The 72089-nt window shown below is 44.1% G+C and overlaps 1 protein-coding gene and 1 pseudogene across 1 annotated transcript; one reads left to right on the top strand and one right to left on the bottom strand.

Moving 5' to 3' along the window:
* Positions 1 to 7899: 7899 nt before the first annotated feature.
* SHOX (short stature homeobox) lies at positions 7900 to 37259 on the bottom strand. Its single transcript, XM_053312892.1, has 5 exons — positions 36511 to 37259; positions 32276 to 32484; positions 23091 to 23148; positions 22905 to 22993; positions 7900 to 16894 (listed from the first exon to the last, which is right to left on the bottom strand). The coding sequence occupies exons 1-5, from the start codon at positions 36833 to 36835 to the stop codon at positions 16649 to 16651; spliced, it is 927 nt and encodes a 308-aa protein (XP_053168867.1). The 5' UTR covers positions 36836 to 37259; the 3' UTR covers positions 7900 to 16648.
* An 18910-nt stretch (positions 37260 to 56169) lies between these two features.
* Positions 56170 to 60617, top strand: LOC128350511 (uncharacterized; annotated as a pseudogene).
* Positions 60618 to 72089: the final 11472 nt, after the last annotated feature.

The following is a 72089-nucleotide window of genomic DNA, read 5'->3' on the forward strand; positions in this document are numbered from 1 at the left end:
AAAGACAGCCATGAAAAATAGTTAGCATTGCATTTCTTCATGAAAGACTCCGGGCTTTGTTTTTTGTTGGTTTTTTTAACCGCTTTTGGGAAAATGAGTTTCTGGAATGAGTGCTCCATATAGGCTTTTCTGTGCTACTATTTGATGGGAATATTCATATGCTTTCTGTATTACTGTTAATCTAAGAGATATTGGACCCTCCTCTGAGTTTTAGCCCACAAAAGGAGCCGTTGTTCATTGGTTATGACGCAAATGGTACTTGTAAAAAGGCATTTGAAAAATTTGTAGTGTGTATGAATCAATAATTGAAAGAACCTGTCCTTTTCCAACTGGGCAGCTGCTCATGTTTTGTTTTGTTTTAAATACAGTGCGAGTGGGTTGCCATAGTTACAGGGAGTTTCTGAAATAAACTTTTATTCCTCTGTCAACCTGTTTGCCTGTATACAAATAGCAGAAGAGCACTCATCCCTTCAACCCCAGACTTTGCTGACAGAACAATCACATTTCATAGTAATCTTGGAAGCTCACTAGGTATGAACATTTGAAGGAGCATGCAGTATTTCACCCATTATTTGGAAACCAGTGGTAAATTATCTGCACCTATTTCAAACTGGCTTTTGGGCAGGCTATGGGGTTGAGACAGCCTTGGTTGGCCTGTTGAATGATTTCCAATTAGGAATTGACAGAAAGAGTGTGACTCTTCTAATCCTTTTGGATCTCTCAGCAGCTTTCAAAACAGTGGGTCATGATATTATCTTGGAGCACCTGAAAGTTCTGGGAGTGGGAGGCATTGCTTTGCAGGTAGGTGCCAGATAGTGTTGCGTAGAGATAGTTGCTTTTCAAAATGAGAGCTATTATATGGGGTCCCTCAGGGCTTCATTCTATCTCCAATGCTTTTTAACATCTACATGAAACCGCTAGGAGGGATCATCAGGAGATTTGGTACAGGGTGTTATCAATGTGTGCCGATGACACACAAATGTGTGCCGATGACACACAAATCTATTTCTCCATGTCTCCTTCATCAGGAGAAGGCCTAGCTTCCCTAAATCCCTGCCTGGAAGTGGTAATGTGCTGGATGAGGGTGAACAAACTGAGACTGAATCCAAGCAAGATGGAGGTACTCATTGTGGGAGGTCGGAACTTAGGAAGTAGATTAGATCTGCCTGTTCTGGATGGGGTTACACTCCCCTCTGAAAGATCAGGTACGTAGCTTGGAAGTGCTCCTGGATCCAAAAATCTCTCTGGTTTCTCAACAAGTTGAGACAGTAGCCAGGAGTGCTTTTTATCAGCTTTGACTGATTTGTCAGCTATGCCATTTTCTGGATGTAAATGACCTTTAAAAAGTGGTGCATATGCTGATAGCCTCCAGGCTTGACTAATGTAATGAACGCTATGTGGAACCGCCTTTGTACGTAGTCCAGAAACTACAATTGGTACAGAATGTGGCAGCCAGATTGGTCTCTGGGACAACTCAAAGGGATCATATAACACCATTTAAAAAACAAAAAACAAAACTGCACTGGCTGTCGATATACAAAGTGACTTGGGCTGAGGCTATTTAAGAGAAAGGCTTCTTTATCATGAATCCTGTCACCTAAAAAGGTCTTCTGGAGAGGTCCAGTTACAGTTGCCGCTAGCTTGTTTGGTGGCATCTCGGGACTGGGTCTTTCTGTAGCTGCCCCAGAGCTTTCGAATATACTCCTTGTTGAAATAACAGCATCTCTTTCTCTCTTTCTTTTTTAGGAAGATCCTCAAGATACACCTGTTTTCTCAGGCTTTTAATTGAAATTAATTTTAACCGGCTTAATTTGTGTTTATCTTATGAGATTGTTTTTATTTTGTGAAATTTTAACTTTTTACTCTGTTTTATATTGTGTTTTAAATTTTGAACACTGCTTAGAGATGCACATATCAGGCAGTATAAAAATATGATAGACAGACAAATAAATAAGCACTACTGTTTTAAGGTCATTTATCTTCAGAAATGAATGTAGCGGGCATATCAGCCAAAGCTGATTGAAAGCCCTCCCTGCCACTGCCTCAGCCTGAGAAATCATGGAGATGTTTGGATCCAGTAGTACTCCCAGACTACGTACCTGCTCTTTCTAGGGGAGTATGACCCCCCCTTTCCATCTGAGACTGAGGAGGAGCAGAAGTATGTACTTCTACTTCCTGGACCTTCTCATCCCCAGACCAAGGATGGCAGCAGTGGTGGTAGCCCCCAGAATGAGCCAGTAGCTCCAGTAGTGCCACCACCACTAAAATGGTCCTGATAGCAGCCTGGTGTGGGACCACCTTGAGCTCTGCCATGGTGACCCACACAATTCTGCCTGCATTCACTGCAAGACACAGGTCAGCAGGGGTAAGGATCTAAGTGTCTTACAATTGCGGGGATGATGCAGCACCTACAGTGGCATCACCCAGGGGTCCATGCTACTGATGGTAGCAATAGTCCTAATGTGCCCTAAAATAACTGCTGTCTTGATAAATAGAGAGCTGCTCCACAGAGCATAAGAATTTTACTTTTGATACAAGGATCATTTGTGGCTTACTTGACCTGGTGGACACAATGAAGTTAGTACCAACATCATCATGGCCTGCATTTTTAAGCAACGCCACTGAAGGACACCTCATTTTGGCTGAAATACAGCTGGCAATTCATCAAGTCAGCAGTTATTTTCGCCTTTGGACTTCTTCAACTACAGAATTTACAACAGGAATGCACCATTGGATTCTTTATGCAATGGACTGATACCAGGCATGGACTAGCTATCGTTGGAACTGTGGAGTATACATATTTCCACTTTTTATTTGTGGTGATACTGGTTTTATTTTTGAATTAACAATTCCTTATATACTTTATTATATTATGAGTATGTTATAGGTATTGTGATTCTAAATAATATATGTTTATACACTAGATATATTTATTTGGGTTTTTTCGTGTTTTGTCTTAGTAGGTAGCACCCATCATGCCCTACCACACAACCCACTTTGTTGTCCCTAGAACCTACCCATGGGGAACAATGGGGTGATTCGAGTTCCCCCTTGTTCCCTACGGCCAAATCACTCAAATCTCTCAAATCGATTTGAGTTTATTTGTTGAAACAGTCAGCAATGGCCACTGTTTCAATGAATCGATTCAAGTACAGTATTTTGCATTCGATTCAAGCTCAAATTGAATTGCACAATATTATTTGGTACAACTCTATGCACCACCACACAAGGCAGACTGTTCCACTGTCAAACAGATATTACAGTGAGAAAATTCTTCCTGTTGTGAGGCTTGACATCATCATCATCATCATCATCATCATCATCATCATTCGATTTCTATACCGCCCTTCCAAAAATGGCTCAGGGCAGTTTACACAGAGAAATAATAAATAAATAAGATGGAACCCTTTCCCCAAAGGGCTCACAATCTAAAAGAAACATAAAATAGACACCAGCAACAGTCACTGGAGATACTGTGCTGGGGGTGGATAGGGCCAGTTACTCTCCCCCTGCTAAATAAAGAGAATCACCACGGTAAAAGGTGCCTCTTTTGCCCAGTTAGCTGGGGTAATACATAAGATACATAAGAGGTGTCAGTAAAGGAGACTGAACTACATGTTATGGTGTCAGACCCATGCCTTAGAAAATATATTGTCACTGAATAGCAATAAAGTGACTCTGTGAGCAAACAATCATCTAAACCTGGATTAGAGGCAGATAAGCCAGGGCTGCATGCTTCTATGAACCAGGGCAACCTCCCGCAAGCCTTCCTAATAGAGAAGCCTTTTTCAGTTCAGAAATATTCGATACCGTTCAGGAAATTCTGGAGCATACTGGAGCTCAAAAGGTGGTAGGAGTTGACATTTTGTTCCCAATTGCAGTGGGAGGAAGCCATCTTCTGCCATCTATCTGCATGCCTGCTGCCCGCCTGCCTGCCCATTCATTTAAATGTTACATCATTTTTCTTCCATGATTCTCTGTGAGTACAATTTCTAGGTTACTTTTCAAAAATTAATTTTTTAAAAATGGATGGTATGATTCGATTGTAATTAAATATGGAGAGTCCAGCTATTTTCCCTACTTATGTGCCAAATTTCAGAGCTCCCTTTCTAGCCTTGGTTTTTTTTCTCCCCACTTTCCCCATAGTCTTCTATGGGTATTTTCACCAATAAAAAACTGGATTCCAAATCTGATACCAAAATTCTGAAGGGTCCAAACCAATACCTGGGTCCAAGGGTCCAACTGATACCTGGGGTTCCAGACCGGATGTAATCCAGTCTGGAATTTGTGATCATGCACAGCCCTATTAGCCAGTATAAATATCTTCCGCTTGCTCTCCTTGAAATAGGCTTCAAAAACTGAATTCATTTAGAGAGCAAAAAAAAAAAAATTGATGTATTTAGAAAACATGAAATTGTTTAATTATAGAATTGGCGGGGCGGGGGGGGTGGAGTTTCAAGCCCTAGATCATTTAAGTAACTAGCAGTGCCCATGGCTGGGGGAAAGTGGTTTTCGAGGGATGGAGGAGAAGGGGTAGAGAAAGGATTCAGCTTCTCCTTCTGTCCCCAGCTTTTCCACTTGAAATCAACAACAACAACAACCCATGTTATCGTTTGGCAGTATCCTGCATTCTTAGACATAGATCTGCTGCCAAATGTGTCACTTGGCCCTAAAACTGGCAGTGTATCATTTGTATTATAGCTGCTGTAGGAACGGCAAGCAAATCAAAGGGAGAAATCCCTCCAGAAAGAAAACAATGCATTTTCATTGACAACGTATAAAGGCTCTATTCTGTTGTGTTTATTTGTATTTAATTTAATTCAAAAATCTACAAAGAAAACTAGAGACACCAGTCTCAAATTGCTCATGGCAGTGGGTCAAGCTGTACGTTTTTGGAATAGAAAATCAATTCTTAGCTAAAGCAGAAAAGGATGCATGGATGAAATCGCAGGGATAAAAAGCTTCAAAACTCAACAGCTTCAGAAAACAAGAGGGGGAAAAGTGACATTTGACAAAGCATACTTATTTCAAAAAACACCAGAGAGAAGCAGCCATTTTTGAAAAAAGAACTTTTTCACAACAAAGCAAGTGTTTTTGCTTTACCTGTTAACACCTTGTAATTCCTGTTTTTATTAGTACTCTTTTCCATATTTGGAATGAAGATGAATAGGGAACATGTAACATTTTATGAATTAACCTTCTGTGCACCTTCTCATTTGAGCCACAATCCTGCACAGAATTTTGCATCTGTAATATAGGTTTTCAGCCATGCAATATACATAGCTTGGTGGAGGATTACATGTAGACTATTTATACCTAAAAGTTCCTCTTTTATTCACCACCCATAACCACCAATTTTAACAGGGGGTGGAATCCGATACAGAACTGGCAATGGGAAAAAAAATTGCATCAGAAGGTGAGCATGAGGTCCTCTCCAACAGCTCAGCTAACTCCAGTTTGGCTCAGTCTCAGACAGTGGCCATGATGGCTGAATTTGCTTGTTGGTTGCTTGGTTTGTTATATTTGTACACTGTCCCAGACTTACATCTCTGGGCAGTTTACAACAACATAAACAAATTAAAACAAACATTAAAACACTAAAACAATTTAAAACCACAATTCTGCTTAAAAAGCTTGGGAAAATAAATGCATCTTTAAAGACTTTCTCAAAGCTATCAGAAATGAGGAAGCTCCTATTTAAGGAGGGAGTGCATTCCAAACTCTCAGGGAGGCAACAGAGAAGGTCTGCCCCTGTGGAGCCATCAGATGAGCTAGTGGCAACTGCAGATGGACTTCTCTGGATGATCTCAATGGGTGATGGGGCTCAGTGAAGAAGATGTTCTCTTAAATATCCGGGGCCTAAGCTGTTTAGGGCTTGATGGATTATAACCAGCACTTTGTATTTTGCGGGTGCCAGGGATGGATGAATGAGGTTCATGCACATCCCTAGTGCTAAGGCTGCGGTTATTGAACTGCATTCCTATAAACTCTGAAATGCCTTGGAAACCTCTCTTGGTTGCCTTGATGCAAACATCAGTAATGGCAGCCAGACTTCCCTAAAGTAGGGCTCATCCCCCACTGCTGACAACCCCTGCAATGAGCAGCACTGAAGAGAGATGTACGTAGGCTGTATTCTAGCCTGCACTTTCTGGTCATGCGGTACAAGAGTTAGTTTCAACAGCAGGGACAGGCCAAGTTATGTTGATACCTGAGGCAAAACATCTAAATGGAACTCTCACAGTGGCAAAAATATAATAAGGATGTACATTCTTGAGAATTGACTGCTGTTTAATGCAGGTGTAGGCAAAATGTTGCTGAACTACAACTCCAGATTTTACTGAACTACAACTCCCACCATCCCCAGCTGTAATATACTGTGGCTGGGGTCAATGATGAGAGCTGAACTACTGAAGTTGCTGAACTACATCTCTCCAGATGTTGCTGAACTAAAACTCCCATCATCCCTACCCCTGTTTTAATAGCACATCAAAAGTAGCTACCTGAAACAGACCACCTCACTAATGGAATGGCCAGCCCAGCCCACAGCCCTGGCTGATATCCCAAGCAAAATGAGAGTGCATCTTAGTCCATACTCCAGCATTCTTTATGGTGTGCAGGAGTTCCTTGGTGGACAGAGCCAAATGGAAAGGCTTCACTGAAGCTAGGAGGTTGGGAAACATATGGGAGGGGCATAACTCAGTGGTAGAGCACATGTTTTGCATGTAGAATGTTCAATCCCCTGGTGTCTCCAGCTAATAGGATCAGGTAGCAGGTGATGAAACAAGCCTGACCTCAAGAACCTGAGCAGCTGCTGCCAGGCAGAGGTGGCAATACTAGGAAGGATGGACCGACGGTCTCACTCAACCAGTATATAAGGCAGAAAAAGAAAGAAACGGTTCTGTTATATCCAAGACACTGACAATGTGATCAAACTATCTGGATATAGAACCAAGTCTATTGAAGCCTACTGTGACTGCAGCATTCATATTAATTCCTGTAGGTGGAGCTAATTGCATGGGTGTTTCCACCTATATCATCATCTAGCCAGGAGGAAGGTGATGATTGTGTGGAAAAAACTCATTTAGTCCCAGTATTCACATGCATGCCACAGCCATATGTGATAGCACACAGGAAAACAGTGCCATCACTGCTCCCCATGTGTGATTAGAACCTCTGTGACATTAAGAACTGAAGGACAGTTCCTACAAGACTTAGATTCAGCAAAGTATAGAATCTATTTTGTTCTGAAGTATTTCATTTAACACAGAAGACAATGGAAACAAGAGTTAGAATGTTTCAGCATTAAATTAGATTTTTTTTAAAGTGTCTTAGCAGGTTAAATATACTGCATACATTATATTCATTTTTATCATAAAAATGAAACATAATGTGGCGTCTCTGTATATTTAAATCAAAAGAATCCTATTGTGGCAGCCAGAATAGTATATGCACAGAAATGGAAGGACAATGAACTGCCCTCAAAAGAAGATTGGCTGATAAAAATTTTGGAATATGCGGAGATGGCAAAACTTACAGTACTGATAAGAGATCAAAATTTGGAAGGTTTTAAAGAAGATTGGAAATCATTCTTACTGTACCTAAAGAACTATTTTCCTAATATTGATTTTTCAACAGGGTTTGAAATTTAGTAACATTAGCAGGTTGAGTAGACTAAAATTGAGTTTGTCAAGATATAGGATAGATGTTTTGAATTATTATAGCAAGGATTAATTGTATAGTTAGTGATTCGCGCTGATTGGTGAGCTGGAAGTCAACTTTTTGTATGTAATGAGATGTTTAAGATATTGTTAAAATCAATAAAAATTTAAAGCAAAAAAAATCCTATTGTGATATATTTCCTTTGTCATCACTTGCTCTGAGTATGTTTTAAACACAAGATTACAAACATTTATAAGTTTATTCATATCTCACTTTTACAAGATGTACATTCATATCATGTGATTTGACATAATACACACTGGAACTGGAACTCCATGTGTCTGAATTCATGAAGGAGCATGCTGACATAACTAAAATGGGGAAAGTATTGGTTGTTTTTCTTAGTTCCACAATAGCAAAGGGCTACATAACTTAAGACGAGTTGGTTTTAGACAGGGCAGGGGGGCATTTTTCCTATTATAGAAATCCCTGAAATGCCTGTAAATCCAGACTGTGTATACAGAATCAATACAATGCAATGATACTGGAATTTGTACTGGCTGCCCATAATTCAGCAAAAGCGACTGCTTCAAAAATATTTCTTTAAAATGCAAAGCATTCTCAAATGTACACTCAACATAATTAAAATATTATACATTTAGAATTTTTTAAACAAAACAATAAATAAAACATCCACATATACCAATACCAATAAACAGAGAAATCTGCCCATCTGTGATGCAAGTCACACATATCATACTGTAGGCTTAGGTTTAATGAAATACTCCTGTTCAATAAATATTTTCCATTGTAGATCTGATAGTTTCTCTATGACTTAGCTGATTCTTGATAAGCACCAAATATCATCAATCAAATGCATCTGAATTGTTTTAATATTCAGCCTTCTCAACTCCACTGTAACTCTTAGGGTGACTAATACTATGGCCAAAGAGGCAGCAGCTGATATGCTGTTGAACTTCTTAACAGAGAATGTAATTCCCCCAAGCATCATCTCTGCATACATCCCATTCATTCAACAGCAATGGTACTGAATAGAGAGAGGTCATGATAAGCCACTCAAGAGTTTGTCATTTTGCTTGGATTTTGCTCAAGGGATCCACAACCAAGAAAAAATTGATATATCATGGACTGTTTGTTCATATTTGAAGTAAAACAGAATATTAATTCCCAGCATGGCACAATGTTAAGGACAGGTTCATTCAGACCATAAAACATTATGGCACAACTTAACCAAAGTTAAGCATTGGTGAATCCTGTTGATTTCAATCAGATAGTATGCACATATTTAAACTATTCCATTGAACTCAGTGGAACAAATTCTTAACTTTGGCCAAATCATGCCCTAATATTCTCCACAAGGTACACGTACTTGCATGACTCCCACTAACACCAATTAAGAATTGTTTGTGTAATTTGTTTCTAACCCGCCTTCTCTGATTCAAGATTTAAAATAGGTTCATTAGTTAATATATATTTATTTTGGTCATAGACCAGTAAAATAAAATAAAATAAAAACAGATAAAAATGAAAATAGGAACGGCAATAGAAAGTTCATCACACCATGTGAGTCCGCGTTTGACATATTATATAGCAAAATTTAGCCACCGTATCTACAACATCAGAGTTTAGGTTGGTAAGCAGATAATTTAAATAAAATTCATCTTGATGACCCGGGAAATTATTCAAGAGCGGGGCTATGAATTTACATCTTACTCCTCTAGAGTGATCACAGTACAACAGGACATGAGCGGTTGTTTCAATATGGCCAGATCCACATGGGCACACTCTGGATACACTTGACGTGCCTGCGAATCTTCCAAATAAAACCACTGTAGGTAGAGCGTTTAATCGGGTGAGAGTGAGAGCTCACCTGGGGTTCATTAGTTTGGGTATTTGGTTCTCAGTACTATCTCAAGAGACTAAAAGAGGCACAACTGTGCCAGGTTACCAACACACTACCACTGGCACTTCAATTATTGACAATAGTCTGCAATAGTTTTATGTTAGGAGTGGAGTGGTGTTGTTTTACAAAAGAGAAAGTATTTCTCTTTAAAATCTGCTTCTGTCCTTAGGGCAGGGCAAGCTGGGTGACCACCCTGTGCCCCACTCTTTTAGCCCCATTAAAATTAACTGGAAGGGGGTCCCGCACTAGCTGATTTGCCCCAGGCCCTGCACCCCACCAGGGGGCAGCCCTGGCTTTGACCATCAGGAATTATCGGCAATCCAAGAGGTCATATTTAGAGTTAAATAGGAATATATTTCTAAGGTTATGATTAAGGTTATTGCTTGTATTAAGCTGCGGGCAAAGCTTTTAGGTTGCAATCCTCTGCACATTTACCTTGGGTAAGCCCCAGTGAATACAGTGAGACTTACTTTCAAGTAAGCATACCTAGGATCAGTTTTTTTAACCAAGTTGTTATATTTGGAGTAAACCTAACAGTGCATAATTATAAGGCTGTCCTACATCAAAATAACCCAACAGATTTCTTTTTGTTTGGTGTTAAACAAGGTTAGGTACAGTAACATCCATTTAGCTTTGCTGAATGTCATTTATAAACTGCAGATTTTCATAACTAAAAGCTCAAATTAAGTGGCCTTCACTTAAATTAGTTCCAGCTGCAGAGAATGTTGAACCACAATTGTAGCCTGAGTTGACTTACTCTTTAGTCTGTTGCCCTGATCCAGCAACCACCCACTCCACACAAAGAAAGCATTGCGTATGCACTACAGCCATTTCACATAAGTAGCCTGGCATGTAATCCCTGGGGTAACATGGAAGAAAATATCTACAGCCAGGGATCCATTTCTACATGTGCAAAACCATGCATCTGGTGGCCTGTTGAGACTTTGGGTCCTAGTCCACATAACCTGCTGTGCATCCACACCCAGGAAAGTGTGCCCACTGATGGCTGAGACACATAAGCTTCTTAGGACCAGAACTGTCTAAAGTACATGGTTGAATTCAGAGTTGCCACTATCATATTTGGTTTGCACCACTGCCCCGTTCCGAAAAAGGATCCTGAATCCCATTCTACAACCACTTCAGTTGAATCAGTTCTGGAAGGCTTGTGTAAACACAGTGCTCTCCAGAAAGTCACCCTCAAGATTTATGTGAAGGGGTTCTGGTTGAACCAGATTAATTCTGTGCATCAGAAGCAATGCTTTTCAGCAAACCATGTTGCTTCCAGTGGCCTGGAAATAAGCTGGGTCAGCCAAAGCCTATTCACTTCAGTGAGACTGTGATGGAAGAAAACAGCCACACAAACATACAGCACAGTCACCTTCTCATACTGCAAAGGTGAGTCAACTTGGCCTTCCCAAATACATCCCTGAAACCACAACCATACTGGATTGTATAGCATCCTTCCTAGATCTATACATCACAACATTAGATCAAGTTATAAGACCACCTTCTCCTTTTGTCAACCAATGAGCCATTCTAAACATTATGGAAAGCATTTGTGGAACAGTCCTCTCATGAGACTGAACATGTGGGATTGTCCTCTCATGAATCTGAACCAACCCACAATGCACCAGAGGTTGCACACCCATACAAAAGCTCCCTACATATTTTATTATGTCATAAAATTAGACTGAAAGCCTTATATATGTGATGTGCTAGCTTTCCAAGCATAAGGAGTCTTTTGAGATGGAGTCCCTTTGAAACAAGTGATTTCCCATATGCACTGTGAGGTGGGACAAGCCCAAACAATATGCCTCCTTGCATGTTTGAAGGTACTCACTTTCTCAATGACTGCTGGATCTGGCAGTATTCAGTTAGCTCTTCCATTTCTACCAGAATTGTAGCTCCACAATTCTGCAGTACAGTAAAAATATTATTTTGACATTTGCAAATGATTCCCATTTCCATTTCATTTCCTCAGCTGCTAATACAGTAGAGAAATATATGAGAAAGGCGACATAAAAGAGCGCTGGATGAAGTGCAGGAAGGCAATATTCTTCTCTGATGCAGATCAGTCCTGCTACAGTTTAGTTGTTTGTTATGGTTCCCGTCAGCTGGACAGCAGATATATAGCCATACTTGGGGACAACTCCCCCAATCGAGAGCATTCATGACTTTTTGTTTATAAAAGGCTGGCCGCTAAGGGAGACAAGGTGACTGTACTTGGGACTATTCAGCGCCAGAACTGCTTTTTCTTTTGAGCCAATTGTCACTCCAACTGTCCATCTGCTGAGACCAAAAAAGTCAAACCACAACCAGCACCTACAACATGTGATTCTTTGTTTCCATGACTGAAGACTGATGCGTCAAAAAGAATGCTGAAGATGCTATCATAGAGCCATTGTTTCTTGTGGTGCATGATGTGCACACTTTTGTTCTCATGTTGTGTCCCCATGTTGTTCCATGGTCAAAAAGGTTGTGTGGATTTTTGAAACACTACAAAAACACCCCAACAAAGCCTGTAAATAGAGACAAATATGCACTCAATGGGCAATGATGTCTTTTTCATGCCACTTTCAGCACTCTGAGGCAGGGAAAACAAACTACTATCTATTATTACCAGTCATTGTAAGGCCAGCATTTGCTATTATTGTTCAATTTTAAACTCATAATGTGTTTCTGTAGTTACACTGAGACAGACTGCCCTGTTCCATACATTCCTCAGCAATGCATATTTCTTAGATCTGCTGTTTCTATGGCAGTCATTACAACCTGTTTCTTCCTGCTCTAGCAGAGAGGTTACATCTTGACAAAATATTTGCTGAAATGATTGAGAGCCACTCCTAGCTAGTCTTTTGCCTAGGATAAGAAAACCTTTTTGCAGGTAAAAGCACTAGCATGTACAAGGTGATGAGAGAAAGTGCTTATTGTGTGGCAGGTACACAGACAGAGGAATTGGCTATGTAGCACACACTTGTGATAAAACAAATATACATGCCATATTTCATATCTGATAGCACAAGCTCATTTTGCCTACGTGGAAGTTATTTTTGTGCCTACAACCCAGTCCTAAAAAACTAAGGGCTATCATCCTAACTAAATTTCTTTATGCAAGTCCCATTGAAATTAATAGAGACTAACTTGTCCTATTTATTTCAATGGGACTTCTGTCAAGTAATGTATCCAGGATGTCAACCAATAATTGCAATTCAATTCAGAGCTGTGTGCACTTAAGGCTGTTGAGTGCACTAGATTGTGGCCACTCTGAGGCAGTTCTGTTCTTTAAGATCAGGCTACAAATCTACCAGTTCTTTTCTGGACAGAGAATTACTGCAGGCCCAGACTAATTTCACTACCAAATGTAACATCCCTTGTTACATGTAATGTGGTATCTCCATCCCTGATTACATACTCTATGCTGTCCCCAACAGTGACAGAGAAACCCTGTGACCCAGTGTGACAGAGAAACCCTTCAAGTTTATTAGATGGCATTGGTACATCCTTTCTGAAAACACAAGTATTATAAGCATGTGAAGATTTTATTGTAGATATCCCCAAGTTGTTTTTTGTGATTGTTTTTTTTTAAATGTCAGGGATCACTTTAGTTTTCCAAATGTAGTAGAAATGAGTTAGAAGGAGAATGCACACCAAGAAATGCACACCAAGAACTTTTGTGGTTCACCTTAGCTTTTTCAAAGAGCTATGCAAAGATACTTCCAGGGCACAAAATGGCAGGCCAACAAAACACCAATCAGTTTCATTCGTGTCAAGTACATGCCTTTTGTTCTTTGGAAATTCTTTCCATTGGACTCTGCTTTAAAGGGCCAGAATAAGCTTATCTGAGTGGCCGATTTGACTGTGGCCTATTGATTATCAAAAATAACTAATCAATAACCAATTCAGTGGCCTGCAGATCAAACTGAAGTTTGGATGCAATAGATGTTTTCTATTAAATTTGACCCCTCCTCCCCCCACAACAGTGCTAAGGAAAGCTATACATTACAAAATGCCCAGTTAATACATACATGCTGACTACCAAGGGAGATGGATTTTTCCCGTTTAAAACAGGGGATTCTGTAGTACACCATACGTGTATATAAAATATAGCTTTCATTAGTCTTATTGAAGGAGGTGGACCCGGGGCAAGTTAAGTAGAAAACATTCTTCAGCATTAGATAGTCAGAATAGGCCAGATGGCTGTGAACCTCTAGCAGAGCTGTGTACTGCCATAGATTAGTGCTTCTTTAATTATGGTGAATTAAAGAAGAACATATTGACTGCAGCAGGAAGCTAATTAGATCCAAATAGTTCCCTTTTCCCATCTAGATATTTAGAGTGCTGAACCCGTATGAGACAGGAGATAAATAATATTTGCTGTTTTTGTTCTACTACATGATAATCTATTATGATAAATCATGTTTCCATTTTCTAGTTTGAGTGACATACAGGTTCATAAAGCACTGACTGACAGCGTTTATCTTTTCCATAGCTCAAAGCACAATCCACCGTCCTGCCTTTGTGCTACTCTCATTGCTTTCATTCAGTGAGACTTTCACAGAAGACATTCCTCATAGATTATGTGGCTTGGCCACAACCCTCCACAGAGCTTCCCACTTCTAAGGGCACCTCCATACAATGAATTCAAATCTAGTTAAGCCATCATGGCTTTTTTTTTTTTAAAGGAACTTGGAATTGCGTGAGGGCACTCAGCGTGTCTGTCAGAAAACTTTGAATAAAACTTAACAAGACTACAATTCCCAAGATTCCTTGGAGCATACAGTGGCAGTTAATCTCTATGAAGCCAGTTTTAAATGTTGTCATATATTTGTCTGACCAGATAGTTCAGTGGTCATGTACATACATCTGTGTGCAGGACTGCGGCTATGTTTGATTTTCTATTTTCATTATAGTCTTGGCATAAAGAGGTACTGGGGCTTTCACAAAGAGGTAGGAAGTCAGGTTAAAATGTATCAACTCTTAAACATGTCCAAAATATAATTACTTCGCACAGAATATATAGGTGGAGAAAGGGGAACACCCCAACAATGAGTTTATATGCTGGTTAGCAAAGACCAAAATTAGAAGAGAGCAAATATCTACTGTTTTAAAAATGCAATGGATTTCTGTCCAATTGACATGGTTTGTTTTAAATCAACAAAAAGCCCAAACTATTAATAGATTGTTTGGACAAGAAAAAACACTTGAGGGCAAACAGAACAGGCTTAATGATTTTATGACATTGCTATTGAGAGGCAAAGATTCCATCAATGAAGCCTTGGTATCAAAGGCCAAAAAGGAGATAGAAGTAGACAAGGCCAGTATCTGTTTCCAGAAGAAGCACCAGTTAATACATTGATTTGAAGAGATTTACATGAGTGAGAGCTTTGGGTTTAATAGACCCAGACACTTTGGTAATACAATTTCAAAAGTTTTTCCTTCATTTCTATGAGTGGTACTTATAGTTCCTACTAACTGATGAGCTCAAACGAGCTCACGTTTGGTGTGTATAAAATTGGTATGACTTTTTGCCCCCACCCTACCCTCAAGACTGAACTTGTCCACTTCTACATGATATCGACTTAGGTGTTGTTTCCTTACTTTCAAACAAATTGCCAAATAATAATAATAATAACAATAATAATAATAATAATTAATACAGGCATTTAAGTTTAGTTCCCAGAAATATGGCACACAAACTGGATTCAAAATCATGGCATTTCTTTTTTATATATGCAATTCATAGTTCTTTACCAATCTGTCAAAGGCTCAGACTATATCATTTTGGCAACAAACAGCAATTCCCAGGTCTGAGCGCAGGGGACTGGGTTGCACTTCCTGCGGAGTTGGTTATGAACAGAATAAGAATGCACGGCTATTTTTTTTTTCCTCTTTTAATCTATAATATTTACAGTATTGCACTTTACTGCACTTAATTGCATTTCACTAAAATTAACGCTGCATCAGTATTATGCTTTTAAAACTGTGTGTCCATCTTTGACAGATGAATCAACCACTCTAGATCCTGCAAACCAACAAGGTTTTCCTCAGAGATCCAGAAATTTGGAAATAAAATTGATGAAGTAAACCTGTTCGTATGGCACAAGCATTTCAGCTTGTTCAGGTGGTTCTTAGTAAAACAGATGTGTTTTAATTGTTCCCATCATTTGGACCACCACACATTTGGATGTCTTTCACTCACACACACACACACACATACAATCTTTTGTTGTTGTCGTCCTCGTCATTCCTTGAGAAGGATGTAGCCTTTTAGACACACTTTTGTGTTATTGCTGCTTCGTTTAAAGAAGAAAACTGCCTTGTCTCAGATCTGAAACGCCACATTTAAATTCAAACCAGTTCTGCAGCAGCAGCAGCAGCAGCTCCTCAGTGATGGAAGAAATTCATGGGATTGAAATAATACTGTTGGCAACAAAGAAAAAATGTCATCTTAATGGAGACCAGCCCCAAGATTTTTTAAAGGTTTTTTTGTTTCAATATAATTGGTGATTTTCAAACGGTGTTTAAAGTTAGGCACATGCACGAAGTAGCAAAACTGGCAGCAGCAAACGGTGTCGGGCTGACAGGATGGTCACTTTGGCCAGGGTCACATTCCAGTTCCCCAAGATACACAGATGTCAGGTGATTCAGAGATCTCTCCCCACCCCCATCTACCTTTCTCCAAAATTTGTCAGGGTTGGGGTTTTTTTAATATATATATATTTATAACTAGGATTCAGGATGATCCCCCCCTGCCCCTAGCATGATGTATCTGAAGCAGAAGAACAGTTTAACTGCAGTAATTAGCACTAAGTGCCTTTAAAAACAAAAACGTAGGTTAAGCCAGTTAGTCCTTCAGTCCTCAGGTCAACTGAATATGTTGCAGAAGTCTCTGAATAAAAGGAAGGAAGGAGGGAAGGGACAGGCCAGTGGTGATCGTCTCTAGAAGTACTCGTAGGCCTTTCAAAAGGTAGCAAGTTGTCCTTATCCCCGCTGAGCTTGGAGACTGGCTAGAGGAGAGAGCTTTTGTCCATCCCTGGCAATGAAAAGGCATCTGGGAAGGAAATGTCAAAGCCCCAGGGCCTCAGCATGTTTCCGGGCCTTGAGCCTCAAGTCAGCGATACTGGAGTTCTTGCTGTTGCTCTTTGCAGCTGCAGCCACCACAGCAGCCGCAGAGGCGGAATCTGCTAAAGAGGCAATTGGAAGTCCAAAAGGGGGGGGTGGGAACATCAGATAAGGGGCATGAGCAGCCAGGTGAGGGTGAAGGTGAGGGTGGGCATGGGCGACGCCTTCCAGCTGCAGCTGAGCTTGGACCTAGAAAAAGAAACCACACAAAAGGGAGGAGACAGTTAAAAAGGGAACTCCCAACCAGAGGGGCACCTAGGTAATTTTGGAGCCTGGACCTGAAGGCCTTTGGAGTCCCACCCGCCCCCCGCAAATTAAGCATCATTCCCCCCCCACACACACACACACTATTTTTAACACATGGTTTCTTGAGGGCACAAACAGCAACTGAACTCACAAGAATGTAAGAATATAAAACAGGAGTATTTATGTAAATATGCACGAGCAGAAGCATTTCAACATGGCCGCCCTGCACAGCGCAGAGACCACACCACCTGGGACAGTCTAAAGAGGTTGTTGTGGGGTCCCCCCCCAGGGGGTGTGGGGGCCCTGGGCTTCAGCCCGGATGTTAAGCACTTGCCCCCTTAACCTCCGCTAAGAGACGGGCTTCGGAGTGAGGTTCGGCTGGGCTGGGCAGGAGCACCAGGATCCATGCACGTCTCGGCATTCCGCATGAGCAGGCTAGCCTGGGCTAGGCTGCTTCTGAGAACAGCCTCTCTATCTGCCCAAAGTCCTGTCCTTGTGGCACATACCACCAACCCTGTTCTGGATCTGTTGGCAGCTGTACCTTCCATAACAACTCCTTGAATTTCTGGGGAGCAGTTTATGATCTGGTAACATGGGGGTCCTCCGAAGCCTAAAAACTTGTATTAGTCACCCAAGGTAAATTAATGCTTTCTGAGAAACAGATGGAAAATCTTGCCAAGAGAGTCTTAGGAAACTTCCAAAATAAGAAACAAAAACACACACCCCACACACCCCTGCAATTATGACTGTGACTCTTTACCCACGGATACAGCAACGAAGAAGTGAGGCAACCCATATTGGGCAAAGAGCACAACTTTATAGAGACAAAAATGAACGATCTGCAGCCATTAAGCAATCTAGTTAATCTACCCAGTGACAGTCTGGGAAAGCTCCAGGTCTGTGATGGGGAAGACCTGTTAAGCCAGCCATCCACACATGCTTGGGATAGGGTGATGCCTCACCACACGCTCTCAGGTGCCATGACTTATTCCACAGACCTCTTCATCACCACCCAAGCTCTGAGCATGTGAATCAGTCCTTCCCCAAGACCAGAGGCATAGCAAGGTTGGAGTGGGCCCAGAGACAAGATTTTAAAATGGGCCCCCCTCACTGAAGCTCAGCTCATGAAGTAAAGAAATCTTAAATGAGGCTGAATAGTGGTAACAAAAAGCATAGTAAAATTTCATTATATCTATATCTATATCTATAAAACATATGTGCCACAATAGAACATCATCCTAAATTATCTTTTAAAAGATTTTGTAAATTGTGGACGATGCAAGTCATTTAATGGTACTAGAGAAAGACATGCTGTTCCGGTAGCTCCAGGTCTTAACTCTCACATCAGTTTTGGAGGTTGAATACAAATGAAGGAAGCCTGGGCGGGTGTGCAGCTGGGGGAGTCAGTCATGTGACTTGCCTCGGGGGGGGCCCAAGGCAGTGGGCCCCTAGACAACTGTCTCCCCTTGCCCTATTATAGTTATGCCCCTGCCCAAGACAGAGGCTGTGTTCTCTTTCTCCAAAGCTCAATGACCCTGGGGGCAGGAAACCTCTTCACCCAAGGATGCTTCAAGGTGTCTGCCAGTTCTGATCCTATGGACCCTTCTACTGTGACTAAAGAAACCAGCAACATTTAGCAGACTTACTAGTCCTACTGAAGCTGTTCAGAGTAATGGTGGCAGCAGAGGCGTAACTATAGGGGGGGCAGGGGGGGCACGTGCCCCAGGCGCCATCTTTTTTGGTCACATGGGGGCGCCGCCATGACAAAAATTTTTTTTAATTTTTTTAAAAATTTTTGTTAATACAAATGTTTCCTGCTCAGTGCAGCAGCGCTGCAGCAGTCAAGGGAGCGCGTCGGCGCCCCCTCCCCCACGAGCGGTCCCTTCCGCCCGCGCCCCCCCCCCATTGCTTTGCTGGCGCCTGGCAGCCAGTCAGTGGCCTGGCTTGGCGGCGGCGGGCGCTTGTGAGGAAAAACCTAAGTATAATGTAGTATGTTGGGGGCGCGGGAGGCGCCATTTCAATGCTTGCCCCGGGCGCCGTTTTCCCTAGTTACGCCTCTGGGTGGCAGGCATTGAATCCTGTGCCAATTTGGGGCAAAGGTTAAAGATAAAAATCCTACTCAACCCCATAACAGTGACTCCCAAAGCCCACACTTTTTCATGAGAGAGTTGGGTCACCAGCTTTGTCACTATTCCTGAAAATTCTTTCTTCCCCGAAATATTTTTCACATTACCAAGCCATTTAAATCTCCAGGATTGATGTCCATAGTCACTTGGGGATTGAGGCTGATTTCTGGAAATTCCAGGCCAGTCCTAGAGGTTGGCAACCTAGGGATGGAAGGGGGATGCTCAGCAGAATGGGAAGGGAAGGAGTTGCTGGGCTTGGAAACCTCTCCAGCTGCCATTGGCTTCCTCTTCCAAGCCTTTATCCGGGGGAACCCCCACTCTGCCAGGACCGGAAGCTTCTGCATCTCGCCTCTTCCCTGGGCCTGTGGCAAAGTTGTTCTCTGCCCACTTCTTGGCGTGGATGAGCGTTTTTGTGGCAAAATTCCAACAAAGGTGGGACTTTTGCTTAACAAGAGCCACTGCAACTAAAAACGAGTTTGAGCGGATCTTAATACCGCTGGACCCGAACAACTGCTCGGTCCTCCTAAGCACTTCGAGGCGCCGAAGCGCTTCAGATAACTTTTGCTGCCATTAGTGACGATAAATATTTGACATGGCCGTTTAATTGAGAAAGGGTTCAAAGAGGAAAGAGAAAACAAGAGGGGTGGATAGGATGGGGAGGTGCGGCGGCTCTGTGTTATATCAGTCACTCTGACCCTATCTATCCCAAATTAGGTGCGCCTAGGCCAGGCTCGTATGATCACTCCGATCATAGCCCTCCTTCCTTCCCCTTTCTATGTGAACACTGCAGTAATGGCCAGAGAGGTTTAGCTACATCTGAAAGGTTGCGAGTGGGGCATGCAGAGTGGAGATCTAAACTAAATGTGTGTGTGATTAAAATCTTGGTCATTCCGTCATGTCAAGAAAGCTAAACCAGAAGTGCCAAGTGCTTGCCAATCATTTCCACAGTGCCTTTGGTTGGGCTCACTGGCCAAGAGCTAAGAGCCACTACTGCTTCTTGTTGAGCAGCTGCTTACACGATCTTCCTTACATCTGTATTCATAAAGGGATTATTTTAAAAAAGAACTAACAAGTCAGAAAAGGGCCTTGGAGAGGCTTAAGTCAGCCAGGCACCCGCAAGCTACCGCACCCACCCACCCCGGCGGCTCAGGAGCCTTCTCTGAGGGTTCATATATGTAGTTCTCCACTTCCTCCTTTGCCCTTAGTGAATCCATCAAAAACTCTGGCTAACTTATCCATCCAACCACTTACGCATACCGTTATAAAACAAACACACAGAACTCTCCCCCCGCCCCCTTATCAGTTTCTTCCTCGTCAGCAAGACCCGATCCGATGAAGGCGAAACGGACAGTTGCAAACTCTTCTGCTCTTCACCTCTCTACCATATCCTGCTCTTCCGATAGCCCAGGGGAGGCGGGCGGGGGGGGGGAATTCCCAATATTCTCCTCTTCCTTCTCCTCCCTGTTTTCCTAAGGAAATCCCTAGGTCACAAATTGGAGCAAGTTCTATTTTTCTGGTGTCTCGGCGGCTGCTGGGACGCTTTTGCCGGGAATCTGCCGGTTTCTTTGGCTTTCCTTTCAAGGTTCCTTTCCCTGAGGCTGGCCTCGAAAAGTGGAGATCACGTTGACCCAGCACACTACCCGGACCCCTGTGACAGTAGTGGGAGGGCTGGAAGCAGAACCATCTACCCCTCCCACCCCCACCCCGCCTCCCACACCCTGCCTGGCGAAAGAAATGTTTTTCTGGCTTCCAGATCTTGCTGCCTGAATGAAACGGAATCAAGTTATGGGCGGCAATTCTGGGTGGCTTTTTCAGCAATTCTCACAGACCTCTCTGCAGCAATCCAAGGCTGCTGTCTATACACGCACAGCCAGCTTTCACACATGACACGCGCCTTTGATCTGGTTGTTCCCCCGTGCCGTTTGAAATAGTTGCCAACTATTCAGCCGGTTTCTGCAGCTCTGCTCTTAACAGCGGCTTTAATCTGTAAATGAGAATCCATTGCATGGAGATGAACGTGATGACTGCCCGTTGCTGCAGTACAAGGTTCTGTTAAAGGCACAGCAACTTCGGCCATCGAAAAGTTGGCAACTCTAGCTATCCTATGTGTCCGCGCTGCAACAGAGAGCTCCATAAAATGCGCATTCTTCGCCTCGAATCATAACACCACCTGATTTAATTCTCACGTGTGAAATTGCGGAGTTGCCACTCCAGTTCTACTGGGGATAGACGCGGCTGCCAGATGGAGGGCGCTAGCATTTCGATGAAGCCAGTTTTCTGAAGCCTCGGAGGACAATTCTAGCAGCTTGAGAAATCACAAGGGTGCTACATGATATGAAAGAGGAGGCAGATGTAGACAGCACAGAGGCTGAACCGCCCAAACTGCGTCTCTGCTTCTTACTGACTCTCCCTTACGCCGCATCCTTCCTGTTCATTTCGTCATGCTTTCCGCTCCTTCTTGTCAGGCTAATAAAGATGTGTTGTAAACTCCCTGGAAGGATAAGATTAAGCCTTCTGGTGAGGTAAAGAGTCGTTCCATTTTCTGCACAGCGTCGAGCACAGTGCTAGCAGCTAAAGCTCCATTCAGATTTTTAGGACTCCTTACAACAACCTTATAAGGTAGATCCGTAGTATTTGTGCACGCCCCCGCACTGCATATGGGGGCTGAAGGTAAGAGATAATCGCCTAATCCTCTCGATGAAATGATCTTAGGTGTGCAAGGGAAATTTTACAAGGAATTCAGTGACCCACTGAAGTGGTACCACGCAGACAAAGGGTCACCATCTCAGCGAGAAAGAAGCTCTTAGCTGCGAAATTCAGCTCGGTGACTTTCTGCAAATTCCTGTCTCTCAGCCTAATGTGCATGACGACGCTTGACACAGAGTGTAGGGACAACGCGGCAGTCACAGCTGTACTAACTTTTGAGCAATGAAAGCAAACGCGAAAGGAACCCTACATGCTGGTAGATGGAGGAGTTACCGCGGTACGGTTACGTTTAGCAAGACTTCCCCTTCGATGCGTTCTGCATATAAGGATTGCCACCTTCCTTCTCTGGCGGGTGAAAACTGCTTTGCCCTTAATAAGCAATTGACAGGCAGAAATCCAACAAGTGCATCCTTAGGAAAGCAAGTGTTATCGTTATCGCACGCTTCCTCCAAAGAGCTCAGGGAGACATGCACAACAACCCTGTGAGGTAGGTGGCTGGCTCAAAGCCACTGAGTGAACTTCCTGGGGATTTGGACTCAGGTCCGAGATTCTAACCACGATGGTCACACTGGATCTGGATTGTTCGCTACTTCTCTTTCTCTCTTTACTTCTATAGTCTAGTTATTGCTGCGACTATCCTCTGGAAATAGGAATCAGCCCTTGATGTTGCACTCTACTCTTCTTTCTGGAGGACTTTGGTACCCCTAATGGGGGACTAACAGGAAGAAATCCTACTGATCTGGCTTCTCCATCCCCGTGCTGGAGAACCCTGCAGTTATCGCATTTCTGCCCTGGATATCCTTGGAACATGTAAAAGGTTCAGAAGAAAGATCTTCTGAGCACGTGCAGAGTGCATATACTGTACTGACTAGCATTGCTCATTCATGATCTGGGGCAGAGAGGTGGCCAAAGATTTCCAAACAGAGAGGCATGACCTCTTGGCAGACACAAGCCCTGTCTCCTCCCATGTAGAGCTAAGCACCGCCCCTTCTGTCTGACGACCTGCTCGGAAGGCGTATCGATTTCTATGTAAAAGACCCCTTTGCCTAAATGTCGGTGTTGCAAGCGCAGAAGGAGAATAAAGACAGGCAAGGGAGTTAATAGGAAGAAAAACGAGCTACCTGTTGGAAAGGCATCCTCAGGGCGCCCATGTTCACGTAAGGTGCCACCCGGCAGGCGTCTAAATGGCTGGCCGTCCCCAGGATCACCCCTGTAGGCAAAAACAAGGCTTTGTCAGGAAGGAGCTCCCTTGATCTGCCCAACTTCTACCCCAGTCCACCCAGCTGGCTCTCTCCAGTCGGACCCACCTTTATGCATCTGGTTCTCTTGCTTTCGGCATTTGGCTCGTCTGTTCTGGAACCAAACCTGCCAAAAGAAAAGCGGAGGACAGACTGGTCACACTAATCGGCCGAGATAAGGAGGGAAGTTTGGTTTACAGAGTTTCCCTGAAAGCCGGAATGCCGGGACCCCTGGCCAAAGTTTGGGTTGCTGAACGGCGAAAGGCACCGTAACAGGAGCCATTTAAACGTGTCTTTCCCCTGACTACGGTTATGTATTCCGCGTACATCGGGATTAGTCAGATATTAAGATCTTTAATAGTAGGTAGCAGTGGTAAGTACTGCAAGTGACAAGTTACTCCATGGAAGGAAGGAAGATTGGGAGACATTTTTTCCATGTGCCCTGTACGATACCACCATACATGGGCACAGCTATCAGTTCTGTTAGTATTTTATTGCATTTTAAGATGTTTTCTATTTTGTACACCGTGACGAATGGCAATATAGAAATATACAAATCAATCTATCAAGGGAACTTGATCTACAGTATTTTTCTCTCTTTCTCTCTCGTTGTTGAAATTCATTCATTCGATTTCTATGCCGCCTTTCCAGAAATGGCTCAGGGCGATTTACACAGAGAAATAATAAATATAAGATGGCTCCCTGTCCCCAAAGGGCTCACAATCTAAAAAGAAATATGATAGACACCAGCAACTGTGCTGGGGGTGGACAGGGCCAGTTACTCTCCCCCTGCTAGATAAAGAGAATCACCACGTTAAAAGGTGCCTCTTTACCAAGTTAGCAGGGGAAATGACTGTACCTCTGATTATATTAAACTAGCTGCATTCAAACAGACCAGGGGTTGCCACAATTCTGAACTGTAAGGAGGCAGGGAAGGACTGGATAGACCCCTTTATTTGGGGTGGTCAATTTGAGGCTCTCTACCTGTTGTTGGACTACAACTCCCATCACCCCCAGTCTCAAATAAATTGCGACGACTGCGGATAATGGGAGCTGTAGTTCATCGACATCTAGAGATCCTCCCTTTGTCCACACAGACACCAGCCCTATAGCCTGGAAAGATTATGACTTTCGGAGTCATCTCTGATGAGGGAGAAAAGGCCACTGCTGATCCGCCGATAGAGGTGAAATGAGTTTTATGTGCAGAGCTTGGGAGTTGCATAGAACTCCTCATCGTGCAGCTGCGAGAAACCTACTCAGTAGTAAGTCCCATTGAGTACAGTGGGGCTTACTCCCAAGTAAGCAGTGCAGGAATGCAGCCTTATTGATGCAAACATTCTAGTTCTTCGGGCACATGAGATCTAACTAAACACACTTCAGCCCCTAGAAGAGAGAAAAAGAGAGTAGAACCGGGCAGAGAGGAGCTCAATTCCCATTTCTGCTGTGAATATACTCATAATTTTGTCCTTGGAAAGTCGTCCTCTTTCAGTCCTCAGCGCCCCCAGCTGTAAAATGGGAATCTCACATCTGGATTCCTAAGCATGTTTACCCAAAAGTCAGATTTCGATTGAGTGCGTTTAAGAGGAGTAGCCGTAGTGATCTTCCTCAAAAGATCAAAAATCCAACTGCTCTGTGCTATTAAGGCAGCAACCCGCTGAGCATGCCGGCTGGCATGAAGGAGACGTGCTTCCACGTCAAGATGGATGGGAGGGTCAGACCGCCACATAATCCTAGTTCCCTTCGAAGATCTAAGAAACAACACAGTGACCTTTAACGGGCTGGAGATTTCTATGGAACATGCCCCAAACACAGGTAAATACAGGGACTGCTGTGCTGTTCATAGTTACAGACCTAGTTTTCATTGAGATGGAAGGCTTCGTGCGGCTGGCCTGTACCACCAGCAGATTATGCATGGTCACGTGAACCAGTGCTTATGCTATTAGTTTATTTATTTAAGTTCCTCACAGAGAGAAGACTCTCTCCATCATCAACTTTTTTGCCTACACGATTCTTTCTTTTTATTTTTATATACATGTTTGTGGTACGAAGAAACATTCGAGGATGTGCAGTCTGAAGCGGTACAACCCAAACACAGGATTACAGCCTCAGTGAGTATTAGGCCTTCAAAGAAGTATTTCCCAAAATCTTTCGCCCTTTAAATACATCCAGAAGCAGTCAGCAACGTTCTATACGAAGATGCGGGTGGCAGACATTGAGAAGGGAGATTCGATAAATCAGATTATAGAATTCCAAACTGTCTATTTTTAGAGCATTTATTCTCTGTCTCATAACATCAATATTCTAATGTGCCTCACAATATATGTCATCTTTGTATCCCCTAATAGCAATATGCAGGTCAATCACACACACCCTCCTCCCCCTCCCCCCACCCAAGGAAAGGTACTTTGGCAGGCGCTCCTAGTGCACAGAAAACCATTGAATGGTTTAGAACAATAGCCACCTTGTGGGTTGTATCAATGACCTGGCCAGAAACAGAGATGCTCCTGAGGAACAATTACGTGCGGTGTAAGATACGTGGGAGATTCTGCTCCAGCAGAGAGCTGGAGATCGTGAATACAGGCTGGGCCTAGAAGAACGGGCATATCCAGTCCTACAGAGCTCCTTGTGTCCAGTCGTAACATGCGCGCGCGTACACACACACACCAGCGTGCATGAGGGAGTGCACTCTCGACACAACAACTACAGGGTTAGCAATCAAGCTTTGCCGGCTGCCTAAATTATAGGCGGGGACAAGCTCTGAAGGCGGCTGAGTGACTGACTGAAGGGGGAGCAGCAAGTCAAGGTTTGATGCGGAATCCCCTGCGATTCCCCAGCGCCATCCTCAGCACTGGAGGAGATGACTCTGAGACAAGAAGGGAAAGGGATTGATCATTGTCAAGATCATGGACAGTCGGATCATCAGGGTGCTCGAGGGGGGGGGATGTTATCCAGTCTCACCCGGTAGGGAGGACCAGCCCCCTCATCTTTCCTTTACTCAACACATACACACATATTCCTATGGCAGGGGTGGGCAGTTTGAGGCTCTGAAGCTGTTGTGGGACTACAACTTCGATCATCCCCAGCAACAATAAAATTGTGCCTGCCTGGGGATGATGGGAATGTAGTCCAACAGCGCCAGTGCCTCAGGTTGGCCACCCCTGTCCTATGGGATATATGCAAATGAAAATGGTGGGTGCAAAAATACAGCTGACATTCTCAAAAGAGCACTAGAGTAAAAAGAAAGAAAGAAAGAAAGAAAGAAAGAAAGAAAGAAAGAAAATCGCCGAAAAACCCCTAAAAATTAGAGTTGGGCGCTTAAAAGTTATCTATGCGCCGGAAGGTGGCTGGGAATCCAGCCCAACCATAGGCTTCTGTCATCTCCAGCATTCTCCGGGCTAACGGAACTGGCCGGAATATTCCTATTCCGGTCGGAAGAGACCGAAAAGGGCCTCCTTGGTTTTTTATTTGTTTTGTTTGTTGTTTTTTACATGTTATATCCCGCTCTTCCTCCAAGGAGCCCAGAGCGGTGTGCTACATACTTAAGTTTCTCCTCACAACAACCCTGTGAAGTAGATTAGGCTGAGAGGGAAGTGACTGGCCCAGAGTCACCCAGCAAGTCTCATGGCTGAATGGGGATTTGAGCTTGGGTCTCCCCGGTCCTAATCCAGCACTCTAACCACTACACCAGGCTTGCAGTTCCTCTATGAACTTCTTATAACTGATGGATCAGTCAGTCGGTGGAATTTCCTTTCCTGCGTAAGGACGTCAAAGAAAAAAGCTTCTTGGAAAGGCGGGCCATCACCGTTTGCCACAATAAACACAAGACTTCCAGACATTCTTTTGACCTATTTCTTGCTTAGTGCCGTAGATAAGTTCTGCTAATGCTTAGCTTTGCTCCATTTTATGTTTTCGGGTTAGATTTGCTATCTATCTATCTATCTATAGATAGATAGATAGATAGATGCCACTAAATGTGTGTGTGTGTGTGTGTGTGTGTGTACACACACACCCATTTTATATATATGCCACTATATATATATATATGCCACTATATGCCACTATATATGCCACTATCTATGTATATTTAGTGGTGTGTATATATATATGCCACTAAAATACACGACCTTTGATCCACACCGCAACACGTGTAGTGCTTGGGTATCCAGAAGCAAGTTCCACCACCGGTTCAACGAGGCATAGGAGTTTTATGAGTACTTTCCCATTGGGGAGTCGCTTCCGAATCAGCATAGGCAGGGCAGGATTGTACTGCAGGTAGGATACAAACCGGTTCAGGCTTCAGTCCTAAACACACTCAATGGAGTAAGCCTCATTGAACACAGTGGAATTTACTTCTGAGTAATCATGCTTAAGATTGCATAAGATGCATAAGATTGCTCTTTCTTGGGAGTAATTCTAGAAAAGCAGTCCTATTGGTTAGTTGCAACAAAAACTCCAGAGTGTCCTACTGTGGCACCTCAAGCCTGCTCACCCGGTGGCTCTCTTACATTTAGCAGGGGGAGAACAGCTGTCCTTATTAATTCTCCTATAGCGTCGCTCTCAGTGGCTTTCTCCTTTGTGATTCTGTTTAGAGGGTTGTGACTCACTTTAGGACGAGGAACTCTCTTTTCATGCCTTTGGATCTGTAACGGACTTCTGACAACTTTTTTGTTTTTGTAATGCATATTAATACACGGAATAATCATCTTAACCAGCAGCAAATATATTGAGGCATGAGCTTCCGCTGACTGCCTCACCAGTCGCAGGGAAGTTCAGGATCACTGAACTCCGTGGGGCTTCTTTCCCAGTAAACGCGCTTAGGAGCACATTGCAGGGCCGCGCCACTTACTTGAAAGTAAGCTCAACTGCAGTCGTTGCTACTTAATTCCAAGAGAATATGAGGGATTGGGTGGGGGAGGGGTTAATCCAATTGATTTAAATTCAAGCTAAATGAGTGTTATTTTACTGGGTTGTGGATCCGACTGCAAATCCGCAACGGGATGGCGTCATCCTGGCTTTTCTATTCGTCGTTCCTGCTGACTTTTTAATAGGATTTACTTCCAGGCGACAATCAAAATCTTTCCAAATTTGGATTTAAGGAATTATTTCTAATCCTGCCACCAGGATTTCTTTATTTTTTTACTGCAGTTCAGTAAACCTCCTTTAATACTGGAGATTCCCGTTTTTTATAAATTCGGGGCGGGGGGTGCCCCTCTATATATCTCTGGAGTGCCAAAGAGCATGGGCGTCTGCCCCACGGGAGAGTGAGAGAGAGATTTCGCAAATATATTTAAAGGATTATGACTCTCCTCAAATGCTCTGTGTGGTTCCCTGCCCTACTCTCGAAATCTCCCTTTAGTCCGCCACCTTTTTCCAAGACCGATCAAATCTGGAAGTTAAGTAAACACCTCTTCGCCCCGCCCCCTCCCAGTTCTTCCACTTGCCAAGCTGATCGTACGATTAATTAACACTAACTGCACTTCCTACAGCACATTTCGCCTCCAAGCTTTCTCCAATTGCCTTAATGATGGCCATTTACAACGGAGTAATTAGTGCAAAGAAAGGCTTCCAAAGGCATCAATTATCCAGGGGTACTTGAGCGGCTTTCTTAACGCAGGAATTGGGCTCCTGCGCTTTAGAACACGTGGGTTTCTCGTTTCTCGGCTCCCTCCCCCCACCACCACCACTACAGGTCGACAATAAATGATACCTCGAATTAATACGGCGAGTTGTAGAATAGAGACGGCTCAGTTCCGAGGCGGTCTGTGAACTTTATGAAAAGAGGATTCCTCTCTTTTTGCCAACATTTCATTTGGCGCTTCCATTCTTTCTATTTCTACGTCATCTCCCTTCGCTCAAAACGGGGTTCCTAGAAGACCGCAACCTAAGGAAGTCTTTGGAAATATAGAACTAACTTCACTACCTTGTGAAGCCTCTTGACTTCAGTCAGACTAATGTTTCGAACCTGAACCTGTTTCTTAGAAATAACTTCTGTTGATTTTACTGAAACGTGTGTTTCACGTAGGTGTCCTTAGGGTTATGAGTTTAATCAACTTCTCTCCGAATATTTCTGATTTAGATTGGTAGCACATCCACCAAAGTGAACACCTCATTTGAAATAAACATAGACATCTTTTTCTAACACGAAGCTACCAGCGACAGAAATATTATCTGGGAATGACATATTTACACGACGTGTATTCTTCATCATCATCATATTCCATGTTAAGAGCGCAATCCCTAAATCACATCATTTTAATCCGGATTCATTACTCCTAAATCATGTACCACTTTTGGTTCTTTATTACAATAATTCATTAGACAGGAACGTGCTTTCGAAGAGTTGGATGCGAAACTCTGACAGTGGATACACAAGGGTGGCTAACACATATTACGGGATAATTGAGTGAGCGAAGGTGCAGATGGTCCAGAAAGCCAAGATCACAGTTCTCATAATCGACTCTGGAACCACCACCACGCCCTGCCTCTGCTAATTCGAATTAGAAGAATCCCTAAATCACTCATAAACTGCAGTTTATTCAGCTAACCTCTCTACCCCGGGAGAACCTCATCCACCCTAGGGTCGCTTATTCATTTCCTCCAACCAAATACACACATCAAGGGCACTGGCGCAGGAACGTGGCAAGTCGGGCACTGGGAGAATTTCCATGCCTTGCTCTCTAGGCGCCTGATTGTGAGTATCGCAACCACCGGCGTGGCTATAAAATCGTGGGGAGAGGTAACTAATCCGAGTTAAACGTTGCTGAATACCAAGGGAACTGGAACCCGTAAAGGAGGGTTCTTAGCACTGCCTCTGCTGAGCTGGAAAACCACGCGAGCCCCTTCCCTTTGCGCTCTGGAAGAGGGGAAGGAGAAAGTGAGGAGGAATAAAAGTGATGAATTAGCCGGCGCTCGCAGCCATAATAAATCAGCCCGGGTGTGATTCCCGATCAATTCCAACTAGTCATGAATATGCTAAGTAAAGCACAGGACAGTGTTTTAGACAGTTATTTCTTCATTAAGGATCACTCAGTGATTTCTTTCACAAATGCTCTAATCTGATTTCCTTTTGATTTCCATTAGAGACAGTGAATAATGACATTTAATTTAGCCCTGCGCCATAAAACTCAAAGATATTTGCTCGTAATTGAATTACTGCCTGCTCCTCACTATGGTCTCATAACTTTCAATTATAACCCTGACAGCTGGGCGATATGAGTTGCCGGTACAACACTAAAAATAAAAGGTTAATAAGGAGTAGCTACCGTAGGAGCTCCAATTTATTTACAGCACATTTCCACTCTAAATTGAAACTAGATCCTTTAACAACAAGGGACAGGCGCTACAGACTGAGATTAGGAGGCAATTCTGAGGGTATTAAAATATCTTTAGGTTTTCTCCCACAGTGTCCTTACTTCTCTTCCCCACCCCCGTCTCTCTTACTAAGAAGAAGAACAAAAAGCCGATCGAGCCCTACTTGGCCGATCAAGACCTGTTCATGTTTACATTAATGATTCTCTCTAAGACAGTTCTCTCCAGCCCATCCTCTTTCAGACGTTTCTTGCAGGGTGGAGGGAGAAACCTCCCGCGGGAGAAACGTATGAGAGAAGGGAGGAAGGCTGTTGGGGGAAGGGAAGGGAGGAGACGGAGAGGTGGGTGGAATATTTCACAAGCTGCAAGTACTTGAGACACCAATTTTCCTGTAACTCTGAATATCCTGTTAAGGTGCCGCGGCACTACGGTAATAAACTACTTGAAAGGAGGAGTGCAGAATTCAATTACAAGTAATTTATTTTTATAGAAACACTGCAAGTAATTTATTTTTATAGAAACGCTACATCAAGGCTCTGGCAAGATATTATAGGGCTTCGGCTAGAAGAAGCTGGGAAGATGACATAAAAGTTGATGTGCTCTTCAGCCAAAGTTTAATCTTTGTATTCATTTATCTTGGGCAGTTAGATCAATCTTCTCGGGCGCCCACCGACGCCACCGCCTCGTTCGCCTTCTGAATGCTCCCCTGGTGGTCTCTGTTTAATCGGCTGCAAATCAAGGAAGCTCATTCCGTTTGGGGGGCTTTAGGTTTTAAAAAAATTGAAAAGAGGGGCCTGATTCCCTACTCCATTTGTTTTGGGGAGAGAAAACCAAAATAGCAGGGATTTTAGAAGTTAAAGGACAGTTCGGTTCTGGGAGGAGGAGTTGAACATAGGCCTTCAAGCTATTCAAAAACGTAGTCTTTACGAGTTTTACCCACGCCCGCACACCCTCTACGCATTGGTGGAAGTAAATCATTTGAAATCGGTGGCATTTCAGTTCGTACTTCAGGATTTGGAATCGGTTTGAGACTCTCTTTTTCAGTGTCTATCCAGCCCCCACCCTTTCCGACAGGGAAATGGAAATTTAGTTAACTAGAAGAGGTTTGGTTATTGTGTTAGGTCATTCAGACAGAATAAAAACTCTAATGGAGCGTGATCTTCACGTGTCTTTGACCCTGAAGCTACGCTCTATCACGCTCCACAACTCTACAGGTTGATCTTATTATTTCCCTCGTTTACACAGCATCTGTTTGCGGAGATCGATGCTACGACCATCGCACTACTGAAATCTGTTTGTTTTTGCTTTCTTCATTCCTTATGTCACACACAAGACTAAACGACCGATATTTGTAGCTGCTATCAAATAACAATCCGTGCTCGCCCATCCGCCCTGGCCGAATCACCAGGAGACCGACAATCCAAACATATTCTCAAGGTTTTGAAAACATTATATTTTAAGGGAGATCGAAAAGCAGAGCAGATGGGGTCCCATGAATTCATCATACTCTTGTTATGCAAGTCAAATGGAGGCACGTGTCTCCCTTGACTCTGGATAATCCAGTCCCAAAGCACCCAACCAGGCCAGCTTTATCCATACCAATTGTTCTCCGAAGTTGCCCCCTCCCCGCTCCACCTTCTTGGAACAAAAAAAATGATACACGAGGAGAAAGCAGAAAGCGATCGGGGTGTGTAGCTGCTAACTGGAGGTGCTAATCAAGCATCTCATTGGCTAGTAAAAGGTTCAAAGGTGCTTCGAAGGTTCTATGGAAAGTGAACGTTGTTGTAAGGGGCGAGAAATCGAGAGCAGCAGCTGGAATGTCTCCCCTCGGCTTCCCCCCACCTCCAGCTCCCCCAGCATGCTTCGTGCCACGGAAAGGGGTTAATGTGCTAGAGATCCGGAGTGAGGCCAAGAGCTGTGTCTTCTGCCTGGCCCTCTAGTCTTACCTGGACTCTGGCTTCAGACAGCCCCAACCTTTGGCTCAGCTCCTCCCTCATGAAGGCATCCGGATAATGCGTCTCGTCAAAAAGCCTCTCTAACTCGTTCAGCTGTTCCAGTGTGAAATTGGTTCTGCTTCTCCTCTGCTTCAGCTTGGTCTGGCCGTCTTCGTCTTCCGATTTCACGTCCTCCCGCTTGTCTTTGCACTCATAGATCCCTGCCAGGGGAAAGGAAACGAGCACAAGACAGCTGGGCACCAGAGGCCTTTCCTTCACGTCCTCCCAAAGACTGAAGAGGCCGTGGGGCACAGAGTGTCCTCAGCAAACCTGACAAGAGGAGTGCTGGCCCCCTGCGCCCATAGAAAGGCAAGCAAATGGCCTACTCACAGGGCTAGGGTAGCACTTTGTCTGGGGATGAGGTAGTAAGTTTTCAGATTGCAAAGAAGGCTTCATCTAGCAAAAATAGTTCCCAGCAGTATTCTTATTCAGCGCACAAACGATTCCCCACCCCCTCATTTTCCCATTCAGCAGTTACTTCCATAGAACCACCCCATGTTGCCCATATTGTTTATGTACTGGGAAAGGGTGTGTTTGTGTTTATGTGTGTATGTCTGTCTTTAGAAAGACTTTCATTAAGTTTACAGTTTGTATAGGAATCGCAACTCTCTTACTAAGGTTGCCGGCTGTCCCTCATTGTAAGAGAGCCTCCCTCTTTTTTACACACACACACACACACACACACACACACACACACACACACACACACTTACACTTTAGTCCCAGCATCATAGACCTCAGTAGAAACAGGCCATCAGTGCTATGGAGTGTGGCCTGGTTTTCTGAACTGCCCAGCCCCCGGAGCATAATGACAGACAGAGCCAAATGTCCACTCAACTAAGGCCGAGCGGGGTAAGGGGGGGGTGGAAGGAAAAAGACAGCATCTAGAAGCCATTTGGGGACGCCAACAATTCTTAGTTAGCTGGATCCATTCCAGTCCGTGGAAGGATGCTCTGAGCTGCTCCGGGGTCTCAGCATACATTGTGGAGTTGTTGCGGGCGGGAGGATATGTTGTTTTGTTTCTAAAAACCATGAGGGATCCATCAAACTAAGCAATGAAATCAGGAGAGAGCAAGAAGTTTCCCCCCTATATCCAGACAAAGATAACCCCAACAGAGAGGCATCAGTAACAGGGAGAGGGCATCGGTCCGGCATATAACAATATAACCTAGCGCGGGAATCGATCAGACGACCCAGATGAATGGAACTGTCTATGGAGGCGGCTCGGACTGAGAATGAATCAGACAAAACGACCAGGTGAACGGGCGACCTCTGGCCAGAGAACACTAAAGCCGCCTTTGGAGGGCCCTTGTTGTTTTGCAAGGGCAGAGAGGTATTATTAACCAGGGATGTCTCTAGCCAAAGAAGGCGAAGGACTGTCCTTCCCAGGGAAGCCTTCTACGCCTAGACATACAAACCAATAAGACACGCGTCGCCCTTACAAGACCCCGCCGCCGTTCCAAAGGACTGGAGGAGAGAGAGAGCTCTGTTTCTTGGTGCCCTTCCAGAAAGATGTGGCCTATAATCCTCTCTGCCCCGCATCCATGCAGCCTAGTTGACCCGCTGGCCTTCTCTAGAGCCCCTCTCTTCCTCCGACCTGTCACTCTTTGGGAAAACGTCGCATCTCAAAAAGACAAGGAGAATGTAATGGCATTAACTGTTGGCGGGGTGGAGACGAGTTTGAAATGGTTGGCTGTCATAGATCGTCTGTTCTGAAAGCAAGAGGAGCTGGCCATACGGTGAGACGCGCGGGGCGGGGGCGGGCGTGCAATATTAACTTTCTCTTTGGGCTGCTGCAGCCGGAAAGCCCAGGCCACACAACAGCCACGAATCACGCCTTAGCCGAAGCATCTTCTCCCACCCCCACCCCGCACAGGAAGTGAGCCCTATTGAGTTCAATGGGACATTTTCTATTCATCTCTAAAGGCATTTCTTAGAAGTAAATCTCACAAATTCCAGCATAACAGACCTCCATAGAAAATGTGATTGGGGTGGGGCCATGCACAGGGACTCATTTACTGTTTCTCCCTGTAATTGTTGCTTTAAGGAAATAAAACCATTGTCTCATCCAGTGGTCCCATGAAATCAATAGAGTTTATTTTCAAATGGACATGTGCAGCCCTAGTCACTTCCAGTAGTGTTGAAAGTAAACCCTATTGATTTCACTATTTTACTTAGCGGATAAACTCAGCACTATTTTAGTTGGCGGATAAATCCTATCCTACCTATTTTCAGTGAGGCCATTGCAAAGGAAAGGTGATTAGAATCCTAGTCCAAAGCCTCAAGATGAACATAATGGAGAAGAATGATTTCCTTAGCCACGGATATATTGCCATATTATTCCGTATGAATGTGATTACATTTTCCAAAAAATTATGAAGAATCCTCATATTAATAATAGTAACAACAATGTATTATGGGGCACACGCAGCTTTTTGTTTGCCACTGAGTAACTGTGAAATTGACCAGACAAAGCTTCATGGTTCTAAGGGATTACTACACTCGGATCTCTCAACACATTATCTGGAAGTAACTCGTATTGATTTCAGTGAAACTGAGGCAGCCTGCTTATTTAACATGCAAATAAATTATCATAGTATGCCCCCCCACCCAAGGTTTGAATGTCTACTCTCCTCACACAACTCCTTTGACATATACATGTTCCAGCGTTACAAACATTCACAAATATGGTAATAATTTGTATTCGACGCCTGTAATGTTTGTTGTAGTTCCTCCATGAATTCCTGGTACTTGAGATAATGCGCTCTTAAATTATTATTATTTTAGTAAAAATGGATGATGCCTTAAAATATACATAACTATCTATATAGATAGATTACAAGTTTAACCATATAGTAAACAAGACTTTTCTATAATATTTTATAGAAACATATGCAGGGCAAACTGGTAGGTCTGAACTATTCCCCCCCCCCCCCCCACATTAGTATTATAAAACTGAAGCTGAAGATAATTTAAGCTCTCATTCTCTCCTGCTTCTAACCTTTCACTTTAGATTAGAATGAGTTTAATACACACACACTATTAAACACAACCGGAAATTGGGGTTAGGGGCATGTAGGGTTTAGTGAAAAGGCCTTTCTGAAAACGATAGAATAGCGGTTGTTTTGTTTTGTTTCGTTGTGTTGGTAAATGGATGAAAACCTACAGATTACTTGAAATATATTGATAAAGTCAATACCAATTTGCGTTATTATTTCAGTAAACAAACGAGCAGAAAGAATTGTGGGAAACAGGGGTCGTAGACCATCGGGGTTTCGAGTGAGTAGTCCCTCCAAATTTACCTTAAAGCACACATAACGCAGGCAACATATTCAAAATAGAGAGATATTGACAGGCCCGTCCTAGTTTTCATGTTTAAAAGAAGTCTGTAATCAGGTTTGCCCAAAAGCCTTAAGAAGCAGAAAATCTCTTCAAAAGGCAACACTTTCTAAATGACTCCCCACCCCCTTTTAATCATATTTTAAAGATTGTAGGCGGCTGTGAACAAAAAGGGGTTGCAGAAAAATTCGATCTAACATCTGGGACTGGGAAGGGAGGAAGGGACGGAGCTCGGGTGAAACTGACGAGAGAGACAAAACCGGGGGCGAAGGGTTCGTTTCGGTTTCTCCCTCTGTTCAGTTTTTCTTTAGTTGGCTCCCGCTAATCCCTGACTTCGCTTAAAAATTAATAACCAGAGTCATAATTCAGTCACTAAGTGGAGTCTTAATTAGGCATCCTGACTCGATTCACACTCCCGCACAAACGCACACACAACCCAAGCCGAGTTTCCCAAATTAGGCAAGCGGGGGCGAATTAAGCGGTTCGAGTGGGCAGTTCGTCCTTTCGTTAAACCTGCTTCTTTCTGGTCTATTGTTCAAAACGCCTGAAGGGGGTGGGGAGCGAACCAGGAACTGAAGTTCGCTGTTCTTTTGCACCGCAAAGTAATCCCCTCTTTCGATCGCTGATCTGATTTCATGTCATGTCATTGAAAGGGCCGTTTTGAGGGAGTGCTGGGTTTGTCCAGAGGAGACTGCTGGCCCTCGAAGGAGCGGGAAGCGGTCAAGCGTCAGGGCCTCCGGATGGTGTGTGGGGGGTGGGGTGGGGGAGGGAGAGCCAGACGGGGCGTGGGGCTCCGAGCAGCCTCCGCCGGTGAAGCTGGCTCGGTGGCGGAGCTGGTGGCGGCTTACCTTCCGAGGTCCTGCTGGCGTGGTTGAAGTCCTTGAGCTTGTCCTTGTCGCCCTCCGCGTGGTCCTTGAAGAGGTGCACCGGGCAGTGGGCGCCGCTCTCGGCCAGCTCCTGCAGGCTGGTGGCGTCCGAGTGGCCCAGCTCCCGCGACCGCGCCAGCCCACTCTCCAAAACTTCCCGGTACGTGATGCTCTCCTTCTTGTTGCCGTTGCCCCCGCCGCTGCCTCCGCCGCCGCCGCCACCGCCGCCGCCACCTCCACCGCCGCCGCCGCTCTCTTTGCTTTTCTGGTCAAAAGATTTGGAGACAAACGCTGTAAGTTCTTCCATGGCGACCCGGCTGGGGAGTGGGCGGAAAAAACGCAATCTTGATCCACAGTGAGATCCTCCGGCTCCTGGATTTGGCGGGGTTGGCGGTGGTGTGTGTTTGCACTCAGAAGAGCTGGGAGCGTGTCCTTCTGGTCCAGGCTGCCGTAAGGTGCTTTGCTTTGGTTTAAATCATTATCGTTCTCTTCATCACCATCATTACCATCATCATCAGTACAACAACAAGACCACGTCGAAGACGGGGCGCTGTATAGGGGTTAGATCACTCCTGCTGTTATTTATGCCTTTCAATTTGAGATCACACTATTTATACATGGCTACCTCAGCCCAGCCCCCAGCTCTCGCTGTCTCCAGCAATTACTGCCTGTTCCATAGTCGCGGGCGGACTCCGAGGAGCGATCTCCCCCACCTCAGGCCAGCAATTGGCTTTCTTTGCATTTCATCACGCGTTGGCATCCGTTGCACCTTGATTTAGAGAAGCCAAGGGGGGGGGGCGGGAGAGAGAGAAATCCAATGAAACTCGCCCCACTTCTCACCCACCTCTTCCCAAACAGGTATCTATCTGCATTCTTCTCAATGGCTTGTAGAAACGAGAGGGGGAAACACACACACACACACACACACACACACACACACACACACACACACAGAGTCAAGGAAGACTTTATTGGCTATAAGGAGACCCTGTGCTGATGGACATACTAGGGGGGGAATCTCATCCAGCATCTAGTAACTCTTGATAGACAACCCAGAAGCGAGCGGAAAAGAGGGGCGGGGGGATAGAGGGAGAATGAGAGTTGATCTGATTGTTCATTAAAAAAGGCAAATTTGCTCAAGTGGAGACGTGGATTTCTTGTTGGTTATTTCATTGCAGTTGTTGAGTTTTACTTCTTTTTTTTTTTTAAAGCACAATTCTAAATGCCACCTTGGTTTCAAATGCATCAAAATGTTATTTTCGAAGTCTTGCTTAGATTTCTCCTAGTTGAGGGAAGGGGGTGGGGGGGCTCCAGAGGTGTCTGTCTGACTGGTCCATAGGGAGAGGGACTCCAGAGGCTTCTATAGCAGGGTCGGTTTCCTTTCTAATACTGACAGATTCCAGCGAGTAGCAGCCGTGTTCTCCTCTTTGCGGCAAACACACACAACAGACGGCCGTGTGGTGTGGCACCCTAAAGGCGAGCCCGTTGATTGTAACATAAGCTTGGATGAGCCCGAGCCCACTTCGCCAGATGTCATGCATGAAGGGGACTCCGGCCCAGGAGAGTTTGGGCCTCAATACACGTGTTCGCTTTTAAGGTGCCGCCAGACAGGCGGTTGTCCGCGCTGTTCTGCTGCGGAAGAGGCGCGAGCACTCTGCCTGTCCATCAGAACAGATCTCGATCGATCTATTCCAACAGACCATTGGGGGAGTCTTCTAGTAGAGACGGCCTGTAACAAGGAATGCCCTTGCCTATGAACAACATCAGAATATTGAATTGTCTATATTATGGGGGAATGGGGGGGGGCTGTCTGGTCCAAACACGTGTTTCTACTTGCACAAGGGCCATCTCATTCGCTTCCCTGCTTGCAACCTCTCTACTGTCTTTTACTTCCGCAATGCTGTCAATGTTACCCAAACACACGTGGAGCCCGATCCTGCAGGTTTACTCAGAAGCAAGTCCCACTGATCTCCAAAGCATACTGCCCCGAAGCAAATAATTAAAACCCAGGAGGCTTATTTGCAGGTAAACATTAGTCTGTTACTTGGAAATCAACGCCAGTTCTATCAGCAGAAGTCGACTACTAAATCAACGTCATTTCAGTATCCAGACGCTGGCATTAAATTCCCACAGGATCGGGCGGAACAAATGCCTGCCTCCCTACAATGACGTTTCCTTCCACATATTAGCAAATGGACAGAGATCGATATGAATATCAAGTTGGGACTCTCCTCCTCCTCCTTGATAGGGGGAGAAGAATGGTCACATCTCAGATCTCCAAATATTTAACATTTCACAGATTTGCGTCTATTGTTAAGGAACCCAGTGTGATGTCCAATCCCATGCCCTAACAACACAGGATGCTCTAAAGCGTCAGGCAAAACTTCACAGGCGAATTCGGTTCTCTGGTCTCTGCTTCTGGTCTCCTGTATCCTTAGCTAGAAAATTGATTAAAGGAGAATTGATTAATGGACACGTATATCGCATCGCCCCCTTCCCCCCGCCCCCACGGAGCTTGGAGGACGGAGTTCTTGTTTCCTTTCTAGCACTGCCACACGCTCCCCCTACTCCCCCTCCACTCACACACTCTACACCTTTTATTGAGTAAGTGGGGCTTACTCAATTGTATGGGAGAAAACTCTATTCCAAACAGTGGGACTTACTTCTGAGTAAAGTCGCATAGGATCGGGTTGCCCATATATTTAATTAGAAGTTTTTAAAAAGTAATGTTTAAATATCGACTTGCGTTCCCTCTGGTGTGTTTAGGATTGGGGCATAATAAACTTTGGGGATAGTTTTAAATCATTAACAGAACACTACATAGCACACAGGCACACACCCTCTTCCGTTCTGCCACCCCCTCCGAAGTCTGTTTTTAATTAATCCACTGATACCCACTACAGCAGCCTTGGCACCTCCACCAAGGGAGAGTGGAGGCACGGAGAGGAAGAGAGAGGAAACAATTAATAAAAGCGCTCTTTAAAAGGAGATCAATTCCGGCGTGAATTTTAAAATAATTATCTGGAGGAACTAGGATTGATCGTTTGATCTTGGCGCAGCCGATGGGCCTCCTGACGTTTACGAAGGTCTCTCGCTTTTTGCCTTAAGCAGAGCTTGTGCAGCCAGCGAGGAGACACCGGCGCCCTCCGTTCGTCTTCAGGCAAACACCAATCCGAGGCGAGTAAATATATAATCGATGCGAATCGATAATAAAAACATAAAGGGAGGTGTGTTGAAATTGCATTGTAAAGGTTTTGCGGCTCAGGTGGGGAACATTGGCCGCCCCGATCCTAGCCATCTTCTTGTTTCGGATCGGGATTGCAGCCACATAGATATTTATCACATTTTTATTCCAAACACCCTCCAAAGAGCCAATATATCTGAGGTTATGCATTTTATCTTCACAGCAACCCTATGGGGTAGGCCGACACACACACACACACACACACACACACACACACACACACACACAGACCCTCTGTACTCAGAACACTACAAACTTGTATCCAATTGTGGATTAACTTGGAAAACCCAGCATCCCAGTTTGCAAACACTCGCGATCTGCCTGATGGCAGTCTGAAGCTGCATCTCTTAGAATGCACTGGAAGAGAGCGGACGGCAACCCACTGGTTAACAGCCTTTAGTAGGCTCAGGCAGTTGAAGGGTAACTAATCAGCATTAAGTGATCTGGAGGATGATCATGGGCATACTCGGGAGACACGAATTTTATATTAAATTAAAAATAAGCAAAGGTCAGATTAGCAAAGACCACCCGGTCTCTGGAGATACCAATATAGCAACAGAACCACTAAGAGAAATGACCCTCAAAGAAGTGCCAATAATGTTTTTTTCATTAAGTTGCCCTAAATTTAATTAAGTTGTCCCGAATTTCTTCTGGCTCCTGTTCAAGGGTCACCGCCTTTTGGTTATATTGGTGCTGGTCCCACGGTTGTTTGTTTGTTTTGTTTTTTGCTGTTTCTGGACATATTACTACGAAATAGGACAAACTGGGGAATTCAGCATCTCAGCAATAGAGGAAAGAATTTCTACAATGTATTTTCGCCACCCTCACTGTTTCACAATGCTGCTATTTTTGTAAGTACCACTCCGAGCCTAAGTACGCAGGGCCGCTTCACACGTGACGTTTTGTTTACGCTCAGATGTGAAGATCTTACACGGGTCTGTGTTCTGCCATTAGAAACTTCCTGACGAACGTATACCCAGGCAAAAGATACACACACGCAAACATTAGCGTAGATCAGGTTTCTTTTCCTTTCTTCGTTGTTCTACACCCTTGGAGAGAAAAGGTCATGTGTGAAAATGATTCAACCCGTGGTGTGAAAGACTGTAATCTTAAACACATTTTTATTACACGAAAATTTGTTTATAATGGCTTTCTTCCAAGGCATTTAGTATGAGAGTGTTTCGCAGATTCCTTTTTTTAAGCGTTGCTTTTTCTTTTTTGTTAGCAGGTAGGCAAATAGGCAATATCTGATCACCTCTGAAATCGGGAGGAAGCTAATCCCCATTTCCCAGGATCTCAAAGTTTCCTAGGATCCCAAAGTCATGACCAATCATTTCCACTTCATCAGTATGTGATCTATCTATCTGTCTATCTATTTCTTAGTTGATTTCTTCCACCTTTCCCTGACTAGCAAGAATTAAAGGCGACCCTTCTATGCCGGGTGAACTTTCTCACCTGGTAGGGTGCCTTGGTCATCATCTGCATCACCCTGCCACGTGGCTAGGAGGAGCTTAAACAGATGTCAGGTGCAGATGTGTAGCAAAGTGTGTGGTGCCATGGGTAGTCAAAACCATCGTCTGTATAAGCCCAAAACATGTCTTGCTAGGTCGCGGTTCTCTTTGGACGACCTTCTTCTAGGACCCTCGGCAGCAGGACCAAATCCCTGTCTCTGGGCCTGGACTGGAGGCTCAGCGCTCAAGGGCTGTGCCACTCCCCTCAGGAAGAAGCGAGGCGTGGGGGATGGGGATTGCTGCATCCATATAAGGGCCCTACTGAACTCCAGCCGGGGAAGCAAAACCGCTTCCATATTTTCCCCTCTGACATTTTTACGAGCGTCCCGTGGTAAACATAGGTTCGCCTATTTGCAACACAAATTAGGGTTCGTTCTCTGCTCTGAGTTGATGAATTGGGCCATGGAAAAAAAGGGGGGCAAAGGAAAAGTGTGGGGAGAAAGGCCAAACGCTGGATTTTCAGGGAAGAGCGAATTTGGAAAATGAGTATGTGACCTAGATCCCCACGGTAAGATTTAGGAACTTTCTCCCAGTAGCCTGCTTTGCCTTTCAGGAGATGACTCTGGACCCCTCCTGTCCCTACTACTAGGAAGAAGCCTGCTTTGTAGATGTAGTCTGGCAGTCAGTGTCTCTGCCACCCCTTGCGCCAGAGAACTTCCCGGTGACTCGTCTCTTCCTCGTGCCCCTATCAAACCCTTTCCGCTCTTCAGGCGTCGCCTAGCCAGACAGCAAGAAGCGCTCTCAAATGCTGCCCACACAGGGAGAAGCAGGAGTTGCAACCCAGAAGCTACAAGCCAACCATTGACAAGCCCGGGATTCGGAAAGAGAGAGAGAGAGAGTGTGTGTGTGTGTGTGTGTGTGTGTGTGTGTGTGTGTGTGTGTGTGTGTGTGTGTGTGTGAGAGAGAGAGAGAGAGAGAGAGAGAGAGAGAGAGAGAGAGAGATTAAAAATCTGCCAGACCAATCCGGCTTGTAACTCTCCCACACCAACAAGCATTGATCCAACTGCGAACAAGCCAGCTTCAGGCTGCAGCTTTCCCGAGATCCATGCTTGATCGCTTCCTGAGGTCAAGCCTCAACACACAGACCCACAGGCACACGCATCTCCGTCTCTTCCACTTTGGGGACAGATTTTTTTTTTTTAAAGCTTGTTAGAGGGGAAGGGACCTGAACGCAGCTCTCTCAGCGCCCAGAAGTGTTTCCCTCCCTTCTTTCTCTCTTTGCTCCGAATCAAGGAAACGGGTGTTCTCCCTCACCTCTTTAAATCGGAGTGAAAGAAGAAAAATAAAGTTGCCTTGCAGTTGTTTTGATGACAATCCGAAGGTCTGTGAGGCCGAGAGGGCATCCTCTGTGTGCCTCACCTCTCTCCCACTCTGGTTGTAGTCCCCACCACCGTGGCGGCTTTATACTCCGTCCTAGAGAGCAATCAATTTCTTGGGCCTTAGGGATTCGCTTCGGGGGGAAGAAGAAGAGAAGGTTTAAAAAAAAAAAAAAAGACCCCCGCAGGCTTGGGAATCTGCCCCTCACCTCCCTCGCGCAGGCCCGGTCAGAGTCAGTCCAAAAGACTCAAGAGACCCCCGCAGCTCAGGCCAGCAACATTTGCGGAGATGTTTCTGGGTCAGGAAGGCCTCCACTGGGAAGCGGCGATCAAGAGTGAGGACAAACTGGGCGGTCATAAGGGCGCCGGTGACTGCGTGCGTCGGTCGCTGTATGTGTGTCTCCCCCCAGATACATACTGCGTCCCATCTAGATCTAGTTTAGATCTCTGTCTCCCTCCATGCCTCTGATGCTGCCTCTCGGCTAAGAGCAATTCTGGAATGGTGCGATTCAATGTGAATGCAGGACCCTGGGCCCATGTTGCGGGAGGACGGAGGTGAACTTCCACTCTGTGGTACTTGCGCTATGACCTGGTATATTTATTGCGCATCTGCATCTGTAGTTGTGTTAAGTAATCCAGCGTTAGCGACAGTCGTCTATACGCACCAGGCAAGGCCACTAAACACTCGGGAAATGTTACCGAGTAAATAACACAACAAAGTACTTGTCGCCTAACGTGCAGACGCCTCAGAGAGAACATTTCAGCAGGGGTCTCGCAGGAGAGCTTTTATTTAACCTAGCTTCAATCCATCTTTATGATCCTTCTCTGGCGACCGCTCGGGAGTTGCTCTGCCTCTAATCTGGAAACGGTTTCTGAAGGAGGCCCCGGATTGGTAAGCATTTCCCAAGGGCGAGTGTGACTGAATCTCTCTGTGACGGCGGAGCCCGCATGTAGAAGCCACCGAAGCTGATGCTGATGATAAACAGGGTGATGATGTTATTAAAACTTCCAATATTTGCTTTAAAGATCAAATCAATAGCTAATCACTGCTCTTTTAGCATTTAACGTAGGAGCAAAACGCTCCCTCTCACTCTCCCCGCCCCCGCCGGTTATTAATTCTCCGACCGTTCTCCGACCATTGTACATAAAATCTCCGGCTGGAGAGTCCCGGATTCCGGTAGCTTTTTGACTGGCTTACATGAAAGCGAATAAACATCTTTTTCGGAAAATGGCCTTTCCATCCAGCTTCTCTTGCCCTTCCAAGCCCCAGTTCCAGATTGTCGCGGCACATCAGTTCACGAACAATTTGTTTTATTAATGAAAATAGATGCAGCGTTAATTTTTTTTTTTTTGCGAATGCGTGGACGCTGTCTTCCCTTTTTTATTTCCTTCTATTTTTTAACCTCCTCTGAATTATAAAATATTTATAAGGATTGATCGAGGGGTTTCAGAGAGGGTTTCCCCCCCCTTAACACATTTCATATGAGAGATTTTTTTAAAAATAGAGCTCGCCGTCTCTTTCATGCGCTTATTGATTTAAGCAATAGCCGCGTCTCCCATAGAGGAGCTAATAGATTTTAATTCAAATAGAGGCCCTCAATCCTGATTATGAATGGATTGGATTGATCCACCCCAGCCACACTGCCCATCTTATAAAATTTAATAAAAGGCGTGATTATGGCGAGGGAATGCATCGCCATGGTCACGTGACACCCTCTTCCCCACCCCCCAATTTAAAGATTTATTTGGGAACATCAGATGGCCACCATAGGAGGAAATGTGTTGGGATAAATCACCCTTTATATTAGGAACACAGGCTTAATTCAGCGGGAAGTTCTCTTGCGCATGTCATAGAAATTAAGGGATGCTCTTTCGCAATTCCCATACATTAAACGGGACTTGCGCAGGAGAACTTTCCTCTGGATTTGGAATATGGTTTTCCGTTATAATACACTCTTGCAGTATATCCCCTTAGACATCCAAATACTTCTTTGCAAGTATAATATTTGGGCTTTTAAAAAAAAGGCGGGGGAGGATGAATATCCTTCAGGAAACATTAACCATCAAATATCTTGGATGGCTTTTGTGGATGGTTAAAGTTACTTTTAGGAGGAAACCTATAACTTCAAACTAATAATAGATCGAGATTCACTGTGCGAACATAGTATATGGGATGAATTAATTCAGAATCAGCCGTTTCAGGGTTAATTTCCACGGTAATTAACAAAACGTGTCTTATTCTTAAATGCTGAAGACTGGAGTACGATCCATCCAAAGTTCAGCACTTTTACATTCTTTTAACTTTGGCTGACTGGAGCCGTGGATTCTTGCATTCTCCTTCCAAATGGTGAAAAACATAGGAAGGGAAGAAATAATGTGAAAGAAAGAAAGAAAGAAAGAAAGAAAGAAAGAAAGAAAGAAAGAAAGAAAGAAAGAAAGAATATTCTCATCTTGTCTAGCAAGATTAGTTTTGTTGATTTAGCCCTAAGAACAATAGGTTATTCACGATGAAAACTAAATACATACATACATACATACATACATACATACATAGATACATACACCTAGAGTAGATTTTAAAATGTGGGAAACCCCCACAATGAGAAATTGAAAAACCCCTGGTAAAACCCTGTTCATTTCTGATGGCTCATAGTTGTAAGAACCTTGTGAATATCTCCTTTACTCAAAGTTGGGAAGAAAAATATATGCAGCCTTCCTATATATATAATGAGCAATCTCTCTTCCCCACTCCCAAAGACCAATAGGCAGATATAGATATAGCTTGTTCCATTCCTAACGCCCTGGCCCTGTGGCAACACAGTACATCCACCTTTACAACAGCCCTGTGAAGTAGATCCATTTTTAATAGGATTGCAGGACTAGGTTTAAGGTGCCGCTCCAAAACCTGGGTGAAGCGCCAGGATGCAGCCCTGAGAATGATATGTGAAGCAGCCGAGTAAAGCAACGTGAAATAAAGAAGATGGTACTATTGGGTATGTGCAGACTGAATGCCTTTCTCTGACCACAAAGAGACCCCACTGGGATTATAAGGAAGGGTTTCCAAAACATACGGTATGACTTCCTGAGAATCTGGAGCCCCGGCGCCTTTCAGCAACTGGAGCGAGATCTAGTGTCAAGATTAGTTCTCCACTGGAACCGGAAGTTGGTCATTCCTCCCTGGAACGCTATAACCAAGAGAGTTTAATTGAATATTTAAAGCTTGGCAACTCTGTATTAGCGGACTACCCTTGAAGGAGGCTGCATTCTTGAAGGAATTACTCTGTTCAGCTGACAGCCGTCTTTTACCAGTAGTATTGAGAACCTGGGTTCATAATCTCATCCCACCACTATACTGTCATGGGATGAGATTGGGTCAGTGGGTGAGATAAGAATGGGTCAGTGAGTGATACCTGTGAGTCCAGTTTATAAAAACCAAAACCCAAAAACAAACCCAGGACAGAGAATAACTGCAGATGGACAAAATGAGAACTCAGCCTGGTCTGCAAACTGCACCCACATAGGAGGGCCTCCACAGAGAGCAGTTTCTGTGGTTTGTTAATATCTATTGAAGGAGATGCTGGTTTTTGTTTTGTTTTGTTAAGCGCAATAATGATTCACAACTGAGTGAAGCAAAGAGGGCATATTTGTCTTTCGATAGTTTTCAGGGCATAGTTTTTTCTAGGTTGCCCCAATGTGCGAGAGAGAGAGAGAGATTTTGTAAATTGTTCACATTTCTACATTATTTTTCCAACTAGCATTCCAAGGAACTGTTACTTTCCCCCAATTCTCAGGGAAGATTTATGAGATCATGAAGGCGGCTAGTGGAAATATTATACACTGGAAGTTTGGCGTCTCTCTGGGATTGTACACCATTTGATAGCCACTTCCAGATGTTAATAACTTTTGCGCGTGCACTCTCTCTCTTACACACACGCACATGGATTAGAAGGGAAGCTATCTATTTAATTTTCTCCTCGAAGGAAGGCAACCCTAAGGTTGTTGGGGATTGGGTTTTTCTTTCATTCTCCTGAGAACTGATGATACTCACACAACTGGATGAGTGGCCCTCTCGGGTGCTGTAGCTTCAGAGAGGGTAACTTGCAACCGCAATAGTAGGGGAGGGGGGGATCATCCCCCTCAGGGGGATCAGACGCTAGAGCCTAGCTCGTAGGGCTGGCTTGTTTGTACAGAAGTGCCCTAGCTGCCTGCGTACCTGTGCGCTCTATATGCACCTGGACACACACAGTCGCCGATCCGACTCAGAAATTTTGCCTTACTACTTGGAAAAACAAGTTGTCTCATGCCGGTGTCTGTGGTTTACTGGCTTCTTCTTTCTCCCACTGGCCTCTCCGAACTGGGAGAAGGAAGATTGCTCTAAGTAGATGTTCAGCCCTAATTCCTCAGTTTGGAAGTAAACCTCCCTGCTGCCTCTGGAAACAGCTTCGCAGGAAGTGTGCCCAAAGCGCCGATTTGAATCCTCCAACACTTCACTTTTAAAACCTTGTTGATTTCAGTATCCTTAAGATCGTGCCAACAAACTTCATGTAAAAATGCCGGGCACCCTCTGAGGCAAGATCAACTTTAAGACGAATACCCCTTGCCTCTGTTCATTTCGGACAAGCTCCAACTAAAATTAATAGCAATAGCAATAGCAATAGCACTTACATTTATATACCGCTCTATAGCCAGAGCTCTCTAAGCGGTTTACAATGATTTAGCATATTACCCCCAACATTCTGGGTACTCATTTTACCGACCTCGGAAGGATGGAAGGCTGAGTCAACCTTGAGCCCCTGGTCAGGATCGAACTTGTAACCTTCTGGTTACAGGGCGGCAGTTTTACCACTGCGCCACCACAAAATTAAGACACCCTCGCCCCCATTTAAATGCTCGAGGTTTTTTACATCACAATCCTATTACTCGGGTCCCACTGTGTTCATTTATAGGCCTTACTTCAAGATAAGTATAGTCCGTCTTAAGCCAGTATAGACTTACTTAGCGCTGCCATTGAAAGTAAAAGGAGTTTAGTTTTGGCTGGACGGGCCCTGTCGATTTCAGTGGGACTTGCTTCCAAAGAAACATGTTTAGGATCAGAGTGTAATATGCTTAGACCTAAAATATGTGCAGTCTGATCCTAACCAAGTTTGCTCGGAAGTAAGCCCCATTTCAAAGGAGTGCTCTCCCAAGTAAGAAGTTTGCTGTCTTGTCCCAAGGAAGAAGTTTGCTGGGAATACATTTTATTTAAATCAGTGGAACAGCTTTTCACCATCTCGCATAATTGTGTTGCTGGACAAATAAGGGGGAGGTAAGTTGTATTGGAAACACTGAGGAAAGTCTGATTTCCCAGGAAAGAAGACTGTAGGTATTTCAAGCTGATATGGCCTCAGCCGCACCTGGCCCTCAGCAGCACATTGACCCTGGTTTTCCTACTGACACCAACAGGGCTCAGCTCTCAAGAAAATGAGCAACCTACCGAGATGCACGCTATAGAGCAATGGCCGATCCTATGCACGTTTACCCAGAGGTAAGTCCCGTTGAGTTTAATGGTACTTACTCCGAGATAAGTGTGCACAGAATTTCTCAGAAGACTCACTAGGATAGAAATTCCATGAAAACCAAGAGCACCTTCCTCCAAGTAAATATAATGATTGATTGATTGATTGATTGTTGTTATTACTATTACTATTACATTTATATCTCACTCTTCCTGCAGGGAGCCCAGAGCGGTGTACATGGTTATGTTTATCCTCACAACAACCCTGCGAAGTAGTTTAGGCTGAGAGATGCGTGACTGGCCAAGAGTCCTGTTTAGGGTTGCAGCCTTAAGGTAGGGACCTCAAGCACCCCTCCATTTTAAACACTTCTTGGTCTCTGCTTTCTTGACTGCACTGGTTTGAAAGGTTCACGCATGGCATGAACGCACATCGCTTGATTCGTTTATGCATGGGACGGCTCTTCCCGGGAAGCCAGAAGCATGGTGCTAGGAAGACTCCATCTGTGGTGGTAGATTCGTGACTGAGCATCTGCAGCTGCAAGTCGGCAGTTGATGTGGGAGTCATCAAGGGATGTGCGTGCACGTGTGAACCAGCCAGCCCTCAGTCCCGCTTACTTCCGATTCAGAGAAGACTGCGCAGCCTACATTCCAAGGGAGAAAAGTATTTCTGCCCCCACAGATTTCGAATGCATTACAGGCAAGCAAGGTGGCCGGTGCGGCCATCCCCTTTCCGGGGACTGGAGTGAGGACAAAGAAGGGGGAGAGCTGAGTGTCGAGATGCCCTCCCCGCTTCCTCCCCCATCTGTTGTCAGCCTCCCCTCCCCAGGCGGGCCACCGCAGACAATGCAGGAGGGAGGCCAGGGAGCGCCGGCCTCAGGGTGGAGATGGGGGTCCAGCTGCAGCCAGTGGCTTCCTGGCAGTGGCCAAGCAGGGCTCCTTCCCTCCCACCTCTGCAAGGGCTTCTGGCCTGAGGCGAAGCTCAGAGCGAAAAGCACAACGCGACCCGCTGCTGCCTGCTGGACACCAGCCAGGCGCGCACACCCAGCGGCCCTTTAAGCCTCATTTGCCGGAGAGCAGCCCCGGCGGCCGGATGCTAATCCCGAGAGCTGGAGCTGCATTTGCTGGCAGGCGGCAGAAGCGGCCTCTTTCCCGGCTTTGGCAGGCAAGGCAGGGAGCTGTTCGCCGAGGTCAGTCTGGTTCTCCACGTGGCCCTCGCGGAGTAGATTCCACCTTGGCAGGCCTGGGTTCAAGTTCCGCCTGGACTAAGGCAGACTAAGGCTCTGGATCCATCACCCAGTTACTTAGGAGCAGCAGGTCCCAGCAACAATTATGTCTAGCCGTGGGTAAGAGCAACTCACTCGCTGTCTGGTGCAGCGCAATCCTATGCATGTCTAGCCAGAAGTGAGTCCCATTAGCGCCAAGCAAGCTCTCTCACCGACACGTGTGCAGGCGATTGCAGCTTTCTTGCCTAGGAACTGAGTTACACTCTGATTCGTAATAAATTATAGGAAAGCAAGGAAATCATTGATTTTGCCCGAACAATAGAGTGCTGTTCTCAAGGCTGCTGTGAGGAAAAGACAAACAACATGGAGACCGCTAAGTCTCCAAATAACAACCCTAGTTGATCTTACTTAGACAAGTTCGTACATAAGTACACTCACACGGTTTTTGGAGTGGGTAGCCATGTTAACCTGATGAAGCAAGAACAACGAAGAGTCTTGTGGTGCCTAAAGACTAACAGAGTTGTGGCGGCATAACTTTTCGTGGATTAGTATCTACCATGCGTCCAAACGGGCTCTAGTAGTTTAAAAAGCTTGTGCCACAATAAATATTAGCATTATAAATGTATACACCAGCCCTCAGTCAGCTTACTTGGAAATAAATGTGTTCATCTTTAAGTTGCCACAAGACTCTGTGTCGCCCTCATATACTACTACCTCACGGCCAGCTGATGAACCCAGAGTTACCTCCACCCCCAGTCAATCGCGGCCAGGCATTATCTCTCTGCATTACCTATAAAAACCACACATCTTAATCCCTCTTTAATGAGGTGTGGTAAGAACGACATTGAGTGCACATCCGATTCATAAACGGATGCGGTAGGGGGCTTTACATTTTTTTCCAGTAGGTAGATTGAGGAGGGAATCTAATTCACTGTATTGCTGGATGAGACCTAAGATCCATTTAGTCCAGTTTTCTGTTGTCAAAAGTGGAAGTTTCTAGGAAGTGTAGCAGAGAGGCAGAAAACCAATAGTTCTCCCTTTATGGTTTGTTTCTAGAATCTGGTACTTGGAGAAAGACTTCCTCTGACTATGGAGGTTTTATTCACACAGCGACCTTCTCTTTAGTCCATACCATACTCCCAAGGAGGAGTAGATTCTTCTAATGCTTTTTAGCGCAATGATCATGGATGGTGCAGAGAAAACCAGGGGAAAGATGTAGGACCAATTTCAAAGGTGTCTGCACCATCAAGCGACAACTTCCGCGTGTTCAACGGAATTCACAAATCAGCCGCCACCGATGGGCTTTCATATCCCTTCGCTCAGACGCAATGCATTTTCCATGGATGCAGTTCACACATTCCCGTGGGGAACATGGCACTCCTAAGCGGTAAACACCACACAGGGATGGTACACGGACATCGTGTGTGAATAAATCCAGATATCCTCTAGAACAGAAAGTGTTAATGGTAAGTGTGTGCAGCAGAGGCGGAACCGAAGGGCCGAGAAGCCTCGGTTCATTCGCCGGCACATTCTGACGCCCTATTGGCCACCAAAATAGAAGCCTTCCCCCTCCTGGGCCAATAGCCAGATGTTTGCCCTGAAGGGAAGTTTCTTGCCGTTTCAGCCCCGAAGGAGGAGGATGCCGCAGATACTGCTGACTTCGGATTGGATGACAGCCGTTTAAAGCTCTGGCACCTCTGTGGAATTTTGGCTGACCTCTGACATCTAAGGCCGAGGAAACAAGCCTGCCAATCTCCAGGAGGGAGGAGCACTGCTACAGTACTCACTTAAACCACTTTCACTTTCCCCTTAGTTCCTCTTCCTGCCAGCGATAGGAATTTAGAGAACTGTCATTCTGTAATGGGAGAGGAAACTAACAGATATGTTGGTATCTTCACAAAACTACAGTTGCTTGTGCGAAACGATAGTCGCGAGATCCAGGTTGAAATCCCCTTTCAATGTGTAGGGAACCTGTGTCCGAGGAGGGCTCAGAACAGGATCTCAGTAGCTGAGCGACTCACCTAAAGTTAGATAGCCTCCGACCAATAGGGATCGTGGAGAAGAATTGCCAAGAACCAACTAGTCGCGATTTCTCGGAAGTCATTCATTTTCAACATTAAATAGGCACCGTAAATCAGATCCTACAGTGCAGTCGGGAGATCGTCTTCAAGCGGTCTAGTAACCCTACAGTTTAACACGCTGCCGCTGCGCTTTTGTTCCCTCACCCCTTTCATTCCAATTCATGTTTGCCTGTGAATGGCCCTGATGACTGTATAGAGGAATTATGGGTGACGGTTATTTGAATGCTAATGTTTCGTGTACACCTGCTAACCGGCACCTTTTAAAGTGGCGATTCTCTTATATTTAGGAAGAAGAGGGCGCTTTCCTTATCCAACCAAGATGCAGCACAACATCTCCAGTGGTTGTTGCTGGTGTCTACCTTATGTTTCTTTTTTGATTGTGAGCCCTTTGGGGACAGGGAGACAATATTTATTATTCAAACTGCTTTGGACACTTGTTGAAAAGCGGTATTTAACTATTAGTAGTCCTCGGTAGTAGTATGAACGAATGAAAGTGGGGCTTTTAAAAATAACCCCTCCTGTCTTCATATAATGGCCCCCAGGCGGATTACAGCGTCCAAGTAAAGGGGTTTGACTGCGACCTTGCCAACGTAGCATGAGCATCAGCTCTTTTAAAAACTCTGGCATCTCAGTAGGAAAAGGGGGAAACTTTGACCAAGTTCTGACGTGTTCGGAGCTGTGCCGTGAGCGGGACTTCCTGACCTCTTCCCTCCAAAGGTGGCCACAGGAGCACCTTATGGAGCTGCTCTTGAAGTTCCTGCCTCCTGAGTGATCTGCCGCCTGGCAGATCTCAGCCCCATCAATACCGCCCTGTGGTAGAGAGAGAAAACTAAAATAACATCCAGCAGGCAGAGGCGAGCCAAGACGTGTGCAAAGCGTGTTCTTATTAGCTGTTTTAAAAGGCCAGTTGTAAAAGACCTTGAAATTAAACGGCAATTAACTCGAAGCAGTAAAGGACGTTTTATGACTTGAAACGGAGTTCAGCTCGCAAAGAATGGCCGTTTTGATTGGGGCGAGGGGTGAAGAGGTCACCCCAACCCAATTCTGGTCTCCAAACTCTACCGGAGTCTGTTTTGGAGCGGAGCGCTCCGAATAATTAAAACAACAACAAAGTTTATTTTGCCTTTTAAAACAAGGATTTCCGTTGTTCTAGAAAGGCGGAGAGGTGATTATGTTAGGGATTATGGAAGGCGGGGTTGTTAGAGCTGGAATTATGGCAAAGGAGGGCGGCGGGAGGGAAGCGCCAAGAGTCCTCGGATGGGTGGCGAACAAAGAGGTCGTTTAAACCTCTAGTTGAAATGGGCCTCCGGAGCATCGTGGACACCCCGATCCTGTGCGCCTCTCCTTGGACCCAAGTAGTCCCATTGGGACTACTACCTGGGAAGTAGATAGAATCCCATTCTTGGGATTCTATTCTTGGGAAGTAGATAGAATCCCATTCTAGAATGCTCATTCTTGGGATTCTACTTCGAAATCTTGTGTTTAGATTGGTTCTCTCTCTCGAGAGCGGTTGCCTCTTCAGTCACTAGTGGCGACCCTTGCCTTTCGGTAATTAGAGTGGTTATTAAGAAGACCGATTCCTACAACGCACGTTGTCATAATCCTCATCCGATTTACTGTGTAGTGCTTTTTCATTGCCCAAAGGGTGATTTTAGGAATCCGACAACAGCTCTGAAGCTTGGGGGAGAGTGCGGCTCACCTAAAGTCCCCCAACTGAGCTCCTGGCTGGGACACGCTGTGAACCGGGGAGCTCTGGGGTCGCTTCTAAACATTGATGGTGACTCAACAGGAACTCCTCATGGACAGCCTAAATCAGGGGAGGTAGAGAGCAAAAGGAGTGGTTTGGGTGAAATGATGGAAATCAGTGGGACATACTCGTTCCGAAACCGGTAGCACCAATATTTTCCTTCGCCCCGGGACTCTTTCTCTGGAACGGAAGGAACTCCTGGCAAGGGGTGTTCGTCTCTCAGACTAGGACAGCTATCCAAAGCGACAGCAATTACCCTTGCTTTAGATCACACGGCGCTGAGCGTTAGCATTCCTCTCTGCTCGATTAGGGGCTCTGTGTAACTGGAATTAGGTGAAGAATTCTGGTCTATTCCTTATAACTTGGGGTAAATAAGAATGGCAGGTAAACGTTTCTGAGAAAGAAAGGGAGAAAATGGAAAGGAAAAGGAAAGTGGATGGAAAGTGGAGCAAAACATGCTACGAGGCAAACAGAACTTGCCATCAAAGCGGGTCCGGAAAAGAATTGCCGACTAGGATTCCTTCTGAACCCCTTAGAGTTTTGTTGTGTTTTTTTAAAAGGGGCCCGCGCGAAATGTACCCAACATGCAAAGGTATCTGGAAAGAAATTCCTCTCTCTCTCTCTCTCTCTCTCTCTCTCTCTCTCTCTCTCTCTCTCACACACACACACACACACACACACACACACACACACTTCCTTTTCACACGGACGTTTTATACCCCCAAACTATGCATGGTTAGGCGCCCCAAAGTACCTTGGTATCTTTTGGGCTCACTTAACTCCATCTCAGTTCCGGCTGTTAAACTTCTTTGTAGCCCAAACACGTGACTTGCGAGGGGGTGGTATTTAGACAGGCAGGTGGGCCGGTGTCTTTAGTCGAATGTGTTGTGTGCCCTTATTAGCCTAATGATAGTCACTCGTCATTGACAGGGAAGTGGTAGACTGGCTATCACAGCCCACTGGATTAAATCAGACTTTCTTCCACCTGAACAAGATTTGGATTGGAGGGCAGCCAGGTAGAAAAGTACTGGACCAATAGGTCGCCGGAGTGGAAATGAAACCGAGCCAATGACTTTTCAGTACTTCATCCCTCTGTTTAGGACATGAACGGAAGGGTGGGGGCAGCCCCATGCAGAACTTGGTACCCCTTCCAGTTCTCTTACCATTTATTTTTAGCCTCACGAACTCGCCCCCGCTTTCTTAACGAAACTCACGTGAATCGTGCAGAACGCCACCAGCTGGTGTGTCTGGACTAACTAACTAACGTTAGATGAATGGGAGTTAGAATCTCCACCTACATCTTGTGAATCCAACCCTTAGCTGACTGAAAGTGGGCCCTGACTGGAGGGACTGAACCCTTTGCACTCTTTGGGGGCAGGGAACAGGAACTTTACATGGTGCCAATTAAACTACCTGTAGTTCAAAATCCCCCACCCCACAAGTCCTGCTATGCTGCCTCATCGTGGCGGGGGTGTTCCTCAGTGGGATGAGCGAAGTGTGCCGGGAGGTATACTCCCAGTAGGGTCACCCAAAGCACGGAGGTCATCCCAGCTGCCTAGCTAAAGCAAGCAGGCACCTATACTGGGCAACAGCGATAAAGGAAGGTGCTGGAGGCAGACAATCACTTCAGTGACAATGACAAAGGCATCATTTCATACTGTGAGGGAGAAGGCAATAGTAAACCACTCCTGTATTTTACCAAGAAAACCACATGGATAGACAAAATGGAATGATTGTCGATGTAGTGCCGGATGATGGGCCCCTCAGGTCGGATGGTACTCAACATGCTACTGAGGAAGAGCTAAAGATCTCTCAGAGTACCGATGGTGTTTATGACATGGTTAGACTAACGCCTTTTGGATATCTAGTAGCTGATGTTGCCCTGTGGGGCGGGGGGGGGGACTCCGAAGCTGCAAAGACAGAATTACAATGGGAATGTGGAACGTTAGAAGCATGAATATGGGAAAGCTCCACACAGTGAAAGATGAAATGAGTCAACCACAGATTGCCATCTTGGGCATCAGTGAATTAAAATGGACTGGAATGGTACACTTCCAGTTAGAAAATCATACTACTCAGGACATGGAAACCAAAGGAGGAACGGTGTTGCTTTCATAGTCAGGAAGGATATAGCAATGACAGTACTTGGGTACAATGCAGTCAGTGACTGACTAATATCAATTAGATTTCATGGACAACCTTTTAACACGACAGTTCTTCAAGTCTACGCCTCAACAACTGATGAAGAAGACGAGGAAGTTGATGAGTTTTATGCTCAAGTTCAGTCTGAAATTGACAGAACATGCAAGCAAGATGTGATCCTGGTGGTTGGGGACTGGAATGCCAAAGTTGGAAAAGGTGACAATGCAATCGGCCTCTATGGCCTAGGAAACAGAAATGAAGCAGGAGAACGACTTCTTAGTTTCTGCCAAGCCAATGATCTCTTCATTGCTACCACATTCTTCAAACAACCAAAGCGGCACCTATACACCTGGACATCACCAGATGGAGTACACAGAAATCAAATTGATTACATTATTGTGCAAGGAGGTGGAAGAGCTCAGTTATAACAGCAAAGACATGGCCAGGGGACGATTGTGGAACTGATCACAAACTGCTTGTGTGCAAGTTCCAAGTCAAGCTAAAGAGGAAAAACAAAGCTATCCAGCTTCCATGATATGATCTTGAGAATGTACCCACTATTATCAAGGACAACATCAGGAACCGCTTTGAAGTTGTGAACCTCATTGATAGGGAACCAGAGGAACTGTGGGATGAAATCAAAGAAGTGGTTATGGATGAATGTGAAAAGAAACTGCCAAAGACCAAGAAATAGAAGAAAACAAAATGGATGTCAGAACAGACAGTGGAAATCGCCCAGAAGAGGAGAGAAGCCAAAGTCAAGAAAGATAAAGACTTCAGGAAGGAACTGAATAGGGAATTTCAGAAAGCAGTTAGAAGAGACAAGGAGCAATACTACAATTACATCTGTAAAGACCTTAACAATGGAAATAGACATGGAAAAACAAGGGAAGTTTTCCAAAAGATCTCTGAATTCAGAGGGAGGTTCCAACCTTGAATTGGTATGTTAAGGGATGCCAAAGGGCAGATAGTAACTGACTCAGAGAAGATCAAACAGAGATGGAAAGAGTATACTGAAAATCTGTACAGCAGGGATGTCAACATCCAAGATATTCTAGAAGATATTCCCTAGTTGCATGAACCTCTAGTATGTAAAGATGATCAGCACTCCGGTCATTACCAATTCAGAAGGCTACAGAAATTGATGGAATAGCTACAGAAATATGGCAGGCAACAGAAGAAGAATCAGTCAAGGCTCTAACCAAACTATGCCAGCAAATTTGGAGAACAATACAGTGGCCAACAGATGGGAAGAGGTCAGTCTACATACCCATACCAAAGAAAGGAGACTTAACAGATTGCGCAAACCATCACACAATAGCCTTAATTTCACATGCTAGCAAAATAATGTTCAGGATCATTCAACACAGATTTGAGCCCTATGTGGAAAGGAAAATGCCGGATGTTCAAGCTGGTTTCAGAAAAGGCCGAGGAACAAGAGACATCATTGCTGATGCATGCTGGATAATTGAGAAAGCCAAAGAATACCAGAAAGAAGTCAATATGTGCTTTATTGACTACAGAAACGCCTTCAATGGCATCAGCCATGTCAAGTTGAGGAATATCTTTAGGAAAATGGGCATTGTTCTCATTTCTCATTGTTCTCATGAGAAACTATACACAGGACAGGAAGCCACAGACTACGGAACATGGTAAAACAGACTGGTTCCAGTTCGGCAAAGGAGTAAGACAAAGCTGTACACTTTCTCTTTATTTATTCAATTTATATGCTGAACATATACTGAGAGAAGCTAGATTGGAAGAAGATGAGCCTGATTTTAAAGTTGGAGGAAGAAACATCAATAACCTGTGCTACGCTGAAGACACCACTCTGACAGCTGAGAATGCGGATGATCTGCAAGCTCTAGTAATGAAAGTCAAGGACCACATTGAAAAAATGGGACTACAATTAAATGTAAAGTAGACTAAACTAATGACAACAGGTACAGCAACCAGCCTCAGAACTGACAATGAAGACATTGAAGTGGTGGATAGATTCTGCCTTTTAGGATTGACCATCAACAGTAAAGGATCCAGCAGTCAAGAGATATGCCGCAGACTTGCACTTGGTAGGCTTGCAATGAAGGCCTTGGAAAGGATATTTAGATGCTGTGACGTGTCTACACCTACAAAGATTAGAATTGTTCAGAAAATGTTTTTCCCCATGATACTCTATGGATGTGAAAGCTGGACTTTGAAGAAGCAAGATAGAAAAAGCATTGACACTTTTGAACTTTGGTGTTAGAGAAGATTTTTGAGGATACCATGGACAGCCAAGAAAACAAACTAATGGATCATAGAGCAAATCAAACCAAAATTTTCACTCAAGGCACAAATGGCCAGGCGCAAACTATCATACTTTGGACACATTATGTGAAGCCCCTGTTCCCTTGAGAAATCTATAATACTGGGGAAAGTTGAAGGAAAGAAAAGAGGATGACCAGCAGCAAGGTGGATGGACTCAATGCACCACTGAGAGACCTTAAAGGCCAAGTTGAAGACAGATCATTCTGGAAATAATCTATCTATGTGGTTGCTAAGAGTCGACACTGACTTGATGGCACAATCAATCAATCAGTCAGTCAGATCTTCTCGCAGTATACCTCTGACTCACCATGAAGGCACTAATATGGAATACTTTCTCAAAAGCAAGATTCGGAGTCATGTAGCTAGGGTAAAGGGACTATTCTAGCCCCTCTCTCCTTCTGCCCCTTGGAGTGATGGAGATAATGAAGAAAATAGGGAGGGGTGAAGCTGGGGGCCCCTTCTTTGAACCCATGTGCTCAATTATAGCTGTACCCCTGAAGGGAGTCCTAACTGGTCTATCAATTGCTACTATTCTGGTGGCTGTGGGCCATCTCCAGCCTCAGAGGCACGATCCCTCTCAGTACCAGTTGTAGGGGAGCAAAAGCAGGAGAGAGGGCATTCACATACCTCTTTCCTGTGGGCTCCCCAGAGGCATCTGGTGGGCCATTGTGTGAAACAGGATGCTGGACTAGATGGGCCTTGGGCCTGATCCAGCAGGGCTGTTCTTATGGTGCTTTTTAATTTTATTTATTTATTTATTTATTTATTTTTACATTTTATATCCCGCTCTTCCTCCAAGGAGCCCAGAGCGGTGTACGGCATACTTATGTTTCTCCTCACAACAACAACGCTGTGAAGTAGGTTAGGCTGAGAGAGAGTGACTGGCCCAGAGTCACCCAGCTAGTTTCATGGCTGAATGCAGATTTGAACTCAGGTCTCCCCGGCCCTAGTCCGGCACTCTAGCCACTACACCATGCTGGCTCTTATTAACCAGACCACTGCTTTTTAATTCATTCATACATTTATTTATTTTATTTTATTTATTTAAAATATGTATATACCACCTAAAACTTGCATCTAGAAGTTCTATACTGCCCCAAACCTGCATCTGGATGATCTAGAAGTTGGGGTAAGTAGCAAAGTGGCCACATTTGCAGATGATACCAAACTATTTAGGGTAGTGAAATCCAAAACAGATTGTGAGAAGCTCCAAAAGGATCTCTCCAGACTGGGTGAGTTGGTGACAAAATGGCAAATTCAGTTCAGTGTCACCAAGTGTAAAGTGATGCACACTGGGATGAAAACCCCCAACTTTAAGTATACACTGAGCTGTTAGTGACTGACCAGGAAAGGAATCTTGGGTTCATGGTGGACAGTTCGTTGAAAGTGTCAACTCAATATGTGGCAGCTGTAAAATGCTAGAGATCATTAGGAAGGGGACTGAAAATAAAACTGCTAATATTATAATGCCCTTATACAAAAGTATGATAAGGCCACACTTGGAGTACTGCGTACAATTCACCACATTTAAAGAAGGACATTGTAGAACTGGAAAAGGTGCAAAAGAGGGCAACCAAGATGATCAGAGGCCTAGAGCTCCTTCCTTATGAAGCAAGGCTACAACACCTGGGGCTTTTTAGTTTAGAAAAAAGACGACTGTGGGGAAACATGAAAGAGGTCTATAAAATCATGAATGGTGTGGAGAAAGTGGATAGAGCGAAATTTTTCTCCAACACAGTTCTAGAACCAGGGGTCATCCCATGAAAATGATTGTCAGGAAATTTAGGACCAACACATTGAAGTACTTTTTCACACAATGCACAATCAACTTGTGGAATTTTCTCTGCCACAAGATGTGGTGACAGCCAACAACCTGGAGGGCTTTAAGAGAGTTTGGGATAACTTCATGGAGGAGAGGTCTATCAACAGCTACTAGTTGGAGAGCTATAGGCTAGTTGCAGGGGAGTAACAGCAGGAGAGAGGGCATGCCCTCAACTCCTGCCTGTAGCCTTCCAGCAGCATCTGGTGGGCCACTGTGTTAAACAGGATGTTGGACTAGATGGGCCTTGGGCCTGATCCAGCAGGGCTGTTTTTATGTTTTAACTTTTAAGTACCGTGGACTGACTTCTCATTCACTTTCCAAAGGGACCTTACTATGATAGCAATGCTTATTAAATATTTATGTTCTACCTTGACAAAAATGTATTTCCCAGCTCACCTGCCTCCCATTGACTGAAATTCCACCCTACTTTCCGGGTGGGACTAAATTAGGAAGTAAATCCATAGTGGGGCACTGGGTATTATGGGTTTTATTTCCGTATTTTGGATTGCAGCATTTTGGGGGAACAAATACCTGGATGTTTAATCCACCCTCCAGAGGAGAATTGTGTTAATCTGTTGTAGCAAGAACCACCAACAGTTTTGTGGCACTTAAAGACGAACAAATTGCAGCGTAGGCTTTTGTAGATCACAGTCTACTTAATCTGATATATGAATTTCAGGAAAGCTTGCACTGCAATTCCTTCACCTTTAAGATGACAGAAAACTATTCCTTGTTTTTGATCCACCGTGTTACAATCCAGTAAGGGCCGTACTTAAATGAGAGTTGAATACAGGAAACTGTTGCATGGAGCAGCCAGGTCATTGGTCCATCTAGGTCAGTATTTTCTACACTGCCTGCCTGCGGCTTTCCAAGGTTTCAGACAAGGTTCTTTCCCAGTCCTACCTTGAAACAGACCCTCTCTAAACTTTCCTGGAAGGCAAATGTGCCTGGAAATCTCGTCACCTAGAACACCTTTCATCATCTAGTCCTACTGTGAAGAAGTGGATGGTGGCGAGATAGGTTGGTTCGAAACCGTGTTCAGACGAGCAGCTCACTGGGTGTCCCTGAGCAAAACACGCCCTCTCTCTTCCAGCCTAACCGACCTCACTGTGTTACTGGGAGGTTCAAAACGGGACCGTCTTCGCAGCCATGAACTCCTTGGAGGAAAGACGGGACACACATTCAGGCGAGTAGCCAAGTGAGTCCACAGCGAATAAACAAAAAAGCCCTCATTATCTGCAGCAGAAGGGACAGGCTCTCCGGAGAAAGCTTTCTTTCTTTCTTTCTTTTGCATTGCGAACGCTCCAAGAGCAGATTGAAGAAACGCGGCGTTATCCAAGCTTTCTCTCGAGTCCCATCCAAGTCGGAAATTCCTCCAAGGAAGACTGCTCTGCTTGACACTTTCCTGACAAAATTGAGATTTCGGGGTGCGGAAATGACCGAGCAAGCAGGCAGCAATCGTGGCTCGTTCCAAACGTCCTTACGACTGCTGGAAACCTTCTCGTTCCCTTTGCTGCCGAGGGGCTGCAAACCGTCTCGCTTCGGAAAGCGAAAAGTGGCACTTTTCATTTCAGGCATAAATGAAAGTATCCTTTCTTTGTCAGCCTGCTGACTTTCCCAGGAGGAGGACAAAGTAGATTCTGAATCGCACAGTGATCCCAGCTTGGGGCAGCTGACTGAGCGGATCGGATCATCTTTTTGTTAATCTCTTTCTGTCCTGATCAGTATTTTACACACACACATAGAGGGTGCAAGTCAGAATAAATGAATCTACGACACAATAGCTTAATGCGCAATGAATGACTGTGCAGGACTTCATAATAATCGCCCTCATTTTACTTATTCAGCCTTATAATCATGTGGCGAAGAAGACCATCTTACTGGAAGTAGCACGTGACTTTGGGCTCTCACGCGGCTTTCGAATATATCTGGTTCCTTGCGCAATCCATGAGGTCGGTAGAGCAGCAGGCCCTCCTATTGTGTTAAGACTTGGGACGCAAATAGCGGGTTTCAGCTAGGAACCGGAAGTGTGCGACTGTGTCTGGTGCTTTCTGTCTGTGGCCTAAGTTGGGCACACACCCGTCGCCAGGGTGCTGGAGTGTGTGTGCTCTCAGTTCCTGTGTCAAACCAATCATAAAGGCCGGTGGCATGAGAATGTGGGCTCTAGCACAATTGCCACCAGCTTGGGAACGCACTTTGCTACGGCAAGCAAATGTTTGTTTACTCAGAAATAAGTCCCACTGCCTTTAACGTGCATAGGACGGCATCCTCTGTTTGTGGACACACGTCACACACTCCAAGAGAAGAGTGTCTGGGAATGCCGAATGGTGGCTGAAGGTATGCTATATGTGGAAATATGCCCAAGTGGCTGATCTCCAGACTCCTTGCTTTGAGCACGTTGGCCTGGTTTACACCGGGGAAAGTCAGTATGTGGCAGTTAGAAAGCTTAAGGCCTTTTACTAGAATTGTGCTAACATGTCAATAAGTACGTAGATTATATACACTCCATATTTGGGTGTATACTGTACAATCGATTACATAGTATACATAGTATTTAAAGACAATTCAGTAAAGTTCAGAGCATATAACATAAATAATAGAAGTTTGGGTTCATGAACCAAAATGTTTTTGGATACGAAGACCATTCATGAGAATTACATGCACATCAATAACATGAGCAGTGATGTATATTTTGTCTCTCTCTATTGGCATGCTTTATTCTGAGCTTCCTATTTGAGCACTTGCCAAATCTGATTTTAAAAAATCATTTATAGTGATAAAAAGCAGAGATATAGGCAACAAAGTGATATTTTCAGTAGAAAGTGAGTGGAAGCCATGAGGGGGAGGAAGGGACATCTTGTCATGAGTCACAGAAGCTCTGCCCCCTGCTGCAACAAGTACCCTTTAAACATTTTCAATGCCTTCACTGTAAACTTAATGACTAGGGCATTGCTTATTTGAATAACAGTAGCATTTCTATTTTAGAAATCTAAACAGTAGCTTTTGTAACACTAGGCAGATTCAGAGAGCCAAGACTCTTTCCCCCCTTATGACAATAGCTTTTGCAGTGGGAAGTCAGTGGAGTTAAGTTGTCTGAAGGAGCCCTACATGCAGTGCTGTCAACTCTTTTGTTCAGCTTAACTAGGCCATCACTACAGTGTTCTACATGATTCTGGAAATATTTACAGGACGAAAGGAAGAGAAAAAGTAAATCAGAAACTTAGCACAGTGGCTGTTTGTAGACATTACTACATAGATTCTTATGGTTTGCCCATAGGGATAGCCACTGAGTCTGTTGCCTCATCTTCAGACAACCTAGTACAGCTGGATTCCTTCTACAGGATGATTGCAAAAGTCATTGCAGAGGATGGGAAAATGGTGGACTGTCTGAATCCTCTCTAAACCTAGTTTACCATTATGGAAGTACAAACCCTGAAGTGGTAATGGGGGTCCTTCCATTGTTAGTTCCAGCTGCACTGTGCTGAAGCGAAGGTATCCTACATGACTTGGTGATTTCTACGCTTAAATAACTATTGGCTAGAGGAGGTCCCAGGGCTGTTGTAAGCAGCTGTGGAAAGCTGTAAGGTTAGCCAAATGGCCCACAGATGTCAATTTAATTTTTTCTTGCTTTGGCAACATCGGGATCAGACTGGAGACCTCAGTGTGCTGACTTACTTGCAGAGAATGCACTCACACCATGTTATTAATTAGAAGATTAGCAGCTGTCAGTGGTCAGCTTGTTCGCTATAGAAAGAAGTCCTAACCAGGCCCAGAGCATGACTGAGGAGAGCGTCAATTGGTTCCCCTTCTGGAACCTGGGCCTGCTTTCTCCATTAAGGCCCAACTGGAGGGATATGAAAGGGATCTGGAGATCCTGAGTACCTTTCCAGGCTACGCAAAGGACCCAACAAAAAGCTCCTTGCAGCTGTGCTATGACTAAGGCAGTTGCTGCCGCCGCAGAGATAAGCCCCAGGGATGGAGGCTAAAGTTCTCCTGCAAACGTGCAAAGAGCTGGTGAGGGGCTTTAGGAGCAGAAGCTGCCTAAGCCTTTCTGGCAGCTTGCAAAAGCCAAGACGCTGGGTGTGAAAAAGAGTGCAAGGTGAGCAGGAGCAATTAAGTCTGTTGCCTCTGGTCACCTCTTTTTAAAATTGTTTATAGGTAGGCACAAAGGTACTATGAGGGATATCCCTATTTTCTCTGATTCTTCAAATTATTTCATCCTCCTCTTTCTCATAGTAGCTTAAAGTCCCGGACAGCCTTTACAAGTTCTGTTGAGATATGGAGAATCTGTTTATCTGACAATATACAAGTTGAGCTGGTAGCACCAGGCTCACAGTAATTTCAGTGTAATCCCACCTCTACTCCAGCTCCAGAAAGATAGCTAGAAAGTGAAATCTAAACTACTCCTATTGGACTATCTTTGTATGTGTTCTCTATTCTGTGTGACTGCCATGGTCACTTTTGGCTGTCCCCTTCACGTACAACGCTTCCCACACAGTCCAGAACTTGTGTAGTTTGTTCCCTTGGTGGCAACCACACTGCCAAGGGAGAGTAAAAATTGCTTCAAAAGAAGAGTTTTATGCGGTTCCAGTGAAGGCATAGAATAGATAAAGACATGGGAAGGACGTGTCGAGACTGAGCATGCTGTATGAAACTAACCATCTCTGTATATTTTGCCCTATTTGCAATATGGAACTAACTAAGCTCTGAGGGATGTGGTGTTTTGGCTTAATCCATTCCTGGATCCAGGCCAGCTTTTGAATGGGGCTTTAGTTCCAATCCTGGAGTAGAGGTGGGGCTAACAAGCAGCCAGCTAACAGCACAGAAAAGTAGTCTGCACTTGCCTCTCTGTACATAACATCTATTTAATTAAACTAGTAATATTCCCAATTCCATTCCACTGCCTTGTCCTTGCATACCACAACTCTTTCCCTTGGATTCTACAAGGGACAAATGTTGAGTTCCATACCACAAGTGAAGTAGAATATACCAAGGTCGGTGGGTTAGTACAACATGTACATGTCCAATCTTGGCATGTCCTTCCCATCATTGGGAAAAAAAGCATGTGTGTATATCTTGGGCTCTGGCTGCTCCACTAAACCTCAGGTTCTGTGTGACATGTGCAGCTGCCCAGTGTATTCACTTTGTACTTTACATGCCTCCTAGAACTTGAGTGCAAGGCCATAGCTAAAATAGAGTGACAGGAGCAGCTCAGAGGATAGATCAGTCAAACACTGAGAAATTATGGATTCTAAAGGAATTGTTAAAAAAGTGAACATACCTTTTAAATATGTTTAACAAGTGTTTAGTCCAAATTTGCTGTGTAGCAAGTTGTATTTCAGTTGTCTTATCCTTAAAACTCTTTTTAAAATTTCAAGATAGGGCTTGAACCAGGGGATAAACACGGAATAATGCAGTGTTCCAGAATTGTATGTAAAAAGTGTGCTGTCAAGTCAATTTCGACTCCTGGTACCCACAGAGCCCCGTGGTTTTTCTTTGGAAGAATACAGGAGGGGTTTACCAGTGCCTCCTCCTGCACAGTATGAGATGATGCCTTTCAGCATCATCCTATATTGCTGCTGCCCAATATAATACCAGCGGGGATTCAAACCGGCAACCTTCTGCTTGTTAGTCAAGCATTTCTTCAATGCACCACCAATTTTAGCTCAAAAACTGAGAGGCACATTAAGTTTTCTCAAGTGCCTACATATCCAAATATGAACCTGCATGAATATAGGAATCTGTATTTTTAATATTTAATACTATGTACTACTTTGTATGTTAATAAGTTTTATGAACTTTTTAGCATTTTCCATTATGCATTAGTGAATTTCCCATTTCACGGGATTGTAAAGTAATGGCACAACCTCAGATTCCATTTGTAAAGATTTTCCCCTTATGATTTTTTTAAAAATCTAAGGTCAATTCATTGCTTTGGAACATATTAAACAGTCATTTTGCCATATCAAATCTAACTCCAGAATGTTAATTAATGCTCACTTAGATGAAACACTGAAAAGTATCAAGAAGACTGAAATAGCAATGTTCTACCAACTGAGGTCAATAAAAAATACATTTAAGGTATTTATTATTCTATCCAAGTGTGAATGAAAGAATATACATCTGTCTAGCTCGTCATGCTTTTTAGAAAGCTTTCATTTCTCTGTATAACATTTTTATGAAATCAGCATGTTATACTAGAACTACACTTGCAACTGAGTCCAAAAACATACCAGCCAATAAACATACTCACAATCCACCTGCTCCCGTATACACCCATGTAAGTTATTAGAGGGTTAAAAGGAAGTGGATCAGCTTTTCTGCTTGGTTGTTTGGAAGCAATTCTTACCACATGTAACTAGGAATTTATATGCCTGAAAAATCAGATACAGTATTGTTTAAAGAGTCATACAGATCCCTGATTGTTAAATAATAGTAGTGAGTTGTAGGTTTTGAGACAGTCAATCGTCTAAATACGATAGACAATAGGGCAATCAATATGGATCTGCTTAATCAGTAGATTAATCAACTACAATTTTAGTTATTTTAAAATTTTAATTTGGGGGTTCCAAGTTAAGGGCATGTGTTCTTTGGGGTCATTTTGGTGCATTACTGTAATAGGAATGAAAAAGAAAATATTAAGGATGGTCTTTCATTTGGTTTACTAAAGTATAAGGTATCTTGTACTTCCTTCATTATCTTAACAAGCCATGTGCATTGAGTTTTTGGTAATGTGCAAAGTGATGTAAACTTAATTGATGAACTGATTGTTTAATGACAGGTGATTGACAGAAAAGTAGTTAATTGGCTGACAACCCTAATATTCACATACTGACTGTGGCCTGAATTACACTATAATAGTTATAGAAGTACAACAGAAATGTTCCATCAACCTACCATTTCATCCTCATGAATGGAGCCAAACTATTAAGCGTGTGCTACAATGCCTATGCTGCTAAGACTATATAAGCATAATTTGAACAGGTGAAAATTGTGCATAAGATTTTTAATTCAGAACACATGGGAAATTTGAATTCTGTATTTAAAAAAAAGATATAAACACATTTCATGAACTATAAATCTTTTACAGCTCTTGCTCTGCTTTTAAATGTATGCCCTGTTTTATAGATTTTAAAAAATATATTAACCATATATTAACCATAATGAGCTGAGTTTTAATTAATGATCAGAATCAGAAGTTATTTATATTCAGTTTATGTCAACAAAGATTGGGTTAATTTTCAGCTAAACAGCAGGTGAAAGACCATATGCACTGTTTAAATTATTCAGCACAAATAAATTTAAATCTAGTATAATAGGTGAATTTATAGCTACCTTTGCTTTGCAGCTTAGGATAGGGAAATGACCTCTAATAATAATAATAAAAAATCCTCTTCATACCGTGCTTACACTTCAGTTGCCAACTTGCCACTAAGGACCTGATTAGCTATAAATTTATGGGATTCTACAATAACTGGTGTTTGCCTCCTGATAATGTTTTCTGACACATTTCAGGAGACTCAGCTGATCTGTGTTAGAGATCACTGTACAGAATCTGCAGTTTATACAGGCAATAAGTAGACAGAATGTCCATTTGAGACCTTTAGCTATAGAGAAGCACATAAGGAAAATGGTTTCCATAGAAACGTGCCCCAAAGCTGTCGTTAGTATAGGAAAAATAGTTTTATGATTATTTCAATGAAGTCTCATCTTTTTGTTTTTAGTACTAGGTAAATAAAATAGGTACAAGGTCAGTGGCATGTGAAAATGGTGCCTGAGACATGGCATTTGGCACCAGTTCTAGCATACTACGTCACAGTCCTATGTGACAGTAAAGAGGTGCATTAGATTGTCTATGAATTCAAAAATGGTAGCCATGTTTTGCTCTCACAGCAAAATCCCGAAACAGTTTCTGGTAAAGTTTGACACATTTATTGGCAGGAACCAACTTCATTGGACTTGATCTTGGACCAGTTTTTGATGCATCCTGATCTCTCTCTCTCTCTCTCTCTCTCTCTCTCTCTCTCTCTCCAGAATCTATTCACTTCCTTACCAGCCCTACAGATTTCCAACCCAACACACCTGAGACTGCCTTCTCCATCAATCATATTTGTATTCTGCTTCCTCAAGGAGCTCTGGATGGCATACACAAGGCAGGCTATTCATACCATATCATTCTCACAATGGGCCTCTGAGGTAGGTTAGATTTAGAGAGAAAGATTGTGATAAGATTACTCATTGAACTGTATGAATGGGTAGGGATTTAAGCCCAGGTTTTCCTGATTGAAGGCCAATATTTTCCACTGTATCACTTTCCTGTTTCTGATCAGCAACTTCAGCACTAAGAAGAGAGTTTAGAACTGACTTTAAAGGTTGTGGCATGGAAGTAGCAGATCAGCTTCATTAGTGTTACAGAGCCAGCATGGTGTAGTGGTTAGAGTGCTGGACTAGGACCGGGGAGACCTGAGTTCAAATCCTCATTCAGCCATGAAACTAGCTGGGTGACTCTGGGCCAGTCACTTCTCTCTCAGCCTAACCTACCTCATAGGCTTGTTGTGAAAGAGAAACTCAAGTATGTAGTACACCGCTCTGGGCTCCTTGGAGGAAGAGCGGGATATAAATGTAATAATAATAATAATAATAATAATAATAATAATAATAATAATAATAATAACAACAATGTGTCCCTACACCTGTAGCAAATTTGTTTAAAATTGGCTAGGGCACTCACAGGTTAGCCCACTTGCGCCTTAAATGTTCATGCATCCGTCATCTTGAACTGGAGTGGATGACATCCTCACAAACTATGCCATTGAGGTGTCCCTATGTGTCATGCACTACAACTGTACCAAATTTGGTTCAAATCAGTTATGCGGTCCTCAAGTTAGCCCACTTGCACCTCAAACATTCACACATCCACCATCTTGAATTGGGGTGGCAAACTATGCCACTGATGTGTCCCTATAGCTGTAGCAAATTTGGTTCAAATTGGTTAGGCGGCTCACAAGTTATCTCATTAAATCAAACTTGCATAATAAATTATAACCCTTCATTGATTTCTATGTATTGATCCCCTTCATAACCCATAATAATTGACACTATAAAATACTTACAAATAATCATATATAAAAATACTTTATTTATTAAAAGTGTATAAATTCAGTCCTCCAATAATATTAAAGAAGTCCAAATGGATATTTCTTCCGAGATTTCCAATCAATGTGAACAAGGTCACTATAATGTCATTAATGAAACTCCATAGGTGTTGAAAATCCACGAGTAAGTTCTTATGGTGTCTAAAGTTCTTCACAATATGCCAGATGTGTTCCAGCTATTTCTCAGCCTTCTTCAGTGGCATTAATCCAAAAATTCTTTACAAACCCTCAGTATAGTTGTGTATATTCAATGTTATAATACTGTGGCTCAAAATAAAGACAGTGACACTACAACTGTGCCCAGTTTGGTTCACATTGGTCCAGGCATTGCAAAGTTGATGGTGTGTGGGTGGGGGAAGAACAACACTTGGACACACACAGACATACACACAATGCTGGATGATCTCATAAGCTTACTTTCCTTAAGGAAAGTAGGCTAAAAATAAAAGACTACCAGATGATAGTGCCTAAGCACACACAGGGATGAGTAGATATGTTTTTGCAGAAACACTTTTGAAGTACCACTCTAGGTATGGAGGAGAAATATGGTGCTCATCACCAGTGTTGATATGGGTACTATCTAATATTGAGCCATTTGATATAAATATACGTATTACGTATAGCTTCCTTTCCCATTCAAAATGGGTCCTCAAAGGGCAAATAGGTGCCTGCAATGGATGTACACATTTATTGGAATACTGCTGATCACATTGCTGGGAGCTAATTTTGACTTTTCCCATTTACTTTCGATTCTATGAAAACTGGCAAAAGCTACTTGACCAAAGTCTATGGTTGGGAAGAAAAAATAAACATGTGTACTATGGGCAATGATAGTTCTGCAATACTACCTCCAGGTTTTTGGATTTTTTTTTTTTGTCCATACACAAATTTGGTGTTTCAGAAAATTAAATGACATGCTCATACTTGCAAGAAGAAGCCCTTAATTATTCAGGCTTATGATTTAGGTTAGGACTAGACTAGTAGAAACCTGGGGATTTGTTATATTTTAATTCATTTAACACCATCTTGCCTCTAATCTTTGGAATGGAGTGGGGCAAATAATACCGTCAGTTACTTTCAGGGATCCCTTTTCCCATTATATTTTGAAAATACATTTCCCTTTCCCCACAAGGAGCAACCAATGGTGTTGATTGTAGGCAGGGAAATCAATAAGGTGATGAAACAAGAACATGGGATTGGAATGGAGAAACTGGGGGAGAACTTGACATAGAGACATGCCACTGGCAACCCAATATTGCTTGTAACATGTTCAGATAATGCATTAACACCCATGTCTGAAGAGAGATGGAAATTTTAAGGCCAATTCACTTTTCCTACATGAGTGCACAGTGATGGTGAAGAGCTGTGCTCGCTGATGTAACCACATCACTGGGGAGATCATGCAGGTGACTAATTATCGATTACTTCATCCACATTTCCCAATTTGGCTTTGAAATGATGGTCCACTACCATTTTTAGTGCTTATGGTGCATTTTAGTGCATTTTTAAGAGCAAAAACAAAAAACAACTCTGGATCTTTCACTTGGTCAATACATTTAGAAAATGTATCAGCAGTAAATTCTTTTAATTGTAAAACAGAATCATGGAATCTTAGAACTGGATGGGGGTCTTCTAGTCCAACCCTTGTGTAGTGCAAGAAACAGGTGGCCATCCAATCTGTCTGAAAACCTCTAGAGATGGAGAACCTACCACTGCACACTACAGTTAGGAAATTCTTCCTAATGTCATGCCTAAGTCTGTTTTGTTTAAATTTCAACCCATTGGTTCTGGTCCTGTTCTCATGAGCAGCAGAAAACAGGGCAGCTTCTACTTCTATTTGATAGCCCTCAGATATTTTAAGATGGTTAACATATCTCCCCTTAGTTTTCTCTTCTTCAGACTATCCCTATCCAGCTTTCAACCATTCCTCATAGGGCTTGGTGTCCAGACCCCTCACCACCTTTGTTGCCATCCTCTGGACCTGTTCCTGTTGGCAATGTCCTTCTTAAAATGTAGTCCACAGAACTGGACTCAGTTTTCCAGGTGAGATCTGACCAGTGCAGAACAGAGTGGAACACCAAGTAAAGCAACTATGAAAAAGTCCTTTTTGTTATTTTTCACATTCCTCAGCTCATTCTCAGCTTTTGCTTTCCTGGCATCACTTCTTCAGGTTCATACTCTTCCTTGGTTATATGCCTTCTTTCCATTTTCTATGTGTCCCCTTTTTGTTTCTCTTCTGTTCAGAGTGCTCCGTGGATCCATACTGGTTTCTTTATATGTCTCCTACGTTTCCTTCTCATGGGAATTGTTTGTGCCTTCAGTCTCTCACTTTTCCAAATCTCCCCCCCCCCCGCCTTTCTCCTTTAGGATTTCTAGACATTGGATCCTACTTAGCATAGTAAATAGTAAGGTTCATATCAAGTATCCTTAAAAGATCACCACGATTTGGAAAACACTTTTTATAAGATAATTAACACCCTGATCCTAAATACTAATGTTGTTTTATTGGAATGGAACTCTGATGATCACACAGGAATCCCTCTTTGCAAGGATTCTCTGTCCAGTTGAATGGAGGCAGCAGCTAAAATGATGTTTCAACTAAAATGGTGGCATATCTTAAAGGCAGGAGCACCTGCTTCTCACTGGTAAGCCCGCTGGACAGGTCTGGATAGGCTTGTTTGGCAGTAATGGCAATGCCATGGTGGTGCTGAAAGCAAGGAGTACTCCCCTCCCACTGCTAACCACTGCCAGTAAGCCTGCCAGAACCATGCCATCAATGCTAGTGGAGGCCCTTGTCCAGTGGAGGGCCTTGTCCAGGGACCCACAAAGGAATAGAACCAGTCCTGGGACTGTCTTCATGGTCCAAATGAGGGGTTAGGTGAAATTATATTGAATAAGACTAAGCCAGCATACACAGTCCAGCTGCAACTGATTCTCTGGACCACCAGTTCCACAGAACTGCCAGACAAAAGTGTCTTTGCCAGGTAACAACAGCCACTTTTTTATGGTGTTCGTTACCAGTTAATTCCCTTCCTCGCTATTTGATTATCAAGGCGTTTCTCCACTTTGTCTCTTCACTCTGTGCTGGCAGGTGCTTTTTGTGGGGTTTGGGGCAAAAGAGCAGCCCCAGTTAGGAGTGTGCCACCTGCTCACTTCCACTATTCTTACTCCACCCTCCATGCAAGGACAGTATATTCTGGGAGGGCAGCCGGAAGAGTGGGTGTGGGGTTGTGTCAGGTCTAAAAGCAATGGAGCTCAGTTACCTATCTGTAGCCTCGGACAGCTAATTGACTTGCTGACCAGATCTTTCTCTGTTTACCTCTGGCAGGGACCATGTCCCTTATGCGATCTGTACAGTGCCTAGCACTCATCTGAGACTGAAAGGTAAAATAAAATGTGCCATCAAATTGGTGTCGATTCAAACCTGCAACCCCACACTTGCTAGGCAAGTCATTTCTTGCGGTGCCATTAGGTGGCTCATCTGAGACTTAGGAAATGTCAAAGTAAGAGTAACCAGTT

The sequence above is a fragment of the Hemicordylus capensis genome, chromosome 3 (genome assembly GCF_027244095.1).
Source record: "Hemicordylus capensis ecotype Gifberg chromosome 3, rHemCap1.1.pri, whole genome shotgun sequence".
NCBI classification, from domain to species: domain Eukaryota; kingdom Metazoa; phylum Chordata; class Lepidosauria; order Squamata; family Cordylidae; genus Hemicordylus; species Hemicordylus capensis.

What these genes read in the sequence shown, in the direction of transcription:
- SHOX (XM_053312892.1), bottom strand. Translation starts at nt 36,835, where the DNA reads ATGGAAGAACTTACAGCGTTTGTCTCCAAATCTTTTGACCAGAAAAGC. An exon ending in TGTCTGAAGCCAGAGTCCAG is followed by an intron (nt 23,149 to 32,275) that starts GTAAGACTAGAG and finishes TTCTTTTGGCAG; the next exon opens with GTTTGGTTCCAGAACAGACG. An exon ending in AGAGAACCAGATGCATAAAG is followed by an intron (nt 22,994 to 23,090) that starts GTGGGTCCGACT and finishes TTTTGCCTACAG; the next exon opens with GGGTGATCCTGGGGACGGCC.